The sequence below is a fragment of the Hibiscus syriacus genome, unplaced genomic scaffold (assembly GCF_006381635.1).
Source record: "Hibiscus syriacus cultivar Baekdansim isolate YM2019G1 unplaced genomic scaffold, ASM638163v2 tig00110004_pilon, whole genome shotgun sequence".
NCBI classification, from domain to species: Eukaryota; Viridiplantae; Streptophyta; class Magnoliopsida; order Malvales; family Malvaceae; genus Hibiscus; species Hibiscus syriacus.
In genome coordinates, this window is record NW_024062557.1 from 1204814 (window position 1) to 1276902 (window position 72089).

General features: G+C 34.5%; 2 protein-coding genes, 1 non-coding gene and 3 pseudogenes across 3 annotated transcripts; 2 read left to right on the top strand and 4 right to left on the bottom strand.

The window, feature by feature from the left end:
• The first annotated feature begins 12675 nt into the window (after positions 1-12675).
• Positions 12676-12782, top strand: LOC120212199. The gene has a single exon (XR_005524669.1). It is a non-coding gene; the product is annotated as a small nucleolar RNA R71 (small nucleolar RNA).
• An 803-nt stretch (positions 12783-13585) lies between these two features.
• LOC120212196 lies at positions 13586-24342 on the top strand (annotated as a pseudogene).
• On the bottom strand, positions 16048-18960 carry LOC120212193 (annotated as a pseudogene).
• On the bottom strand, positions 20004-21148 carry LOC120212194. The gene has a single exon (XM_039210597.1). It carries the CDS (start codon positions 20518-20520, stop codon positions 20014-20016), a length of 507 nt encoding a protein of 168 aa, XP_039066528.1. The 5' UTR covers positions 20521-21148; the 3' UTR covers positions 20004-20013.
• On the bottom strand, positions 22168-24277 carry LOC120212192. The gene is made up of 2 exons (XM_039210596.1): positions 24152-24277; positions 22168-23465 (listed from the first exon to the last, which is right to left on the bottom strand). Exon 2 carries the CDS (start codon positions 23393-23395, stop codon positions 22610-22612), a length of 786 nt encoding a protein of 261 aa, XP_039066527.1. The 5' UTR covers positions 23396-23465; positions 24152-24277; the 3' UTR covers positions 22168-22609.
• Positions 24343-28323, bottom strand: LOC120212180 (annotated as a pseudogene).
• Positions 28324-72089: the final 43766 nt, after the last annotated feature.

Genomic DNA, 72089 nt, shown 5'->3' on the forward strand with positions numbered 1-72089 from the left:
AATACTGTCTTCATCCCATATGCTAATGAAAATGGAGTTGCCCCAGTCGAAGTCTGTATCGAAGCTCGGTAAGAAAATAAAGCAAAAGGTAGTTTCTCGTGTTAGTCTTTGTTTGTCTCAGTTGTTTTCTCCAATATTTTCTTGATATTCTTGTTTGTTGCTTCTACCGCTCCATTCATCTTCGGTCTGTAAGCATTGGAGTTGTGATGATTTATGTTAAATTGTTCACAAGCAGTGTCCATTATCTTATTGTTCAAGTTCGTTTCATTATCGGTAATGATTCTTTCGGGTAAACCATACTGACATATGATCTCTTTTGTCAATAACTTACAAATAGTGGACTGAGTAACACTAGTATATGACGCAGCCTCCACCCACTTTGTAAAATAGTCAATGGCTACAAGAATGATCCGATGACCATTTGAAGCTTTCGGATGGATTTGTCCAATGACATCTCTGCCCCACATAGAAAAAGGCCACGACTCCGTCATCACGTGAAGAGGTTGAGGTGGAATATTTATTTTATCCCCATATATTTGGCACTTATGACATCTTCTTGCGTAATGGATACAGTCACTTTCTAATGTAGACCAAAAGTACCCGCATCTCATAATTTGTCTTGACATCACCTGGCCATTCGCATGAGTTCTACAAACTCCGTCATGTACTTCTTCTAAGATCATCTTTGCCTCTTCGGCGTCTACACATCTTAACAAGACTTGATCATGACTTTTCTTGTATAAGATTTCTCCGTCTAGAACATATCTGACTGACACCCTTCTGATTATTATCGGTCTCGGTGGCCTTTTCCTGATAGCTTTGATCCTTAATGTATTGCAGGATTGTAGTACCGAGGTTTAATATCTTTTACCTCTTCGATTTGGTAGCAATGAGTCGAGTATTCATACGACTGCATGCCAATTGGCATCATGTCAAACTCCTTGCTAGCTTTGAAGGTTGCTGTAAGGTATCTAAGGCGTCAGCCATTTGATTTTCTTCTCTAGGTACGTAATGGAAAGTGACTTCATCAAACTCTTCTAGTAAATCCAAAATGAGTCTTCTGTATTCTATAAACTTTACATTATTTGTCTCTCACTCTCCTCGGAGCTGATAGATTACTAAAGACGAATCTCTATATATTCGTAAAGTCTTTATATTATGTCCAATAGTAGCTCAAATCCCCAAAACACAAGCTTCATACTCTGCCATGTTGTTGGTGCAATCAAAGTTTAATCTGCTAGTGAACGGGTAGTGATTTACTTCAAGGGAGACCAATATTACCCCAATGTCGTGTCCTATTTGCATTTGATGCACCATCAAAATGTATTTTCTAGGAATCACATGTGGAAGTACATGTTTCTTTAGAGATATCGCCATCAAGTCTTTATCTGGGAAGTCAAAGTCTAGTAGCTCGTAATTTTCAACAGCTCTGTTTGCCAAGAAGTCAGATATGTCATATCCCTTTATAGCTTTCTGGCTCATGTTCGATATCAAATTCAGATAATAACATCTTCCATCAGGCTAACCTTCCGGAGAGATCAGGCACACCCATCATGTACTTTCACGGATCTAACTTGGAAATCAACCAAGTGGTGTGATACGACATGTATTGTCTGAGTCTTCGTGTAGCCCATACTAAACCGCAACAAACTTTTGCAATAGGTGAGTATCTAACTTCAAAATCAGTGAACTTCTTGTTCAGGTAGTAAATGGCTCTATCTTTCCTCCCGGACTCATCATGTTGGCTCAGGACACATCCCATTGAATTTTTAAATATGGACAAATACAGGAATAAAGGTTTGCCCGGGATAGGAGACATTAAGATAGGAGTGCAGGATAAATACTCTTTTATTTTCTCAAATACAGTCCAGCAGTCCTCATCCATGTTCCAGAGTTATTTTTTTTAAGAAGGCAGAAAATTGGGTCGCACTTGTCGGTCAACTGAGATATGAACCGCGCTATATAATTCAATCTTCCCAAAAAACTTAAACTTCTTTTTATGTTTTTGGGGAAGGTAAATCCTGGATGGCTTTGACTTTATCTGGATCAATCTCGATACTTTTCTTGCTAACCACGAAGCCTAGCAACTTTCATGATGTTACTACGAAGGTGCACTTATTGGGATTCAATATCTGGAAAAGTTTTCTCAAATTCTGGACATACCCATCTTCAGTTTGTGTTTTGACAATCATGTCATCAACATAAACTTCAATCTCCTTATGCATCATGTCATGAAATAAAGTTACCATGGCTCTTTGGTATGTTGCCCCAGCATTATTTAATTCGAAGGGCATCACCTTGTAACAAAAGGTTCCCCATATTGCGATAAATGTGGTTTTTTCATGTCATCAGGATGCATTTTAATCTGGTTATATCCTGAGAATACGTCCATGAATGAGAATAAAGCATTTCCTATTGTATTAACAACAAAAGTGATTATGTGCGGCAAAGGGAAGTTATCTTTAGGACTTGTTTGTTAAGGTCTCGGTAGTCGACACATATGCACACTTTTCCATCCTACTTTGAAACTGACACAATGTTAGCCATCCACTCCGGATACTTGGTGACCTGAAGAAAGCCAACATCGAACTGCTTCTTGACTTCTTTTATCTTAAGGAGCATTTCGGGTCTCATTCTCCTTAGCTTTTGTTGTACATGTTTGCATTCTGGCTTGATATGTAGTTTGTGGACTACCATATCCATATCTAGCCCAGGCATGTCTTGATACGACCATGCAAACACATCTTTTTATTCTCAAAGTAAGTCTATCAAGTTTTGTATTGCTTCAACTGAAAGCGTTGTGCCAATTTTAATCTTCTTCCTTTCCTCTGCTGTTCCCAAATTCAAAACTTCAATTTTCTCTTCATGCGGCATTATTTGTTTATCCTCTCTTTTTACAATCCTTAATAATTCGGAAGGTAAGTTGCACTCTTCTTCATTGTCACATTCATCAATTTCCCCAAGACAACTGAACTGTTCAAAATCCACCCCGGGTCAGAATCATCGATGTCTGCATCATTAATATCTTGGGACTTGAAAGGGGAAGGAGGAAAGAAATGTGTATATGCGAAAGGTAAATATTCCACATAGAATGAAACAAAATTAAATTAAAAAGGAAATGAAAATAAGTACAGAATGAAAGAAAATTAAATTCAAAAGGAAATGAAATGATGTAAGAAGAAATGTTTGTCGCAAAAGAAACTGCCTCTTTTATTGAATAATAATAAAACCCATTTTTTCACTCTTACAAAAGATCACCTATTACCCCAGGTATAAGCGAATAGGGAGAGTTTGAGTATTATACTGAAATATATTTGAAAACCACAGGTAGTTCTTTAGCCATCCAGTTGTCAAGCACGAACCCGGGCGGCAAATGGTGGATTCCTGATCTATCCGCATTTTCAACGTTCTTTGTGATTATGGAATTGATACTCCAATCATTCAAAGCAAATTCCAAATCTGGTAAGGTGGTCTCCAACATAAAGACACCAGATTCAAATGTGTCATAAAGAGGTGGGAAAAACATTGGTTCCCATTGAAATTCATTCCCAGTCAATCTTGCCAACCTTCTTTCTCGACCCTTTTGAATTTTCTTCCTCTTCTATTTGTGATTGGGATAAAAACCAAGCCCGAATTGATGTAACTTTGTTAGAGGAAAATGGGGGCCAATCCTTCCTTGCAGAAGACTTTCAAATCCTCTTCTTACCTTGGCACCTCTTCCCAAAGTCTGCTTGATTTCTATTTTGGTGGATTCAAGAGCTTGGGTTTGGAAATCTTTCCTCCTTTAGCCACAAATATGGCATTTACGAACTCTAGAGAGCGGAACGAACACTTTACAACTTCCTCATTCACTTCTATGCATGGGGCATCAGTGGTCACACTCACCATTATATCTTCTTCAACATTGATGATTATAAGAGCCTTGTCGATGATAAACTTGACTTTCTAGTGTAGCATAGATGGTACTGCTCCAGCTTGATGAATCCAAGGCCTTCCTAAAAGGGAGTTGTAGGAAGGCATAATGTACATCACCAAGAATTTGATGTTGTAAGTAGCAGGTCCAATGGTCAATAGTACCTCAATCTTGCCGATTACCTCCCTCTTGGTCCCTTCAAATGCTCGGACCACACTCTAGTATGCTCTCATGTAGGAGGTATCCATCAGTAGCCTTTTTAAAGTAACCAATGGCATCACATTAAGGGCAGACCCATTGTCAATTAATATGCTAGGTAAGGCATGAACCTTGCAATGAGTGGTGATGTGTAATGCCTTAGCTCGACCTCTTCCATCAGACGGAATCTCATCATCAGAAAATAAGATGAGATTATTAGCTTGGATGTTGTTAACCAGTCCATCCATCTTGCTAACTGGTATGTCTTGTGGCACAAATGTATGATTTAAAACCTTCGGAAGTGTCTCCCTATGTGTCTATGAACTTAGCATCAGTGCTAATATTAAAATATGTACTGGTAGGTTATGTAATTGTTCCACGATATTGTACTCGTTGTGTTTCAGGAACTCTATAGCTTCTTCTTCCTTTATTGGCTCGTTTATTGTTAACAAGTCCCTTTTGAATGGTTCAAGTGGTCTTTGGGGTGACTTAGCCTCTTGGGAGTAGTATTATCATCTTCTTTCAAAGTGCTTACTTGGCATCCGTACTTCTAAGGCACTTGCTTATTGTCCTTGTAGGGAAAAGGTATGGGTACTGTGATCACCACTTTTGCTGGTGCATTTTCTATTAGTTGCACCTTAGGGGTGATTAATAATAGACAGGTCATATTGTATCCTTTATCGATTGACTCCCCAGTCGCACAAACATCAGCTTCTGGAGTGTCTTGGACTTCTTCGTAGAATTCCAGCTCCTTCCTATCCATCATGAGCTGAATCAAAGCTTTAAACTACGAGTAATCTTACACATCATGCCCTTCTGCATTTTGGTAACAGCAGTTGTTACCACCTTCACGTTCTGATGTTCAGATTAGGGTACAAGAAACCCTGGTTTTACCATATGTCTATATACCCATGCTAAGGGAGACATTATTTTAACAACACTTGTTTTGACTCTCTTGTTCATTTCCTCAACAATTGTATTAACTCCGCCTTCTTGGTGGTTAGGCAAAGGGTTCTATGCAACATTCGGTGCCCCTTAGTTGCTGAAGTGGATACAATTATTTTTTCACATTCTCTGTACGATCCTTTTGAATGCGAGGTAGCTCTCAATAGTGTTCCTTGGAACATCACCATGATATTCGTAATGTGTGTTCTCATCATACCACCTGGGTATGGGGGTTTCATAGGTTCCACTGGATATGATGACACTATATGAGGGTCAAAAAGTTCCTGGTAAAGTTCTTTGTAAGTCATGGGAATAGGATCGAAATGTTCCCTTTCTCTTTCTTTCTTAGGTTCCCTTGAAACTTGTCAGAAGTACCTGACGGTACAGTTGCAGTTGATTTTGGGTTGAAGATTGTAACACATTTGGTGTTGATGTTATTGACCTCTTAATCCCTCTTCTTCATAGGATGTTTCTTACTGGTCTCCCATCCCTCGATCTTGCCTTGTTTTATGGTCATTTCTATCATCTCCCCGGCTATAAATAAGTCAAAAAAAATTCTAGATGTGATTACAACCAGGTGCCCGAAGTAAGGAGCCTTCAGTGTTTGCACGAAGAGCTTTTTGATTTTCTTCTCATCCAAAGGGGGATGAACTTGCACAGCTAAATCCCTCCATCTGTGTGCATATTCTCTGAAACTTTTATTATGATTCTTCTCTATACTTTGCAGTATAACTCGATCATTTCTCATATCATTTACATGTTTGTATTGTTCCTAGAATAACTTGGCCAAATCCTTCCAGGTCTTGATATGAGATCGATTCAGCTGGTTGTACCACTGGATGGATGAACCAGACAGACTCTCCTGGAAGCAATGAATCAGGAGTTAGTTGCTTCATACGTATCCTGTCATCTTTCGACAGAACATGGTAATGTGGGCGGACAAACAGTTATTCCTATCAAACTTCTCAAACTCAGGTGATTTGAATTTTGAAGGAAGAACCAAATCTGGGCCTAAACTTAGTTCTGCGGCATCGACTCCATAGTACCCATGATCTCCCTTAACCATCTTCATTTGGTCCTCCAACTGCTTGATTTTCTCTTCCATTTTCTTTGTCTTGTCATCTTCATCAAAATTCAGTATATGGTAATCATCCGAATAATTCTCAGGGTTGGATACAAAAGTCTTTACTTTTACAGCAGACGAGGCCTTTGTTTTTGCAGCGGATGAGTCCCCTTGAAGTCCTTATAAGATTCCAGGTGAAATAACCACTTCCGGGGTAGGTGGAATAGTTACCCCTTCAGATGTCTCTGCCCCATGTGCACTTGCTTGATATAGGCCAGCTAATTTTGAAACAATTTGATCAACCAAAGACTCTTGGCTTTTGGTGATCGACTCTAGAGTATTTTGATTATGCTAACTTATTTTCTCCTCCAGCTCTTTTTGTAATCTTAGCATGTTCTCTTCGAGTTGAGCTATCTTCACTTCCATTTTCTTCTTTTTTGAATGGGTTTTATAAGGATGAGATGTGTCCAATGCATGTGGTGGTATATCTAGTGTTTGTTCCTTTTTTTGATGAGACATTTTCTGTTGGTTAATGTGAATGTAAAGAAATGAAGAAAAAAAAAAAAAACAAATGCAAAGTATGTAGAAATGCATGATGCATGAAATGTTTAAGGTATTGATATAAAAAACGTGTCTGTTATTATAAACAATCTTTATTGGGACAAAAGTGTTATTTCTTAAGCGACAAACACATCTTAAAGGTACATTCTAATAAAGTCCCTTAGACCCCAAATAGTTTCTAACAGGTTGACAAGTCTTCTTCCTTCATCTGTCAGCGCTGAATACCTTGTCAGACAACTCTGGCTTCTCTCGCCAAACTGTGCAAGTGATGTGCCACTTTCTGCACTTGTTCTAAAAAGTATCGAATGGACATATCTCTGGCTTTCACTCTTTGTTGAGCATGTTCCCAACAAAAACACCATTGAAATCCTCCATCAAAGGGAACTATCTGAAGCTCACTTGCTTGTTTCTTGAACCCGTCCAGAATGGCCTCTAATTCAGCTATAGTTTTGTCATCATTTTCTTACTATCTTTGAAGAGACTTCTTCAAATCATCTACCTTGGTCTTTAGACATTGTTCTGGTGTTGGTTGTCTAACAAACGTCTTTGGGAAGTCTTTATCTATTCTTTCAATGTCTCTTTTTCATCTTGTCCTTCGAATTTCCTTTTTAGGTTGCTGGATTCACTTTTCCAGTATTCAGAATATCTTTTCAAGATGGAATTATTCTGAACTTGTTCTTGATACCCCTTTATCAACTCTTCTAATTCAAAGCAGACTTTCTTTTGTTCTTTTTCTAATTTGAATGCCCAATCTTTCTGAGTATCAGCATCTAACTTCCACTGGAATCTTCAGCCTCGATCTCCCTTAAACTTCGTTTCAGTTCCTCATTTTCAGCTTCGAATTCTTTCTTTGCTATCTCTAGTTCAGAGGGAACTAGTTTAAGATGCTCTTCCATGGTCCGAGTATCTTCATGCTCCGGTACAGGAACAATGTCATTTTTTCTTACTTTTCGTCATTCCAAATAATATGGAGTAAGCATGTCTTTAGCAGCTACACCATCCATACGAAACATATTCTTCCATGATTCAACTATATATTTGACCCTTTTCTTGTAGTTATCCTCATGGTATGTGAATTTCGATCTAAATATCCCATGTGTAGTTGGGAAAAACTGGTGTGCCCTACACTGTTGAAGGGCCAAAAGTGGAGAATATCTGACTCCTCCCCATAATCCAAGTAACGTTATAGTTTCTGAGTATCCACATCAATAAAGGATATCACTATGGGTCAACCAAGGGGCTCTCCAGACAATGTCCTTATCCTGAAGATGTGTGAAAACTTTCAACCATTTCTATTTTGGGATGCCTTCTTGCCATTTCAGTGTGAGGAATTCCCCCAAAGGAGAGTAAGTGGTGCTAAATCAGCGGTAAGAAATCCCGTCAGTCTTCCAGAAGTGACTATGGATCCAGACCTGAAGAAGCTGTGCGCATCCTATAAATCTTCCTACGCCAGGTTTTCTACAATGATTGGGTGAACGAAAAGTTTCAGCTAATATTTTCGGAGTTGTTCGAACAGTTCCACACAGCCGAGATCAATCACCTTCTATTCATCATGATGATTCTTCATTAATTGCTTGATGTGGGTCCAAGCAATTTCTTCTCCTTTACCTTGTGCTGAGTCTGGTCAATTACCCACTTTTCATCTACCCCTATAATCTTTGCTAACCCATTCTTGAAAGGCTGACTCTTGATGAACTTGGTGTAGACCCGATCCATTCTAGTTCCTTCACAATGCAACAAAGTAGTATATTCTTCAATTGTGGGCACCATATCTTCTTGGTTAAACGTGAAACAAATATACCCTGGATTCCAGAATTGCATTAAGGCTCGAATTAAGGGCTCGTCTATCTTGACATGGAGTAGAAGTATGATATCACCATATCGCTGACAGAATTTCTATTTCTGGTCACCTTTCCAACTTTCCTAAATGCCTCGTAGTTCTTGAACATCGTTATGCTTAAGGCTGACAGAAGCATAACCAACCAGTTCTGACACATAGTTGCCTTGCAAACTGTCTCCCTTTTCCTTCTGAGTCTTCTCTGACCATAGTCGGATCTCTACGTTTTTCACCTCTTGTATTACAACCCCTTTGTCCATTAATGCAGATTATTTGTGTTTAACAAACACTCTTTGCAGATCAAAACCCCTTTTATGATGTAAATGATAAGATAAAAGAAAACAAAAAATGAAAGAAAAACAAGTCAGTAAAATAATAACCAAAATAATACTGAAAGTAAAAAATAATCTTGCCCCGCATGATATCTAACCAGCATGTTTTAATTCTTACCCATACATGATTTCTATCTCGCATGTTAATTATTAAGCAAATCCTAACCGCATATTCTCTAGTTCGCATGCTTTGAACTATAAAAAAAGCAAGAAAGAATTCAAACATCCTAGGTTTTGAAACTAATTCCCTGTAGTCTCCCGGTTTAGGTTCTAAAAAAGGTACCCGAGTTCTCCTTGCTGGTGCCCCCTTGGGCTTGCCAGACCCTCAGTCCTAAGCCTATTACAAGCTTTATGTGTACCAAGTTAAACTAGAGAGGACACATTCCCTTATGTATGTACAGAGAATAAATTCACACGAAGACATAAGGTATATGAATCACGAAGGTTACTTGCTAGGCCTATACGGAGAATAAATTCCCACGAAGGCGTCGCTTTCACCCCACTTATGAAAGGTTTTGGAGCTCGGGTATAGAGCCTGAGAGGAGTTTTTGAAAATCTGAAATCATTAGAAAACATCAGTACGACTATTTATTTGAAAATAATAACCAATGGTAAATAATAAGGATTGAAAAGTTTAAATTAAAATCTAAACTCACAATTTTCTCTTAAGAAGACAACCATAAATTAATTTTGGCCTGACTCACTTACATGTCCCCAGCAGAGTCGCCAAGCTGTCATAACTGTCCTTCGGGTGGGGCCCGGAATTAGGCTTCGACTTATATAAACGCATGTTAGAGCCGCCACCAATCATTTTTAAAAAATTAGGTTGATCGGACACCTTAATTTATCATCTTACATGATCTTTGTTTTACCAGAAATATGTCAGATTCGGGAGTCGGTTACATTTAAGGAAGGATTTGCACCCTTGTACTGCCTTTTCGGTACCATTTTAACTCTCCAGTTATCTTAATTGCGAAAAATTAAAAGTTAAATTGAAATTTAAAGATTCAATCCGAATTACTTACATTTGATCGACTAAAATTTCCCCTAAAAAGTCAAAAATGTTAGATTAAGAAAAACACATAAACATTAAATAAATCATAGAGAAAAAGAAAAAAAGATTAAATTGAGAAAATAACACACACAAAATGTTAAGAGACAATTAAAAAAATAAAAGGAAGTAAACGTTAAATTTTAAAAGTAATAATAAAATAAAATAAAAGAATGTTGAAAGAGAAGTAAAAAAATATAAAACAATGTTTACAAATAACAATATAAAATGAAAAAAAATATGTTAAAATTAAAAGGGTAAAAAGAATAATAACTAAAAATTTAAAGGATTAAATTGAAATAAATTGAAACTTATGGATCAAATTGATGTTAAAAATGAGTTGCAAGAGAAAAATAAAAGATTAGGGGGCTAAATCTCGAAATAAAATAAATATAATGAAGTATTAAATTGAATTAATTGAAAATTCAAAGGCGAATTTGAAATAGGTGACTAAAATGAATTACACATCAAAGTTAGAGGGACTGCGGAAATAATTTAAGAATTTGCTAATTACACAAAGGCTCTCCATATAAATAGCCATAAAAACCCAAAAAAATCATTCCAACCTCATTTATAAAAAAATAACAACCCCCTCTCTTCCAAACACTCTCCCCCTTTTCCTATAGCTGGCCAAACCTCGGCCACCCACCGGTGACCACCCACTGTTCGGGCCACCGCCGGCCACCACTCCAACAACCACCACTGGTGGTCGAAAACCCCAAACTTACCCACAAGCTTCCTTTCGACCCCTTGAAGCGAAATCTGAACCCAAAACATCCTAAAACACCTCCTCCGACGTAGATCTAAGCACAAAGTTTTGATTTTTTACCTTTTATGACGAGATTCTTCGCTTTCTTGACGACTGTGTTTTCGACGATGCTTCTACACGCTCCGATGACTTCAACGAAACAAAGCTTTAAGCTTTGTTTTTGATTTTTTGCTTGGATTTTTGTATATGCTCGGTTTTTATTGGTTATCTCGATATTTCTTTTGCTTGATGTTGTACTCGATGGGTTTTTTTTTTTGGTATCTTGCTGCCTGTTTCTGTGTTGCTCTCTTGTGTTTCCATCATGGCTTGGTCGGAGGCTTTTATATCCTAGAACCCGACCGTTGTAGCTTCGAGATGGGCTGGGTCTCCGCCCGATTCTTTCGCTGGACGTTCGGCCGAGTACTATTCGTGCATAGTGTTACACCGACCTTGCGAAAATCGCGGTCGGTTTACGAACCGTGCTGGCGCGTGGCCTCCACGCGCGCTCCCAGCGGCACCCTTCCTTATTACGAAACCATAGTTTGTTTTGGGCTGGGTCAGGCCCCCTAACGGGCTGGTTTGCTGGGTCAGGCTTGCTGGCTCTTGGGCTTGTTTCGAACCCTGGACTTGGACTGGACCAAAATATCAAAACCATTTTTTAAAAATTATATTATACATTTCCAAACATATTTTTTAGAAAACTATATATTATATATGTTTTCAAAAATATTTTTTAAACTATATATTATATTTTCAAAACGTTTTAAAGCTATATATTATATATTTTCAAAACTATATTATATATATATTTTCAAAAATGTTTCCAAAACTATATATATATATTATATATATATATATATTATATATATATATAATATATATATATATATATATATATATATATTTCAAAAATGTTTTAAAACTATATATATACATATTTTCGAAAAAAAAAATCAAAACTATATATTATATATTTTCAAAAAAAATGTTTCAAAACTATATATTATATATATTTTCGAAAAATGTTTTCAAAACTACATTATATATTTTGAAAAATGTTTTCAAAACTACATATTATATATTTTCGAAAATGTTTTCAAAACTACATATTATATATATTTTCGAAAAATGTTTTCAAAACTATATATTATATATATTTTCAAAAATATTCTCAAAACTATAATATATATATATATATATATATATTAAACGGTATTTTCAAAAACCTATTTTGTTTAAAAAACCATATATTGTATGCTTTGAAAGACGTTCTCTAAAACTATGTATTATACTATTATATACACTAAATGAATCCGGGACGAAAATGCGTATCTACAAGTCTCTAAATTCCTAAATGAAACAAATTGACTCTAAATGATAGTAGATTGATTTTGTATGATCATATCATTTTTATCCACATATTCCTTCAGCAGTGACTCCAGTAGAGATACTTTTTGCTCGGGCACTGCTTTTTACAGTCGCAATACCCTCTGTTGATTGTAACCAGTAGGAATATTAGCATTTCGTTGCCTTTGATCTGGATTTAAACTTGATGCTCCTTGATTATTCTAAGAAAAATTAGGGTGATTCCTCAAACCAGAATTGTAAGAATTCAAATAAGGATTATTTTTTCCTCTATTGTAACTTCCTATATAGCACATTGATGTGTGGTTTTAAGGAAAATCATCAAAGAGATAATTCTCACAACAATAGACGCATGAGACCTAGTCCAATTTTACTTCGTGCATTCAATTGGCCTTTACATCTCTTTAATCATATTTGTTAGGAATGACATTTAAGTTGACAAAGAAGTGATCGCATCCAACTCCATTGCTCCAGCAACTCGCCTCCCCTTAGCAATTCTTGATGTTGAGTACCGATAGTCATTATTCACAATCCTCTCCCAAATATCATGATCCTTATTGTAGGATATATCTTAGAAAGCCCCATTTATTGAAACTTCAACCACCATTTTCATTTGTGCATTTAGACCATTGTAGAATATCTTGATTTGTGACAAATACTAGAAATCATGCATCAGGCACTTCCTCAATAAATCCTTAAATCTCTCTCATGCTTCATCCAAGGTTTCATCCACCGATTTTCTAAATGAGGTAATGTCATTTCTTAATCGTGCATTCATAGTAGGCAGTTGGTACCTCAAAAAGAATTTGTGTTTGAGCGTCCCATGAGGTTATTGATCTTGATGGCAAAGAATTCAACCATGTCCTAGTAGAATCCCTCAAACAATATGGAAATAATTTCAATCGCAATGCTTCCTCGGATACCTCTTGTTGTTAAAATGAGTCACTCTAACTTATTTTATTAATATATGAGGGGTTTGTGATTTAGGGTTTGTGGCATAATTTTTGGGGTTTGGTATAATTTAAATTTATTTAATTTTATTTTAATTATATAGTAAAAAAATAATAATATAAGTGTCATGTCACAACAAATACTAATAAAATAAATTAGAATGATTAAAGCATGAACAATTTGAAAGTTGAGTAATTAAATTGAAAATTTTAAATTTTAGTGGCTAAAATCAGAGAGAGAAGATAGTTGAGTAGTGAATAATATAATTTACCTATAAAAATGTCACATATAACCGTCCCGGTATCAAAACGAAATCTAAATTAAATGATAGATATGGCTTTGAAAAAAATAAAGTTTAAAATAAAAATAATAATATAAATACTACACGTAATTTATCTTAAGAAAATTACATACATTTTTTTAATGGAGTTTTTAACTTGGGTTATTCACGATGACAATGTAAAAGTGTCACTTTCCATATCATTAGAATTTTCGGTTAGATTCAGGCAATAATCTCAGTTGAAAAGTTCCAATTTTGGCGGTTTCATTCTTCTCCTCCTTCATCAAATTGCTAAGATCCTTCTCTCTCTCCATGTCTTGCTTGTTCATAACAAAAATTTCGAATTTTTTTCCTTCTTGGAGTTTGAAATCTCCACAAGCTTCAAGTGATTAACTTTTGCTGTGAATTTTGCACAGAAAAACATGGGTTATTGATAATTTCTTCTGCAATGCAAGTTTGAGTGGAGATAATTTGGTGGGAGAACACATCTATGGCTGGAGAAGATCTAGTGGAGCTGAAATTCAGGCTTGCATATGGAACTGATATTGGTCCAACCAAGTATAGTCCAGATACAACTGTTGCTTCTCTCAAAGAGAAATACTTGCTCACTGGCCTAAAGGTTACCCTAACTTTTTCCACTTTTACCTCTTCAATTACATGTTGAACTTATTCATTTTTTTCATGTGTATGCCTGCAAATTAGTTGAGTTTATGAAGAGTTGTTTTGGTTCATCTTAGGAGACAGAAAAATGGGTTTCAAAGGCACAAGAATTTAGATCAATAACATACTGATTTCTTGAATGAAGATGTCATTGGTTTTGTTGAATTCTAACTGTTAACTAAAGAGATAAGACTTGTGTAAGAACATATCTGAAACACTGTTCTTATTTGTCTATGTTAATTGAGGATGACAAGGTTAGAAGCATTGCCTCACTCTGCCTTTCAAGCACGCCTATGATTATACAGATTCCATTGTGTAATCTGAATTTTCGATATAGGATTAGATGATTGGAGGAAAATTAGTTACTTCTACGAGTCAAATATACCGATTCCGACGAATGACTCTTGTATTTGAAGGATTTTATTTTCCTCATGTTTCTAGTATGACTGAACTCATATGTCAAACACAATTACTTCAGTGTAATGTAGCTTATAACATTGTGATTTGGTATAATCAGCTTCTGTTTTCATGTGAAAATACTCTTTTCTCTGCTTGCAGACAAAGAAAATTGCCCCAAGACAATACAGGATGTGAAGCTAATCAATGCTGGAAAGATACTTGAAAACAACAGGACACTTGCTGAGTCCAGACTTCCTGTTGTTGAAGTTCCAGGAGGTGTAATTACAACGCATGTCGTTCTTCGCCTTCCTTCGTCGGACAAAAATAACGGTAATCCCCGACCGATAAATTTGCTTTCTGAACCATGTTTCATGTGCCAAACCTTCTCTATGATTCAGTATGCCATATCCAAAATTTATCCACAGAGAAACAACAGGATGATTCTCCGAAGAAAAGTAGCTGTTCATGCACGGTACTTAGACGAGCTGCCGAATCGGATGTGATACGGTTTCTTCGATGCTTTCCTGTCGGATTTGTTCAGATTGCAATCCTTCATCGTTCTGGTGGCTGCAGAAGCAAAAGGTCTAGAGTTTGCTTTACAGAAAATCTTACATGTCCATTGTGGCTTAGCAAAAGAGGGCCAAAAAAAAAGTGTTGAATTTTATGCTTAGTTGATGATGGATCAAAAAAATAAAGATTGAAAAGTGGAACTTATGGTGAGAAATTATTTGTTTATTTTTTTTCAGTTAAGACTGCTCTTGAAATTCAAATTTCTTGTCACCTGCAGAATTGGATGAATACATGTTTGATTGTTTACAATTATCTTTTGGGCAAATCACACGTTTAGTACATTAACTATTATTTTATCCCATTTTGATACCTAAACTTTTATTTGTTTTAAAATCATACCTAACGTTTACTTTTTGTTTCGTTTTGCTACCTTGTCGTTAAAAACTTTAAAAACTTAATAGAATTGTTACAATATGGCACTTTTTGTGGGTAAATTACATAATTAATACTACGTATTTAGTACCTAAACTATCAGTTTTGATCCATTTTAATACCTAAACTTTTAATTTTTTTCAAAATCATACCTAAAGTTTAATTTTATTTCATTTTAGTACCAAAACTTAAGTGTTGAGAAAAATTGAAAGTTTAGGTTGCAAAACACATTTAGTACCCAAATCATACTTAAATTTTGAAAAAAATGAAAGTTTTGGTACTAAAACAGACCAAAACTAATAATTTAGGTACTAAACGCGTTAAATTCTTGACGATAGGGTACTAAAATAAAATAAAACCTAAATGTTAGCTATGATTTTGGAAAAAAAATAAAAATTTAATTACTAAAAGAGATCAAAACCGATAATTTAAGTACTAAATGTATAATTTACCCTAGATATTATACAAACCTTAAATAGAGTATCATATCAATGAATATCCCCATTGTGAAAACAAAGTAGATTGAAACCAGAAAGATGATAGAAAAATCTAGCGTAGAACACAAGGTAAAGCAGGGACAGAGAAACGAGCAGATATATATATATTAATTTCGGGTAAGTATAAGATAACTCTTAACCATTTGACATAAACGCTTACACCCCTAACATTCATATTGTTCGAATCTGAGACTCAAAAAATAACAATAATTTTTTTATTATCAAAGTCACTTATTCGTGCAGATATGCAAATAATGAAAAAGCAGGGACTGAGGGAAACGTGCACAAATGTAGAATAACTGCTGCTACTAACGAAATGAAAATAGTTCTGTCAATCAAAGAATTTGATTCACTATACAGTAGAAGAATAAATCACCATGACCGGGGGAAAAAGGCCGAGGTTTAAGTCTATCTATACCTTATGATACTGCTAAATCTGTGACAGCCGAGAAATTTAAAATTTATTTACATAAAATACAGCTGCTTTGCTTTTGAACATTGTGTATCAAGCTTGGAAAACTTTAACAGTGCCGAGTTTGTTCTTACTAAGAGGACATCCAGTGCCGAGTTTGGTTTTACGGCTCAGGAATGGTCTCCAGGAGAGGCTGATGAGGAGCGAATTAAGTTTTGAGCTTTCCTCGATTGCCGGATATTCTTGAGAGTCATCATGAGTTTCTGCCTCTCACCTTCAACTTCTGCAAATTGAAGGCTTAGCTGAGAGTATCGTTCGTGCATCTCTTTTAGTTCAGTCTCCACAGCTCCACATCTTCCCTTAATCTCCATGTCTTTAATCAGTTCATTGATGTCCCTGAAACTTTTGAACTGCTTCCTCATCATTGTGCTGTTTCAGGAAAGAGCTGGACCACAAAAAAAAATATTATGCAATTCATTCACTCATGCAACACACTCTAGAGGGATTAATATGCAGTATGCTTAGAACTTTAAACATAGAATCCATAGCAATTTTCTTTTAAGTGATCTTCAAGGCCAAAGCAAATTCCTTTCCTTAAAAGGTTTGTCTTAGAAAAGCAGACTAATTTTCTTTTCTAGAACATTGCATACCTCTGAAAAAGGATGCTTGATTTCTTCTTTGTTTGTAATGCCTCGGCAAGCTCAAGTTCCAACGCTAGTACCCGTTCTAATGCATTTCCGGTTTCTGAATATTCATTAAACAAAGGATATATGCTTCCCAGTTCTTCATTCACCTGTGAAAAGGGAAAAGTGAGAGCCTGATTGAATAACTTAATCAAATTTATGAAGAGAGCCATATCAATCCACCTTATCTAACTGCATTAGTTCCTGCTGTAAACCGGGAAACTTGGTGTTGAAATGTTGAGTATGTTTTGAAAGAACCAGATTCTCATTTTTCATCCTTTCCAGCTAAGCACCAAAAGGAAAAAGTAAATCAATCACCATTATTAGATGTTATCCTAAAGAAATTGTATGCCACAAATGTAATGATTCCCTCAAGCTCAACAATACAAGAAATTGCAATTGTATTTGGGTGAGATCATCACTAACTAGAGCTGGGTATACGGGCTACCTGCCCATTAAGCCCGCGGGTTTTGACGGTACGGGCTTAAACGACCCCGTACCATTTAACCCGCGGTCTAACGGGCTTACCCGCGACCCGTTAAATAACAATAATTTTAAATGCTAAGGCCCGCGACCTGCGACCTGCAATCTAAACGGTCTTGAATTCTAAGGCTCGCGGCCCGTACAATTTTAAATAACAACCATAACACCATAAGTCAATTACACTATTGATGTCAAACGGAAGTTAGCAGCAAAAAATGATCCACAATAACACCATAACACCAAAAGTCAATTACACTATTAATCTGAAACTGAAGTGGCTAAAAAACACCAAAAGTCCATTACACTATTAAGTCAATAAGTCTCAAGATAAACAAGTAATAAATAACACCATAACACCATTAAGTCTCAAAGTCTAAAATAAAACAACACATAACACTAATAAAGTCTCAATAAGTCTAAATAAAATCAACATAAAATAAATTGAAAAAAAATAATTAAATTAAGCGGGCTACCCGCGGAGCCCGCAGGTATACCCATTAAACCCACGGGTTTAACAGTCCGGGCTAATAAGCATGCAATTTAAACGAGCTATATTTTTTGAAGCCCGAAGCCCGCACGGGCCGCGGGTTATACGGGTAGCCCGCGGGCCTTAGCCCATATACCCGGCTCTATCACTAACTGGCACCTTACAGCTTTGACAATAAACATACCTCGTTATTTAGGTGGTCTATGCTTGACCTTAAACTTTGGGCTTTAAAACGATCATTGATTAAGGCTAGGCTTTGCATCACTCTTCGGCAAGTTCCATTGATTGACTAGTGTCAGACTTTGAACTTCATTTGTATCATTAGATACCAGATTCTGACATACATTAAGCAAATCATCACCATAAAGAAATTTCATGTGTAAATAGAATGGGGAAAGTCGACAATATTTTCGTCAAAGAAATCTTTATCCAAGATTCTTTCTAAGGAAAACGGGATAAAATTAAAATAGAACTAAACATTTGAACCAGTAAAAATAAATTGAAAACTTTGAAGTCCAAAAACAAAAGGAAAAGAAAACATATGCAGGATAGGTCATCAAAAGAGCTGAAAGGCAAACCTTAAGATTAACAAATTTGATGATGCTAAGCCTAGAGCCTAGCCTAGGACAGGTCTAGATAACATCAAAGTAAAAATAATGCAATGTATTTCCATTGTCATCCTTAGGACCAAATAGATTTTCAGTTCTTTCTTAGAAAGGCACACTTAGCATTGATAATAAGTTCATAATCGAATGCTAAATTCTCAAATTATATCATAAAACTAAGATAGAGAAAAAACAAATATATGCAAACAACAGAATCCTATGCTACATGAAGTTTCCAGACTTATAATTCATTCAAAAACAAAGAATTACTACTTGAATCAATCATGGTGAGAGAAGATGTTCCAAGCAATCTGATAAAAACTACCTGCTCAGGTTGCAAATCTGTGGGTGCAATTGTGCGGTCACCTACACCAACAGGAACTAAGCCTTCTGCTTGTTTGGACTTTTCTGAAGTATCTTGGCCCAAGTGTGTGTGATCAATATCTCGAGTTGGAGCATTAATGACAACAAGCTCATCAGGAATGCAAGCATCTTTCGGTTTTCCATTTCTTTCTTTCAGAAGATTCAAGTCAATTTGGAGGTCTCGAGCAATTCTTTCACCATGCTAAGTTCAACTGAGAGTCTAGATTTTGCCTCATTACATTCTTGCAAAGACGCCTCAAGTTTCTGTTTTCCCCGTTGCATTCTTGCAAAGATGCTTCAAGTTTCTGTTTCTTCATTACATTCTTGCAAACATGCTTCAACTTTCTGTTTTCTTCCTTGCAGTATTCAAGGCTAATCATTGAGCAATCCAATTCCGCTTTCAACATGTCATAAGCCCTCTTTTTTTCACGCTTGTCCGAAATCAATGCTTGTAACTCGGCCTCCAGTTCCAAGATCTTCACTCCCAGTTTTCATTTCTCTTTAAGTGAGACGCTTCTGATTTCTTTCTATTCTCAATGTCATCCACGGCATCTTGTAATTTCCATAGCATTTCCTCGCTATGTTTTTTGGAGACAGCCAACTGATGATTTAGTTCTTGCAGCCTTGTTTCATACTGTTCTCTGATAAATGCAATTCTTAAGGACTCTTGCATAACAGTTGGTGGTGGTGCTTCCGATTCTCTCTTCTCCAGAGCCTGGATGGATTCTGCATAGCCTTATCTTTGAGCTCCTTCAAATGAATGGACAAGTTTTGAAGTCTTCAGTCTTCAAAATCTGTTCAGAAAGTCTTTGAGAAGTCATTACACTGATTCTGCAGCAGCAGCACTTCATCATTGTGCCCTTCCAGTAAGATCATTTGAGTGGTCTGTTCATCCAATTTAGCTTTGAGTACTAAGACATTGAATTCCAGTTCTTCCTTCAATACCATCAGATTATCAATCTCTTCTCGGGAGCAGCCAAGTAAGTGCTTCAGCCTTTCAACTTCAAGAGCATGCTGATGGTTATCCTCAGAGTAAACAAACTCAATCTTTCGATCCTACTTTTGTAGTCCTGAAGCTCAGCTATTACAGAGCTATTTTTATTGATAAGTATCTGGTTTTCATCCATCTGAGTGCTCTGTTCATCCAATTTAGCTTTGAGTACTAAGACGCAGAATTCCAGTTCTTCCTTCAATACAATCAGACTGTCAATCTCTTTCTGAGCAGCCAAGTAAGTGCTTCAGCCTTTCAACTTCAAGTGCATGCTGATATCCTCAGAGTAAGCAAACTCAATCTTTTCGCTCTTACTTTTGTAGTCCTGAAGCTCAGCTATTACAGAGCTATTTTTATTGAGAAGTGTCTGGTTTTCAACCATGGAAGCTTCTAACTCTGATTTTAGGGATTCAAGAGTCAGTGATAATCTTTTATTTTCTTCAATGCAGTGTGCTTCACGAGCAAGATAACCATTAAGTATACTCTCAAAATTATGATGCTTCTTTTGAAGCTCTGCAAGTTGTCTTTCAGACCTGGAAAGTTGACGAACAAGGTCAGTGGTCCAGTTTTCGTACTGAGCTCTTAAGAAAATAAGACTAACATCTGCAGCTATTGAAAGTTCATTCATTTCAGACAACTGAGATTCCAGAAAAGTAATAGCGGAAGACTCTTTGAGAGCATCAATGAGGCACTCCTCGGACTGCTGTAAAAGACTGCAAACCCTAGATTTCTCTGATTCTATGTCCAATAACATATGCTTAAGATGGCCCAATTCAGATTTCTGTTGGTCAAATTGCAACAACAACTTCCGGTTTTCTTCATTTGGGAAGTAAGATCTGTAATCACACTCTGTAATTTATATTTGGCTTCTTTCTGCTTGCAGCTCATCATGTGCAGAATGCAAACTTTCTTTTAAACCATTAATTTCCAAAGCAAGCTTGTATGCCTCCTCAGATTTATCCTGTAAAGATTGAACCATCGCTTTGTTTTCTTCCACAAGTTCAACCACAGTCAACTTATTGCTTCCAAGTTCTTCATTGACAGACTCTAAGACCAAGAGTACTTCAGCAATCTCCCTATTCTTAGAAGTAAGCTGCTGTAGCTCCGTTTCAAAATGCTCAAGATCAATAAAAGATCTCTCTGCAGCTGTGCATTGGTTTCTTCAACTTCAGAGCTCACCTTGAGCTTTTCGGCAACAGCTTCAATTTCTAACTGAAGCTTTTGTACAACTGCATTGGATAGATCCATTTTATCAATCATAGCTCGTACATCACATTCGAGCTTCTCTTTCATTAGCACCATGTCCGATTCTACCACACTTAAAGACACTTGAGCCTTATCTCTTTCACCCATCAGATCTTTCTTTCTTTCAAGAGATGAAGAAATTTCCATATGCATTATTCTGGACCTCATCTAACTGGGCAATGACAGATGTCAAGTCCTCAGACTCAATATCCTGACAAACCAAGTCAGTTGAGAGGGGTGGTTCAAAAAATTTGCCAAAGGATGAGATTAAGTTAAGAAACCTGTTTCGGAGAAAGTCCATAGTATTTTGCAGCTTTTCCTTCACAAGAACCAATTCATCAAACTCAGCTTTGATCATTCTCAACTCTTCCTGCAAACAAGAGTTATTGTTTCTAAGGTTGTCATTTTCCAGAGTTCCTTCCTTCAATAAATTAGCCAACTCTGTTTTCTCCGTGACACAGGCATCAAATTTGCTCTTGTAACTTTTGTACTCCATCAAGCAGCACTCCAGTTCAGTTATCTTCTCACAGAGAAGATGATTTCCTTGGGAGATATTTTCCACATTTTCTTCCAAAGCTTGTTTCTGCCGAGCCAAGTCATTATACTTGGCAATGCAAGTAGCCTTGTACTCGTTAAGGGAATGAACATCATCCATAGCTGTTTGCAGCCTTTGCATCAACAACTCCTTGGACTCGAGTGAAAGTTCCAATTGCCATGCAAGCTCATCGATTTTCTCTTTCATTGTTTTAATATCATCATTGGCTTCAAGCAGAGTTTCAAGTAGAGTGCTTGAAAACACGTCGAAGTATACATTTTGGTAATGTATTTCACAAACTTCTTCTTCAACCTTCTGGTAAAGGGTTTCCTGCAAATGGAGGGATCTTTTCAATCTTCTAAAAGAATATCTCCACCCAACTGTGTTCTTCACCAACATACTGATTTTGAGAATTCAAGGGCTTGGTGGGTTGAAATTCTTCAGAGAATTCTCGAGAGTTTTGTGAAGAATCTACAAAAGCTTCCCTTAGGAGATTCTCATTTGTTTCAAAACACAGACATAACCTGGGAAGAAAGCAGCTCAAGGTCCGTTTGCAACTGGCCCGCCGCAATTGAGTAATTAAGGCGTGCCCTTTCAGTGCTGCTGCAATGATAGCCCTTCTTTCCAGTTCCTTGCTCAGAGATTCCAAATCTTGTTTTTCTTCAGCCAATCTCAAGACATGCTCATTCATATCTTGGCGCATAGTCTCTGTCTCAGCTTAGCAGATTGCACCCTAAACAAGCATGTAGAATGCTCATTTCTGAGAGACTGCAATTCTCCCAGCATCTGCCTTTGGTTTTCCTCAAGCTCCTGAACGAGAGCTTCATAGTAGCACTCCATCTGGTCCATTTTCTTTGCAAGGCTTTCCCGCTCAGCTTTTGATTCATCCAACTCTCTCAGATGTTCAAAGATTTTCCTTCCATTGCATTAGTGGAAACCATAGAATCAGTTTCATGCGGCATACCAGGCACTAATGCATGGAACCATGCCCGGTTTGGTTGATAAAGCTCTGCATCAAAAACTGGTTGCCGGTATGAAAGAATTAGTTAGGCTCATTTCTCCGCTAGTCTTCATTTTGCAAACTTTCAGATGCTAGTGACCCAAGAATAAACATTTCTTTTTGAGTTCCCTGTTTGAGATCTTTCAGAATGCCAAGCAATGCTTCCAAGTCTGTTTGAATGAACATATGTTTTCTTTCATAGTAATTCAAACATGCCTTGTTTTGAAGTTCCCTTATCTTATCCTCCATAACTAAAAGCCCCTTTGACAATACAACCTCTAAGTCTTGGAGTAAGTGGTCCTCACCTTTCTTAATAGCTTCTTTGCTGGTTAGAGAAGAGCACAGTTTAGAACTTGTCATTTGCTCAGGGTCTTCTTTCAACTTTGAACACTCTAATTTTAAATCAGAAATCTCTATTGCCAACCGTTCTCCAGAAGAAATCTCAGTGACAAGTTGCTGAGAGAACTTCTCGGTTTCAGCACCTATTTGACTAGCGTGATTTTGCAACAAGCTTACTTCCATCTTAAGTTCCTGAATAGATGATTCTGCCACTTCCAAGCACCCTCGGAGTCTGCTATTTTCTTCATAAGCAACAGTTAGGTCATTATCCCCGGAATAGTCTGAACTCCAGCCATGAACCCAATTGTTAGACCCTGAACCAAAAAACCGACGATCTGAGGGATCTCCTTTATCTTGCTGAGGGCTGTGACCAAGCCCAGTCAAATCACCAGAGACTGTACTTAGGCTGTCAATTTCATGAGTACTGGACGTATCATGCTTCTCTGCATAACATTTCTGAAGTACTAGAAGAGCCATCAAACCCAACAGCTGAGTCTCCATAGTCTTCATTCAAACCAACATCTTCTTCAAGCAAAGGGTGTTCCTTAGATTTTTCTCTAAATCTAACCCTTGGATTAACCTATATACAGAATAAAAGGTGAAAGATTAGGTTACCTCCCAATTATAGAAGACAACAGAAATCACATACTGCTCATTCGTAGAAAGCTTGCAACTACTAGAGGGCCTACAATGTAGATTTTCAGAAGACCTAAACAACCAAAATGTAAAACAAATAATAAACTGAAAAGATATGAAAAGTACTTGTTGCGTATTGGTTTTGTAGCAAGAGACTGCTAAAGGGCTTTAAAATAGAATTTCACGCATTTCCATGCTCATTTAACCAACTTGACTTCTCAGTAACATTTTTTCATATTGGCTCACAACCAAAGCCTCTTTGACGGTGTCTACAGCATAGCCATAAAAACCCATGCAATGAAAAATGGCATTCTAGGTATCAAAGTCTATTGAATACAATCTCGATGATTTTAAAATTCTAAATTCAACCAGGGAATAGATGCCAACATTTTCTCTTCCATAAGTGATCTCCTAAACCCTAAAATCACTTTATTTTTCAAGAGGAATACAAATAATTGAAGTCTCATAAAGAAGATAACTATGGTCAATCATGCATCTCCAACAAAGAATGTGTATTTGTGGGTACATGTGCAAAGAGATCAATATGAACTATAAACAAAAGCAAAGGACCTTAAAAAAAATACAAAATATGGTTACAACTAGAAATCCGAAAGAAACAAAGGACTGAACCTTAACCATATGACTGTTGAGGATATCCTCAGAAACTGACACTTTTCCAGATGAAGTCTGATCAGGACTATTTTGATCTGACCCCACCTGCAATCCCTCTCTCTAAGTTCTCGTTGCTGTTCAAACCTGAGACCAAGCATAGTTACAGATAAGGATATTGAAATTAGCTGAAGCAATAAGTTTAAATGTTTTCAGAAAAAATACCTGAAACCGGTTTTAGAGGTTAGAAGTTGTACAGTGATCTGTCATCGAATATAAATTAAAGATTATTTAGGCATAAAACATAGAATCTCTAGTAACAGAAAAAAACTTCAACACTACACAAAAATATTTTAGCATAGCTACAATATACTCAAGATATCCAACAAGAAATTGATAAGAATAAACCAAGAATACTTTGAGAAATCGAAATGTCCTCACATGTAATATAGCTCCAGAATCACAGCCAATGAGTGGCACTGGAACAACAGAAGGCTTTGATGCATCAGCATAATCAGCAAGGTTAATGGTAGCCTCACCCAGAAGGCTGGACCGTGAGGAACCCTGATTCCAAATTGATCAAGATGAAAGACAGTTAAACGCAGTTAAAATGAGATGAAAAAACATCAATTCTGCTACAACTAGAGGACTGTAATAAACTGTCTACAGATCTGGCAAATTCCATAATTCACATTTAGGTCAAACTAAGAGTACTTGCTTGTGTGGTTAAGTTTTGCAATTGGACTGTAATGATTAGAATCTTACCATTGCCACAACAAGCTTATAGAGTTTTCATCGAACTGCTTAGTTTTGATGTCTTGAAGAAGCCTCATAGTCTCATAGATTGGATCAGCCCATTTGCAAGTTCCATTTCTCACATTTGCTTTGGTTGTCTTTGCAGTTGCTTTCCCAGAATCAGCAGGAATGAAGGATATATACAGTTTATCCCATCCAGTTTGTGGAATCTGAATTTTTCAGAAAAATAAACATAGCAAGATGAATGATGCAGCAGAATATGTTTTCCAGTTATGAAAGATGGACAAACAATCACATATTAGATTACCGGATATATAGTGGGGAAGTTCAGATGCACAAATCATGTGAAATGGTGGAAAACAGTCATTAAGATGATTCAACCAGTTTAAGACTGAAGTCTAGTTGACCAACTATCCAATACTATGGCAAAGAGACAATGACTTGATGTCAATCCTTGTTGAACCCCTATTGTGATTAGAAACTCATCTTTTAATCCACACAAGTTCTTACATTTATGACTGCGGTGTTGTACATGTACGCATATTTGAGAGGAAATCCCTACTAGTTCACAGCCTACCTAATAATGTCCCCAGGTAGTTTACCACAAATTTCTTTAAGTCAACAAAATCATACTTAATTCTCACTTTGACCCCTCCAAACCTCTCCATAAGTTCTGCAGGGAATGAATAACTTCCACAGTAGATTGCCATACATGAATCAAACCAATTTTGCACAATGTTAGCACGTTGTTATAAACCTTGCTCAATAACCTTCTGAAAGTTCCGCTGATTAAGAAGCAGGTTCCATTAATCATGAAGGGGGTTTTTAATGAGGCCTTCATTCCTATAAAAAAATAACCTTCTGAAAGTTTCATGATATATCATAAGTTATTGCTCTAAAATTTGAGCAAAAGAATGTCATCGTTGTTTTATATAAAGGCACCAAATACTCTTCCTCCTCATAAGGCATCTTATTACTTCATCAAATCTTGTTAAACAAGTTTGTCAACCACCCAACCTGAGTGGCTGAACCTCGCAAGGCATTCTAAACCTCAACAGGAATGGTATCCGGACACACCACCATTCTAGTCTTAATTTAGCGAAAGGCCCTTTTGATCTTAACAGGACTTGTCAAACACATGGTGTGGCAAACTAGGTCCTCTAATGGTATAGTCAAATCAGCCTCATCTTGAGAGTGATTATCGTTTAACAGCTTATCAAAATATTCCTCCATCTCTCTGTAATCTCCACATCCTTCACTAGGACCACGTGAATGTTATCCTAAATACACCCATTAGTTCCTGAATCTCTAATTTCTTCTCCACCTGTGCTTGTACTGGTGGCCCCAAGTACCAAATATAGGAGGGGGCAGCCAGTGTAAAATCTTGTCACATCTTTTGACATGAATCATTAGGAGTCTATTTGGGGAGAGAGGATTGACAACACTATTTCATACATAAGATGATATCCACAAGTGGGTATGGTGTAGGCTCAAATATGCAATCTGCGGTGAAGGAACAGGTTCCAGAAAAGACTAAACTCATGGCTAGTGCATAAAATTTAATCCCTCAAGCAGCTGACCTTTTAAAACTCTTGGACATTGAACAAACTACACCCATTTTGTAAACTTTCCAATCTATTTTTTTATTGTTGACCTCTAAAACCCCCTAACTACAAACACCAGCCAAATACTAAAATAAAAAAATGCATTAAAAATATATTTCTTACCAGATACAAGCAATCATGAAACTGTAATTGCATGGTAGAAGTAACATAAAGATAAAATCATAATCTAAGTGAACATCATAGAACATTCACATAATATAGCTGAAGTTCTACATTCAACGCATTGCCATTGAGTTCTTGATTCACCTTAATAAGGTACATTGTACAATTTGGTACACATTATAATTTTCATATTACCAATTCATCAACTTGTAACATGAGCTTATGTCTAACAATATTAGCTTCAAATAGAAAATTTTAAATAAAAATGCCAGAAAATTCCACAAGTACAAATTGCAACTTACATGTGTAGCATGGAATTGTAACCTGAACACGACTTTTATTTTTGTCTTCTCAATCTTCCACTTAGGGATCCTCGACATTACCAGCAAATCAATTAATCACCAGCTCTATGACATAACAACCCCCCTCTCCCACAGATTAAACTGTCCCTGCTTATAACAAAACAACCAAAATTTATCATATCATTTTCACATAGATAGGATAGCTGAGACCAAATAAAACTAGTTCAAATGCAGGTATAAACATGTTTCGAATCCAAAGCCTACAGCAAGCACTGAGACCATGAATAAGTGTACTTCACCAACACAGTAAGATAAGCAGGAGAAAAACAATGTAAAAGCAACAAGAGGAATTTTATTTAAAAGAAGAAAAAACAATGTAAAAGCAATCAAAAGAAGGTTTTATTAAAAGAACCCAATTACACAGAAGGTCATTCAGATCAAGGTTTGAGTTCAATAAACAGGATAACAAATTATACAAAACTTCAAGCTAAAAAATCTAGAGGATAAACCCTTAAACTCTATTTATCTCAATGATCTGATCTAGTGAGTTTGACTTCACCATTTCTTCCGAACATCACAAGATCCAAAAAGTATAAAGAAGATATTTGAACTAAAAGCCAAATTAGAGGAAATCGCTCATTCCAGACCATACCTTGTTCAAAGAAAGGCAAAAATTGCCCAAAAGCAGAATCCCAGAGACAAACTTCAAAATGCTGACTTAAAATAATCGGATCCAAACCCTTTTTATTGAAAAATAAAAGACAGTGAATTAAAAAAAAAGCTTAAAAAAGGATAAAAAGAAGAAGAAAAAGGCACTTCCACACTTCAAAAGAAACAAAGATGCAATTTCCACCTTCAGAAAGACTCATACAACAGGAAAAGAATAGAGTAATAAGAGAATCCAAAACCAAATGCCACACCAAAATAAGAAAACGAATAGCACCTATAACAAAAGCTTCAAAATACCACTATTTTTCCTTTTTAGAAACATGGAAGAAAAACAAAAGAACACAGATTCGTCGATAGAAACAAAAGCAAAAACCGACCCACCCAACTGAGAATACGACAATAAATGCACATGGTGACAACAATCCACCTAAAAATGACATTTTGAGTCCACTTAAACACTAAAAATTGCAATGAAATAATGCCAAGGAGCAATGAGGTTACGTACCCAGCAGCAGATCGTTAGGTGCTTAAGCTGGAAGAAAGGGAAGATGAATCTTTCATAGAAGGTTCCATTTTTCATACAACGACAGTGAAAGAGGGAAATTTTAGAGAAAGAAAAAACGAGTTTGAGAGAGACAGAGGGAAAAAGCCTTTTTTTTCCCTTTTGAATTGATGAGTTGTTTTAGTGATGTGTGGGTGTTTTGTAAGTTTGAAAAGTGTTTGCTGGGTGGGATTTGTGTGTGTGTGTGTTTTAGTTGGCGTAAATAAGGATCAAATGTTTGAAGGTTTTGCTTTGATTTTTGAATGAAAAAGAAAAAATGAAATTCGTAAGTAATCTCGGTAGTAAAAAATAATTACTATTATTATTTATTTTTGTAAAAGTGAATTTAAGTAATGGATTTATAAAGATATATTTATTAATGATTAAAAAAATTCTAAATATATATTTTTAATTACTTCGTATTATTTAAAAAATTATACAAAAAAAATAAAAATGCATTGACAGTTTAAAAAACATAATTAGAATATTTTCTATAATCATTAATATGAAATTAGCCACTTATGATCTTATAAGAACTATATAAGGAAAATGTTAAAAATTAATTCAAAAAAACTAACAAAATAAATATGTGAATAGAATCAACTGCATTGACAAATGAACACAACATGAGATTAAACTACTGAAGATCACCGACAATCGCGAATCAGAATCGAGCGTGTGATAAAACTATCTTTGAATAAAAATTAATTCAAAAAAACTAACAAAATAAATATGTGAATAGAATCAACTGCATTGACAAATGAACCACAACATGAGATTAAACTACTGAAAGATCACCGACAATCGCGAATCAGAATCGAGCGTTGTGATAAAACTATCTTTGAACGTAAATTACATATTCAAATGCATCTGGGATCCAAAGCATGACATACCAATAGGATAACAATGAATATTGACGAACGACGAACATCAAGACTATTACTGCCGCCAACCAACCAAGACAAAGAAAATGCAAGCAGTGCAAAAAGTACAAAAAAATAAATAAAACCTATTAAAATTAAAAACACATACAATATATATTAAGATTAAAAAGATAATTAAAGGTAAATTACATTTTTAATTGAGGTACTAAACATATAATTTACCAGATATTTAATTAGGTGAAATGGAGGTTTGTTTATAGGTAAAATATGAGCTTTCCGATTTCAAGAAGAAAGGGTTTTGCTTTGATTTTTGAAGAGAAGAATATATTAAGACTAAGAAGATAATTGATTAGGTGAAATGGAGGTTTGTTTATAGGTAAAATATGAGCGTTCAAATTTCAAGAAGAAAGGGTTTTTCTTTGTCTAGAAAATAGACATTTCACCAAAGCTTGGAATTGTCGATTGTTTGCTAATTATTATAAGGATAAATATACAAATGGTCTCCTGATTACAATGTATTATTTTGTAGAATTTATTTTATTATTAAAAGTTACAAAATGATTCATCAATTATAAGATGTTGCTTTGTTAAGTCCCCTCTATTAAAAGTTATAAAATAGTCACTCAACTATTCATATATTCCTAACTCATACTTTTTCGTTAAAAAATTGATTGTTATCTGAGCTGAACGTTAACATGCTGGATGATATTAAAATCATGTTTAATGATGTCTATGGGTAGCATCCTTACTTTCAAACATTGACTCGACGATATAATATTTCAAGTACTAGCTCGACTACATAATGTAAATGAAGACTCGATCCATAAAATAAAACTCAAACGGTTTTGGAATTAGATTTAATCATATCTCAATCAGTAGGTTAACTTCTAGCTCAAACATCCACCAATATTTTAACGAAAATGATGAGTTTGAAACATATGAATAGTCAGATGATCATCTTGTAACTTTAATAGTCGGAAGATTCAACAAAATAATATCCTATAGTCAGAGGATTATTTTTAAATTTTAATAATAGAGGGACTCAAAAAATAACATCTAATAGTGGATGGATCATTTGTGTACTTTACCCTTACTATAATTTAATAATTGATTTATTAGAATTATAAAGCAATTACGAACATACTTGAGTGGTGTACAGCTTTTTTTTCTTTTCCTTTTTACTGAAAAGGAGAAAAAAAAAGGGTTAATTCGTGCTTAGCTTAGGTTTGTTTGGAGTTAAGATAATGGACTGACCAATACCTGATTGCCACTTGTGACAGCTGGACCATTAATAATTCAATTGAAGTATCAACATGTCATTGGATTGCTATTTAAATATTTGTCCCATTTTTATTTTTTGCTTTTTATATTTATTTTTTAATTCCTTCAAAATTTCTGAGATTATATCTTGAATTGGCATTTAACAACAAAAATTAAATAAATTTTGGAACTGCCTGGTAAAGTTTATATAATCCTATAATTTTACTTCTATTGCTTCGGAGTTTTATCTTGGGGATAAAAGAAGCTTACCTTTTAGAGTAGTTTAGTTCACGGAAAAATTTATTATTAATGGAAAATAATTTTTGAAATTGTATTTTCACATTTGATTCACGAAAAAGATTATTATTAGATAATAATTTATTATTATGATAGGAATTTTGATTAAAATAGAGGGAATGTCATTATTTTTAAATTTTTAGGTATTAATTCTCGTCACCTTAGACAAAAATATCCTTAAAATATTAAATTCTTTCATATCGATCCTTCTCAATTCTATTGTTTGTGTTTTACTAAAAATTAAAATATAATAATAATAATAAAAGTTTGATTTAATAAATATTAATAAATTTGATCAGTTAAAATTATTTTATATTTTAAATTTTTATATTTAATATATTAATTATTTTTACTTTTATAAGGTAAAAAATTTATATTATGAAATATGTAATTATTTAAAAAATATCTAACTTTGAGTTATTAAAAATAGATATTATACATTAAAAACAATATATTATTCCCCGAAGCCATAATATTATTTTTATATTATATTATATTTATATAAACAACTATGATACTTATAAAATGAGAGTGAGCGGTTTTTGGCCAGATTTTAGAGAGATGAGAGAGCATCTCTCCCTAGAATTTTTTTTGGCGACGGTGTAAAATGAGAGGGGGAAAAAATGAAATTTTTGGGTTATAAAGGGTTTAGGCGGGTCGGTTGGTTCGAGTCAAACCGGGTGAGGTGATCTGCGTGTTTTGGTTATTTTGGTAAACGATTTCCACCATCCTTCCTAGTTTTCTAGGAGTTCATTTTAGTCCCTTTGGGCTTTAATTCCTTTGTATGCTTTGTAATTTGGCTAATGAATTTTATTTAAAATGCAATTTGACCCTTATTTTTTATGTTTATTGTTTCATTTATATTTTTGCCTTTATTTTTTATTTTTTTTATTTTAGTCCTAGTTGATTAATTAATTATTTGCTTTAATTCTATAATTTTGTAATTAATATTTCGTGAAAGATGCTTTTACGTTTCGATTCCATGACATTTCTTAAATTAATTGTAAACATGATAAAATGTCATAATTTGACTAAAGACAATATTGATTATTTTTAAATTACCAAAATAAGGTTGTCCTAATCCAACTTGTAGTCTTATTTTGATAATTTAAAATAAGAAAATATCCTCAAGTGAAACAAAAGAAATTATGACACATTAAAATTAATTAGGAAGATGGAGAAAATATTCTCTTATTTAAATTTATCAAGAAAAATCACTTAATTCTATTTTGGGGTTTGATCTCAGTATTTATAATAATTGAATATTCTTTATCTCATTTAAGATGGTAATTTTAATTAATTTTATTTTCTTGTTGCATTATTTCAACATTGAATAAAAATAAATTCTAAATTTTAAGAAAAATATTGATATTCCTTACTTCTTGTGGAATGAGAAATTACTGCTTCAGTTCATATTAAGGGTATTTCTCCTCTATCGAAGTGACAAAATATTTTTTTCTTAGAAGTCTTAAATTCTTGGAGAGAAATATCATATTTCTTCGCTTTGATTGGAAAGAGAGCGTAATCTATTTCATATTATGAGGCTATCTCTCTTATCGAAAGCAACGAAAAACCTACTTTTTATCCCTAGAACTTTAGATGTTTAAATAATATTTATTTATTCATTGATAAATGGATCATTAATTAAATTAAATTGGAATTATTAGTTTTTTTATTGCAAAGACATAATTAAGCGATTATGTATCGATTTCAGGATATTATAAGGTGCTAATCTTTTCTCCCATGTAATGACCTCGAACTAATTTTTTAGTGTGCAGACCTAAAAGTTATTTTAATAATTTTTAAATTAAATTTTATAAAATAAAAAATATTTTTAGGTGATTTAATTATACCCTAAATAAAATATTAGTGGCTACTCTTCTTATCACCTTTTTTGATAAAAAAAAAAGAAATCCTAAATTTAATCAAACAAACCCTAAAATTATTCTTTTGATTTTTCGGAATGTTATGACAATAGTTTAACTGTTTAGGGCTTTAGATTTTTTTATATACATAATTAGGACTTAGATTTTATGATTAAAATAAATAGTTATGTAAAATAATTTACATAGCAGCCGTAAAATATAGTTTAGTTCAAACATATGTCAACGTCAAGAAAAATTTTTTATTATTATTATTTAAAAGAATTTAACGAAAAACTGATTAAATTAAAAGTTTAACATTTGTTTAATATATATACTATACTAAATTGCTAACGTAATACAAATCGCTTTTTCTTTAATTTAACATATAAAGTATTCAATCGTCAATCATTTTATTCACTTCTGTCTTGTGATTTAACGTGACAACAGTAGATCAATTAAAAATTAACACCTGACAATTTTCGAAAAGAATCTCTATTTACTTAAGATATATAAATAATTTTATTACCCAAGATACAGAGTTTTGCTACATAAACTATCCCATCAGAGGGATAAAGAATAATTACTTACAACAGAGAGGATGGTCACGACCCAACGATTACAAATGTAATTATTGTATTATAATCTATTTATATTCCTTCCTCTTAATTGAATACATACAATCTCCTAATGGAAATCAAATTTCTTTCTCACTTCTTTTGCTTCTCGTACAGTCTTCTGTTTCTTTCTTCCCATATGGAATAGATTAAAGCACACCAAACAAGTTTCAAGATATTTGTGAGGAGAGACTTACCTTTCCAAGAACCACTGGCCACTGTAACATGCTCACCATCATAAGTAGGAGTTTTTTAAGCAGGAGAGATTCAGAATAGCCTTCCATAAGGAAACTGCCATTGAGCACTCACTAAACAGTGGTCCCTAGTCTCTGTAGCTTCATTGCAATTATACACGAACCGTTGGTACGATCTCATTCTCAGTAGCCTCTCCCTAGTTGGGAGTCTATCCAGAATTGACATCCATTGTAATCATGCTTTGTTGGGGATGTGTAGAGGAACCATATCAATTGTGCCATGAGACTTTGTCTCCTTTACCCGTGTTCTTTCCACTTCGTAGCTCCTGTAGATAAAACAGGGATAGCAACTGCCCTTAATTTTAGTAAGCGCATGATACACCAGCTAGAATTTGCTTTATCTTCCACTAACAGAAAGTCTACGTCTTTAATGTCGTTGCTTTGGATCCAAGCTACCCACAATGATCCCTCTCCTGCAAGGATGTTCCTGATAGTTGTATCATACATGCATTGTTCCATGTTTTAATATCTTTTATCCGAGTCCTCCTTCAGATTTTGGAAGGCAATATTTTCTTCCAGCTAACTCTAGCTCCAGTGGCGGCCTTAGTAGTACCTTTCCAGAAAATCTAGAGCAAATTTGTTCAATCCTGTTGATATAGTCTGAGGTAGAATTAACTGTCTGCACCAGTTTGTAATACTAAAGAGGACAACTCTGATAAGTTCTAACCTGTCGGCATAGCTAAAGTATTTTCCTGTCCAGTGATGAAGTTTTGATTTGCTTTTCAATAAGAACACATAGTCCTTTTAGTGAGTTTTCCTGTGACCAAAAGAACCCCTTAGTATCTCACTAGCAACTGCCATGTTGAATCTCGTGGATTATAAAATATGCTCGAGATTTCTGAAAGTTATTCCAGTAGAATAAAGTTCACATTTGGCTGCATTTAGCTTTAGACCAGACATTTCGTAGAAATGGCCAAGACACTAATGACTCCACAAACAAATCAATATTTCCTTTACAGAAGATAAGCATGTTATCTGCAAAGAAATGTGAGTGAGGCCGATCTTCTTACATTTAGGATAGTATATGAACAAGCCTTTCTCAACAGCCATGTTAGGATTCTAGAGAGCACATTCATTGCAATAACAAATAAGATAGGAGAAAGGGTCACCTTGTCTTATTCCCCTTGCACCCTTGAAGAAGCCAATCAAGCTTCCATTGAAAGAGATAGAGTATCTTGCTTCTGTAAAGTAGGTTTCAATACAACCAATGAAAGTAATAGGAAGTTGTAAAGCCTTAAGCATAGCCGAAAGAACCCAAGTGTAGAGTGTCAAAAGCCTTTTGTAAGTCAATTTTCAAGGCACATTTAGGATAGACTTTCCACCCCATATCCTCTCACCCAATTCTTGAGCAAGGAGGGTGTTGTCAACAATATTTTTCATTTTACAAAGTGATTGATTGAGAGAAATTATCCCTGGAAGTAGGGTAGTCAACCTTTTGACTAGGATCTTTGTAATTGTCTTGTATATAAGACGTGTAGTTGTATGAAATGGCAAACATCTGGTTATCCGTGTGGCCATGTTATAAAAGTTGCTCTTCATTTAAACCAAGATGATTCAAGCGCATACGCTATGGATTGCTACACTACAGAAGTTTATCGACAGACTTATGCCGAGATTGTCTACCCTATTCCACATCCTTCTGAGTGGGACATACCAGATGACTTACAAACAGTTTTACCACCAGCCATGGACAGAAGGCTACCTGGCGACCAAAAAGTCACGATCGTATACCGTAAGGGTGAAGAGAAGAAGAGATCGACATGTAGTCGGTGCAAGGAAAGTGGTCATACAAGGTTGACATGTGGATCACCAGTGCCATCAAAATCATCTTTTCCTCTACCAAAATATGGATCCTCATCAAAATCCAAAGCTCATATGGTGTCAAGCAAAAGGCAATCATCTTTAAAATCCCAATCACAATTGGCTTCACCTTTTGGGACTGTTAACTTAGGTGATTTTTAAATGCAAACGTTGTATTATGTGGATTTTATGTGTGAACTTTTAACATTTTCAGTTGAATTAATGACTCAGGCCAACCATTTTGACTTAACCAACTCTTGTTATTCAGTTGTTATCACTATTAGGCATGCATTTGACTATCGCAACACGGAAATTACAATCGCAACGAGAGAATCGCAATGCGAAATGAAAATCCCAACATGAAAATCGCAATGCGGAAATGAAAATCGCAACGAGAGAATCGCAATGCGAAATGAAAATCGCAATGCGAAATGAAAATCGCAACGAGAGAATCGCAATGCGAAATTATAAACGCATTGCGATTCTCTCGTTGCGATTTCATTTCCGCATTGCGATTTTCATTCGCATTGCGATTCTCGTTGCGATTTTCATTTCGCATTGCGATTTTCATTTCGCATTGCGATAGTCATTTTGCCTTCAACATAATGCAGATTGAAATCAACAAAATCAACCATTACATTTCAATCAATTAAACAAGCACAAATAAGAATTATGTTCGCATCAATTACACAAATCAACTTTTACAAATCATCTTTTACAAATCAATTAAACAATCAAAAAATAAGCAATAATTCTTATTTCCGATCATCTACTATTGAATCAACTTTTACAAATCAATTAAACAATCAAAAAACAATCAATTAAACTATTGAATCAACTTTTGCAGCATACATCATTTTCACGCAGTTCACTTCTGAGATTAACCTGCAGAAACCAAACATTTGCTCAAACAACACTTTCTACACATCTAAAACCTACAAACAGCAAATTATTGAATTCTAGTACTTAACCAAACATTTTCAAACCAAAAGTATATAAACTTACCAATTGTTTATGGACATTTTTATAACGCGGATGCAGGTAGGCAGCGTCTCGTATATATCGATTTAGCCATATAATGCCGAAACCACAAGCCTACTGCAGCTCTATCTCTATCGGTGGGAGGTAGATACTTGATGCTTCCGTCGTCAAACGCTCCAACGCCAAGCATACGAGAGGACCACAATCTCCTCTGGCTCCGCTCGTTTGTTGTGGCACGGTCTCGTCTCTAATAACTGTAATATTGAGCTTCTTTGGCTTCTTGTTTCCAGAACGAGTCCAATAATTGATCGCATCCAAGAATTTAGCCAAATGAGAGCTCCATCCCTTAATAACATCTCTTAAATCAGCCAATGATATGTAATTTATCATGCTGTCATACACTATTGTCTTAAGGGATGGGAGCTGAAGCTCGATGAGAATCCAATGTTTACGTTCCAAAACAGGGATAAACACCTGCAATCATAAGTAATAATTCATTCATTTGCGCACTTATTTCATAAAACCTTTAAACTCAATCTAAATAATACTAACTTTATCGACCTCCCACCATGCAGGATAAAGTTTAGCTTGTCCATTGCCCAAATCAAATGATTCATCTCGTGCATCTTCAAGTGAACGGCGTGAAAAGACGTCGGCATAATTGTATATCGTATATTTTTATTTTTCTTAAGTTTTCTTATTATTAGAAGACGTGTCACCCACGCATCGATATGTTTTACAAAAAAAGACATATATTAGTGACTTACATAAATTTAAAAAAAAAAATTAATCAAATTGAAATATAAGAAAAATATAGACTTACCCCCCCATCGAAATAGCCATTGTCTTCGACCCCTAATAATACGCCCACCAAGACCGATCAAGCAACAAATAGATATCATCGGTGAGCTTGCATATGTCAGTGAAACACCCCTGGCTCCGCTCATGTAGATAAAAATCAACAGCGGTCTTAGCCCAAAGGGTGTTATCAGAATTGTGTCCGGTAGTGTTCCTCTCCTCTTCAGATACCGGTATGGTACTGGCCGGTAACTCATACGAGAGCCAACTTGAATCCATCATGTCCGGCACGTCAGAGGGTTTCTCAAGAAGCCTACATATGACGCCATGTGAATCGGGCTCTTGAATGGTGGGAGGGACCTCTTCAATGATGACAGTGGCCTCTTGACGGTGGGAGGGGACTCTCGAGGAATGATAGGGGGGGCCTCTTCAACGATAGGGTGGACTCTTGAGGACAGGCGAGTCGGGCTTCTCTTGCGGTGTCTTCGCACTATGGGGTGTACGGAGACTTAATAGCACGTGCACGCTGTCTGATGCGTGAACTCCGTCGTGCAAGCATAACCCGACGTAAAGCATCCACTCTATCGGGCCGCTAAATAATTAAATACAAAAATCAGTAAATAAACATACATGATATTTAAACAGTGAAAACAAAGACAAATATGTTTCAAACTTGCATTGTATTCACCCAAGTCATTATTCTATCATAGTCACAAAATGCATCAGATAACAAAGAAAAATATGTTTCAAAACTAATACCTGAAGTTAGTATTGTCTTTGTTTGTCTATTGGTTGAAGTAATGCAATCCATTCAAGTTTCAATTTGCAGAAGAAGAAATAGTTTACTTTCGCAACACGAAACTTAAAATCGCAACGCGAAACCAAAATCGCAACGCGAAATGAAAATCGCAACGACAGAATCGCAATGCGAAATGAAAATCGCAACGAAAGAATCGCAACGCGAAATGAAAATCGCAATGCTCTTCCTCCGTGGGTGTCAGTCTTTGTAATGGAATGTTGGCCTCCTAAAATATAAAAACTCAAACAAAGTTAAACGTCTACTATTAATAACTTGTTTATATATTATATGAAAGTATTTGTGTTACTTACATTATTTATTGTCGCATATGGTATTAAGTCTTCCCAATCCAACAGAGTTTTCCTCTTCCAAGAAATAGCCCTGGGATATCATTTGACGTTTTTATTGCATATGTACGCATGCTGGGGAAAGCCTCGAATACAAATCTACAACAATATAATAACAAAATTAGTAATTGTTAAATAATTAATTATAATTTTAGAAACATTATATAGAAATTCTTACCTTAAAGGCCCAAACAAAGCCTGACAAAGTGTATTTGGACCCATCGCCCCGCAAACTTTTGCGGTCATCAAAGGCAGACGACAACTTAGTCCAGGTAGCTTTCCATATATACGAACCCCACGGAAACAGATTCCATGCATTCAGGTCCTCTACCAATATTATTAGCTCCGATGAATAGGTTGTCTGGCCTCTCTGCCTAAAAAGCCGGCATAACAAGTAGTAGAAGGCATACTCGGACAACACGACGTCATCCATCCGAGTGAAACCAGCTTTCTTATTAACAATTTCTTCAGGTCGTCGACAGTAGGTTCGGCTCCATTGACTCATCCGGAAAAACCGGGATAACCATGATGGGCGGGCGATATGACGAGTGTACCGGCCTACATCATCGTGTCCGAATCGTAGACAGTGATTAAGCAGAACTCCTTCTGCCCAAAACAAGTATACGCTGGTGGAAAATGAACCATACTCTTCCTCACCACGTTGTATACGTCGGGTAGATTTGATGTCATGGTCTGAAGCCACAAATGGTCAAATTAGCATCTCCACCCGGATGCTGTACTCTCAGCCATGGCCCGAAGCAGGTTTCCTCAAACAATTGTCTGAGCAGGTGAAAGCTTCGAAGCAATTGTAGTGGCCAGGCTGACTTTATTTCTCAATATACCAAAAACTACACTGTGAAGATATACCAAAACAATAAACATAAAAGTAGTAGTTTATTCTTGAAACTAAAATTTGCAACTGTTTTGTCTTTTGGTTGAAATGAAAATCGCAACGAGAGAATCGCAACGCGAAATGACAATCGCAACGAGAGAATCGCAACGCGAAATGAAAATCGCAACGAGAGAATCGCAACGCGAAATGAAAATCGCAATGCGATTTTGGTTTCGCGTTGCGATTCTCTCGTTGCGATTTTCATTTCGCGTTGCGATTCTCTCGTTGCGATTGTCATTTCTCGCGTTGCGACAGTCATTCTCTCGTTGCGATTTTCATTTATCTCGTTGCGACTTCTGCAAATTGAAACTTGAATGGATTGCATTACTTCAACCAAAAGACAGAACAAAGACAAAGACAAATACTAACTTGAAAATCGCAACGAGAGAATAGCAACGCGAAATGAAAATCGCAACGACAGAATCATAACGCGAAATGAAATCTAAGTGAAATGGTTAATCTATTATTGAAATGACCAGTAAACTTATCAGTTTCAATATGAAAAACCTACAATAATGCAACATTTCAAATAAAAATAATTAAAAAAAACTAACCCTCGGATGTTGATTTTCCATTTCTGAATATTGTGAGGGATTTCTGACCGTGAATGGTTGTGAGGGATTTCGCCGAGATGGACGGAATCTTCGGAGATGGGGACGGATTTCTTCGCCGAGAGAGTGAGAGAGGAGATGGGACTGAGTTGTGATTTTAGGTTTTAGGTTATGAGTTGCGATTACGGGATTTTGTCTTAATATTCGTTTTTGTAATTTGAAAATAAAATACGCGTAGCGATTATAATGGCGCTTTAAATATCGCGTTGCGATTTACGGATACGCGTTGCGATTTTATGTATTATCGTTGCGATTTACGGATACGCGTTGCGATATACGGATACGCATTGCGATTTACCCATACGCGTTGCGATTTACGGATACACGTTGCGATTTACGGATACGCGTTGCGATTTATGTGTTCGCGTTGCGATTCATATTCGCGTTGCGATTTTGGAAAATCGCAATGCGAATTTGTACTATCGCATTGCGATTTTCAAGAATCGCGTTGCGATTTTGGAAACTGATTTACGATTCTGGGGATCGCGTTGCGATTTTTATTTCGCGTTGCGATTTTGTTGGTCATTTTGGCAAATCCAAAAAAAGTTGGTTAAAATCGTATATTATAAGGCATTTTTGGTCACTGAGGCGATTTTCTCTAAAATTAATTAGGAAGATGGAGAAAATATTCTCTTATTTAAATTTATCAAGAAAAAATCACTTAATTATTTGGGGTTTGATCTCAGTATTTATAAATAATTGAATATTTTATCTATCATTTAAGATGGTAATTTTAATTAATTTTATTTCTTGTTGCATTATTTCAACATTGAATAAAAATAAATTCTAAATTTTAAGAAAAATATTGATATTCCTTACTTCTTGTGGAATGAAATTACTGCTTCAGTTCATATTAAGGGTATTTCTCCTCTATCGGAAGTGACAAATATTTTTTTCTTAGAAGTCTTAAATTCTTGGGAGGAATATCAGTATTTCTTCGCTTTGATTGGAAAGAGAGCGTAATCTATTTCATATTATGAGGCTATCTCTCTCTTATCGAAAGCAACGAAAAACCTACTTTTTATCCCTAGAACTTTAGATGTTTAAATAATATTTTATTTATTCAATTGATAAATGGATCATTAATTAAATTAAATTGGAATTATTAGTTTTTCATTGCAAAGACAATAATTAAGCGAATATGTACCGATTTCAGGATATTATAAGGTGCTAATCTTCCCATGTAATTGACTCTCGAACTAATTTTTTAGTGCGCAGACCTAAAAGTGTTTTAATAATTTTTAAATTAAATTTTATTAAAATAAAAAAATATTTTTAGGTGATTTAATTATACCCTAAATAAACTTAGTGGCTACTCTTCTTATCACCTTTTTTGATAAAAAAAAAGAAATCCTAAATTTTAATCAAACAAACCCTAAAATTATTCTTTTGATTTTCGGAATGTTATGACAATAGTTTAACTGTTTAGGGCTTAGATTTTTTTTATATACATAATTAGGACTTTAGATTTTATGATTAAAATAATAGTTATGTAAAATAATTTTACATAGCAGCCGTAAAATATATGTTTAGTTCAAACATATGTCAACGTCAAGAAAAATTTATTAATTATTATTATTTAAAAGAATTTAACGAAAAACTGATTAAATTAAAAGTTTAACATTTGTTTAATATATACTATACTAAATTTGCTAAGTAATACAAATCGCTTTTTCTTTTAATTTAACATATAAAAGTATTCAATCGTCAATCATTTTATTCACTTCTGTCTTGTGATTTAACGTGACAACAGTAGATCAATTAAAAAATTAACACCTGACATTTTTCGAAAAGAATCTCTATTTTAAGATAATAACAAGATTTTTTTTGAATAATTTTAATTTTATTACCCAAGATACAGAGTTTTTGCTACATAAACTATCCCATCAGAGGGATAAAAAATAATTACTTACAACAGAGAGGATGGTCAACGCCCAACGATTACAAATGTAATTATTGATATTATCTAATCTATTTATATCCTTCCTCTTAATTGAATACATACAATCTCCTAAATGGAAATCAAAATTTCTTTCTCACTTCTTTTGCTTCCTCGGTACAGTCTTCTGTTTCTTTCTTCCCATATGGAATAGATTAAAGCACACCAAACAAGTTTCAAGATATTTGTGAGGAGGGACTTACCTTTCCAAGAACCACTGGCCACTGTAACATGCTCACCCATCATAAAGTAGGATTTTTTAAGCAGGAGAGATTCAGAATAGCCTTCCATAAGGAAATGCCATTGAGCACTCACTAAACAGGTGGTCCCTAGTCTCTGTAGCTTCATTGCAAATTATACACGAAACCGTTGGTAACGATTCTCATTCTCAGTAGCCTCTCCCTAGTTGGGAGTCTATCCAGAATTGACATCCATGTAATCATGCTTTGTTTGGGGATGTGTAGAGGAAACCATATCAAATTGTGCCATGAGACTTTGTCTCCTTTACCCGTAGTTCTTTCAGAAGTCTTTTGTCTTCGTAGCTCCTGTAGATAAAACAGGGATAGCAACTGCCCTTAATTTTAGTAAGCGCATGATACACCAGCTAGAATTTGCTTTATCTTCCACTAACAGAAAGTCTACGTCTTTAATGTCGTTGCTTTGGATCCAAGCTACCCACAATGATCCCTCTCCTGCAAGGATTTCTGATAAGTTGTATCATACATGCATTGTTCCATGTTTTAATATCTTTTAATCCGAGTCCTCCTTCAGATTTTGGAAGGCATATTTTCTTCCAGCTAACTCTAGCTCCATTGGCGGCCTTATTAGTACCTTTCCAGAAAAATCTAGAGCAAATTTGTTCAATCCTGTTGTCGTAACCGTTTCCCGGCGGGACAATCATTTAATTGTTTTAAAAATAGTTTCGACTTTAATTTTGGAAAATCCGGTGATTTGGAATTAAATTGGATAAAATTGGATAGAGTCGCCATCAACCTTTGGGTTAGGTAGGTCGAATACCTAAAAATGTCTTTTAAAAATAATTTTAAGAAAAATCATTTTTAAGACAAAAGTTGGTTCTGCGTTACCAAAGATTCTATTAAAATAGGTTCGGGAGTCGGTTACGCGTGGGGAAGGATTAGCACCCCCACAGCGCCCAAAATTGGTACTGTGTCGCTTACACATTTTCGTAATGGTGGAAATCCTGAATCAAATAAACTTAAAATATGATCTTTTTATCAAATATTGATTAATTTGCTTCAATAAAATTAATTAGAGAAAATCCCTTTTCAATTGACATTAATAAACTTAAATACCAACTAGTAAAATAGAAACTTATGGATTAAAAATAAAAATTTAAAGTACCAAAATATCGCAAACAAAAAATTAATGTACTAAATGATAAAACAGATAGTTAAAAGATTAAAATAGTAAAAATAATAACTTTAATGAATAAAAATAACAAAAATCAACATTTAAGGGACTAAATGAAATTAAATTCTTAGAATTGAAAATAATAATACAAGTATTAAAAATGAAAATTAGGATTAAATGTAATAAATAAAAAACGTGAGGGTTGAATCATGCACATGAGGTTAACATGCATAGAAATTAAAATAAAACCTAGTCCTATATGCATCAAATTACACATTTACACGCTGCCAAGCAACCAGATTTTACGAACACACAAAAATATAATAAAATCCAATTATTAGTAACCTTTACATGTTAACACATCATTGACGAAACTAGATAAGAGATAAGGATCAAAATAAACTAACAACTAACATTCAAACTAAATCCTAAATAAGACTTTAAATAGCTACCAAGATTTTAAAGTAGTAATAAAGGTAAAGTCAAACCTCCCTGGTGAACCCAACGTGATATTATTATTATAACATATTATATGATAAAAGTAAAAAAAATAAAGGTGACACTATTCAAAATAAATAACATAAATCAAAGAAAGAATTATTGAACATGACAATTGTGTAAAAAAATCCTCAAAAAGATACATTCTCTTGTAGTTGGGATATCTTCATAGATTTACCTCACATTGAAATTTCTTTTTATTTTTGTATATTAATTACCATAATGATTTACAAACAAAGTGGAAATAAAATTTCACAATTACATAGTTATACAACATATAAAATTATAATTATCGATGAACAAAACATAGCAATAATAAAAAGTTAAAAGACTAAAACAGTAAAAATAGAAATTCAAGAGACTAAGATGATATTAACAAAACTAATATGGCTAAACATTATTTACAAAATAAACCAAAGTCTAAATAAAATGTTGAATAATATAAGTATATAAATTAAATAACATTTTTTTAAAGTAGCAACTTACCTAACGCATGAAATGGTGAAAAGCTAGTATTAATAACAAATAATTATTTTATTAAAGTAGCATAAACACAATACTAATATCATATAATATGCAACAAGACCTTTACCTAATACATCAATGATATGATGAAAAGCTGGAAAGTTATGAAATCAATTAATTAAATCCAATATCACACATTTATAAAACAACGATAATTTATAGCAAATAGATTTAAACATATGTTTGGACCTTACATATGATACAAGTGAATACCTAACATTAAAATATGTACATAGGGGCCGAAATAAAATATTAGTAATAATAAGTCAATGACTAAAATAAAGAAAAAAATAAAGTAAATGCCGAAATCTAAAATAAATAAACATGGGATGTAACATATTAATGACTAAATTAAAAATAATGGAACTAAAGTATTGAAAATAAAATAAATTAAAAAGGAGAGGATTCGGGTATCCAAATGTAAAAATACAGTAACATTACGGGGTTAACACAATTTTACACACGAATTTGGTGACCGTTTTGTAAAAACGTTTCTAAATGTTAAAGGGTTAAGCATGATTTTACAAGAAGGTTGATGGCCAGAATATAAAACACGGCAAAGGTTAAATGGCCTTAGTGAAATTTACCCAACTATTAGCTTATATATCATATATCATATAACATATTTTGGCTAACAATTCTAACCCTAGCCGTTTTACAATTCTCTTCCTTCACTCTTTCTCTCTTTTCCTTCAACCTTCCTTCATAACCCCCTCGGCTGCACCTCCTCTTCACACCAGAACAACCGGACGGCCACCGCACCTTGGTGGCCGGATCTTATTCCAACGAAACCTCAAGTCTCCTCTATTTTCCTAGTCCCTAAACTGAGATCTAGAATAAAAAAATATACCAAAAGCCTCCTAAAATAACTCTCGAACCATCCAATTGTCACTGTGAACTGACGATCCCTTCTCCGATCGGCCACCACTCACCGAAGGTAAAACAAGTTTTTTTTATCCTATATTTCGAATGAAATCAAAATAAATAAATAAATAAAATTGCATGCAATGTAAAGATACCTTTGAGAAAAATGATGCTTATGAATCTGATTTTTTTTTTGCTGTGTATTGATGATTTTCGGATGATTACATGATTTTTTTCAATGATTACAAGATATTACTTTTTCTGATCTTCACCTGAATCTTTCTCTCTGGTTTTTTTTTCCCTTGATAATTTTTTTTTGTTCTCACCGAATGTTCCCCCCCCTCCTCTAATCCTCTGCCTATTTTATGGTTGATATCTCCACCTAATCTTAATGGATGCATCTGCATTTTCTTCGTTTTTGGTAGGATATTGACAGGTTAGGTATGATTTAGGTGATATGCTTTTGACTTTGCTGATATTGTTTGTTTGTTTTTTGCTGTTCAGTGGCCGACATGCTGATGATGATGTTTCAACTTGCTAAGATGTGACTAGCCTTAGTGACTCGTCGGTGGAGAGGCTTGGTACTGTTATTGATCTGGGTCTGTTGGGTTGCTTATAATTGGGCCACATTTGACCTGCATAAAAATATAAACACACTTAATAATAATAATAATAATAATAATAATAATAATAATAATAATAATTTAATAATATTTTTTAACTCTGACAAAAAAAAATTGGTGTCTACACCTGTTGATAATAGTCTGAGGTAGAATTAACTGTCTGCACCAGTAGTTTGTAATACTAAAGAGGACAACTCTGATAAGTTCTAACCTGTCGGCATAGCTAAAGTATTTTTCCTGTCCAGTGATGAAGTTTTGATTTGATCTTTTCAATAAGAACCACATAGTCCTTTTTAGTGAGTTTCCTTGTGACCAAAAGAACCCCTTAGTATCTCACTAGCAAGCTGCCATGTTTGAATCTCGTGGATTATAAAATATGCTCGAGATTTCTGAAAGTTATTCCAGTAGAATAAAGTTCACATTTGGATGCATTTAGCTTTAGACCAGACATTTCGTAGAAATGGTCCAAGACACTAATGACTCCACAAACAAAATCAATATTTCCTTTACAGAAGATAAGCATGTTATCTGCAAAAGAAATGTGAGTGAGGCCGATCTTCTTACATTTAGGATAGTATATGAACAAGCCTTTCTCAACAGCCATGTTAAGGATTCTAGAGAGCACATTCATTGCAATAACAAATAAGATAGGAGAAGAGGTCACCTTGTCTTATTCCCCTTGCACCCTTGAAGAAGCCAATCAAGCTTCCATTGAAAGAGATAGAGTATCTTGCTTCTGTAAAGTAGTTTCAATACAACCAATGAAAGTAATAGGAAGTTGTAAAGCCTTAAGCATAGCCGAAATGAAACCCAAGTGTAGAGTCTCAAAGCCTTTGTAAGTCAATTTTCAAGGCACATTTAGGAGATATGACTTTCCACCCATATCCTCTCACCAATTCTGAGCAAGGAGGTGTTGTCAACAATATTTCTTCATTTTACAAAGTTGATTGATTGAGAGAAATTATCCCTGGAAGTAGGGTAGTCAACCTTTGACTAGGATCTTTGTAATTGTCTTGTATATGACCGAGCAATATGATATTGGCCGAAAATCTCTGACCTTGCTGGGATTAGGAACCTTTGGAACCAAGACAATGGTAGTAGCGTTGAAAGCCTGAAGGATGAAAGTCTGTTGAAAGAATTTTTAATAGCATTTACTACGTCTTTTCCAACCACTGACCACGATTTTTTGAAAAAGTAAGATGTGAATCCATCAGGACCAAGTGCTTTGTCGTTTCCTTGGTTGAAAATTACTTCTTGGATCTCTTCATCAGTTACTTTCTTTACAAGGTTAGAAGAAAATCTAAAGGCAAATTATATTGCAACAAATCTTTCAAAAGATTAGGCTCACAGTTTTTAAGGCTAGAATCGACCTTACCTAAAGACTTGAGTAAAATTCAGTCACTTCAGAAGCCATTTCATCAAAGGATTCAAGTCTTCTTCCTTGGTCATTAACAAGTATTCGGATGGTGTCTCTTTTGTTTTTTTCCTGAAATAATAGAATGGAAATTTTTTTGCATTTGCACCCTCTTTTAGCCATTTGACTTTTGCCTTTTTTTTAAGTACATGCCCTCTGCTTCTTCCAAAGACAAAAGCTCATTCTATAACATCAACTCTTTTTCAATATTGTCTTCTCCTCTTAGAGTAGAGAGTTGAAGTTGTTCAAGATCGCTTCTTTTCCAACGCACACGATCAGAGATATCACTGTAACATTCTTTGTTTATGATTTTGAGGCATGCTTTGAGACGTTTAAGGTTTTGGAAAATAACCTTTATTGGGTTTCCTTGAATAGGTGGTTACCATGACTATCGAACTTCATTTAAGAAATTAGGATGAAAAGTCTAGAAGTTGAAAATTTTGAAAGGTTTTGGTTGACTACCTTAAGCCTCTCTATTGATCCAAACCAGAGCCATACAATGATCAGATGCTCCAGGTGCAAGGAAATCCACAAACGAGTTATGGAAAGTACGTACCCATGTTGGATTGATAAACACCCTATCAAGCTTCTTTGCAAGGAAAGAATGGTGTTGTTTGTTACTCCAGGTGTATGAAGGACCAACGAAAGAGTGGTCTTGAAGATGTAGATCATGAGTGACATCTTGAAAGTCCTTCATGTTTGTGGTTAATATTGGACCCATAAGCTCGTAGTCTGAACTTTCCTTCGAATGCAGGATTACGTTGTAGTCTCCTCTTAATATCAACGGTAATGAATCAAAATGAGTTTGTAATGCGTAGATGTTGCCATAGTCTTCTAGTTATGCCTTCATTGCTTGCGTAAATAATTGTAATGATTAGTGGGGCACCCTTAAAAGAGCCGCTGATAGTAATTGACTGTGTTGTAGCTTGACAAAACGAGATGTCTAAGCCTTTTTTCCAAAGAATCCAGATCTTCCCATTTGAAGCAAATTCATAATTTAAACAGGTATTCCATTCTAAAAATTTGGAATTGAAAATTTCCGCTGATTTCTCCAAATTTTACATGGGTCTTTAGTAAACAAAGTATGTCGACTTTATTTTGAATAGCCCTTTGCAGGACTTTTCTTTGTTTTAGAGGATTATTTAATCCTCTAATATTCCAGAAGCTAATTATCATAGAGAATGAGGGCCTATTGTACCCCATTACCACAACATGTTGGACTTTTTACTTTGTCTAGTTGAATTTTCTTTTTTGATTTGAGGTCATTAACTAAATCTAATACACCAAGAGATGCTGACCGAATTTTTCAACCTTGATCTTCTATTATTGGAGGATTTTCGTCCACTAGTTTAAAGACATCAAATTTATTTTTGAATCCCGTAAAAATTACTTTTGATTTGTCCTTAACTGGCCTGCCTCTGTCACGTTTGGGAATTGATGGATTGTTGCCAATTATTTCTTCAATTGAAGCATTCGGTTCGGTGGTTGCCAGCTTTGTTTCCACTGTCGAATCTTTGAAATTAGTTGGGTCAGCGTGATTGGCTCCCTCTAATGATGAAGAGAAGTCCACGTAATTGGCTCATTGCAATGATGAAGAGAAGTCCACGTAATTGGCTCCTTGCAATGATGAAGAGAAGTCCACGTAATTGCGTGGTTGCAACACCTGTTTGCTCTGTTTTAAAAATCGGATCGGATCGATCGGTTCAATCGGTTTAATAGGAAATCGTTGTCTAGTCCGGTTCAATCTAAACCGATTGAACCGCTACTAGTGAACCGGCCAGAATCGCTGAACAGTTCGAACCAAACCGGCTGAAAACTGGAAAAAACCAGAATTTTTTTTTTAAATTAAACCAAACGTCGTTTGTTAAACAAGCCAAGTCGAACTCGAGTATTGCTGAGCTCGACTCGAACTTGAAAAATTTAAAAGTAAGCTCAACTCCACTCAAAATCACAATTTAAAAATTATCAAGTTCAACTCGAACTCGAAATATAATATTGAAACTTGAACTCAAAAAGGCTTGAACTAAAAAAAATTTAGAAGCTCAATTGAAACCTAAAATTCGAGCTTGATTGAAGTGAAAGAATAGTTCACTCAATGCTCACCAAAAGGCTCCATGATTTTGAATGCCAAATTACCTATATTATTTATAGAAGTTAGTTGTGATGCTCTTCTATGTTTCTTAGCCATGTGGGATTGTTTAAAAAAAAATTAAACCAAACAATATCATTTTGTTATGAGCCCCAAATTTATTTTTTAATTATACTTATATAATTATATTTATTATTTAATATGTTTTACCTTAATATTATGTTGTAGTTAATTTGAATCATTTTGTTTCACTTGATTTTATGGTTTTTAATTTATATATGTTATGACTTGCTTTGAATATGACTTGTGATATAAAATTATTTTTTATTAAATATTTTTGGTATTTTTATTTATTTAAATGACGTCGTCCGGTTCTTCTGACCGGTCGGACCGGTTCGACCGGTTGAACCAGTGAACCGGTAGCATGGCCGGTTCGCTAACCGGTCCGGTTCTGAAAACCATGCCTGTTTGGTTTTCGTTTCCAGATGGTTTGCTTCTTTCCCAGTTTCATTTTGGAAAATTTGATGTTCGTCTTGGACATTGCCAGAATGTGAACCCGGTTGCCGCATTAATTCAATTCCTCCAACTATTTCGGCTTGTAAGGTAGTAGTATTTTCTCCCTTTTTTTCCTCCAAATTTGCGAAGGTTAGTAATAGATTGTTCAAAGCATCCTTTCTCGTTATGTCCAAACATGGGTGCTTCAACAGTAATTATGTTGCTTTCCCATTGCTAAAGATGACATTCACGAACTTAGGAATTTTCTCGTTCACCCCAATTTCAACGCAAATTTTTACAAATTCAAGTCTTGATTTGGAGGCAGTAATTGAATCCATGGATAATGGAACTCCTATAGCACTTGCAATGTAACTTAAACCAACTTTGAGAAAAGTTATAGAAGTATATTATATAAATGAACCCAGATTGGGATTCTCGATAGATCAAAATCGAGCCTTTTAAGATTTGGTTCCCATTTTTTGAGGATCAAAGGTTTATTCAGATGTGTCAGTGACCGTTTTCTAGAACCCAATCTCTAGCTGATTCAGAATTAAAAGAAAAATATAGAGATTGTTTCCGGCTAGACTAACCTTAACATGAGCTCCTTGCAATGTCTTTTTCCAAAGATTGTCGACAATCCTTTGCAAAGAAATAAAATTTGGGGCAGCTCCAAGAAATTGTCCAACCAAGGAAAGCTTCCATTCAGTAATACCAACATCAAATACCTCAGGAAGAGGTTGAACTCTTGCAATTTTGGGGGAAAATACTCTAGCTTTTGCCCTGCTGAACACCCAAACAGCTTCCTTCAGTCCATTGAGGGAGGGACAAATGTTATCAAAAAAGATTGACAAGATTAATCCTTGTTGTTTCATTAATTTTCAATTTCCGCGTTAGTCTTTAAATTAATGAAAATTTTGAGGACTAACCTTGCTATTTTTAAGATAACAATTTTTAATAGTATGCCTAGTGTCTATCATTGATCTACAATTGATTTGATGTGAATATTTCTATAAATTTTTAAAAATAAATATTTAAGTTTTATATATATTTAAAGATTAACGAAACAAATTAAATATTAATGAAGTATTGATGACAATTTTGTTATTATACCTTAAACAATAAATATTGATTGATCTATTGTTGTTACGTTAGATTTCATGATATAAGTGGACAAAACAATTAATAAAATACTTCATGTACAAAATTGGGGAAAAATTGTATGACATTATAGAATCTGGTATATATATATATATATATATATATTAAACATATAATTAACTCTTAAATATATTTTTTTATAAAATTAACTATTAAATTAAATATAAAATTAAAGGAATAAAATAAAAATATATATATACATCTCAACTTACTATCATAACCATTTTTTTATAAAACAATTAAAATATTATTTTCAAAACAGTTATGACTTTAATTTGAAAATATTGGTGATTTTTAATTAATTTGAATGAAATTGTATAGAAGTTGCCATCGGACTTTAGGTTAGGTAAGTCGAATACCTAAAAACGTCTTTTAAAACAATTTTAAAGAAAAATCATTTTTAAGACAAAAATGGTCTGAGTTTACCAGAAATTCGAATTGATGGGTCCGGGAGACGGTTATGCGTGGGGAAGGATTAACACCTCCACAGCGCCCAAAATTGGTACCGTGTCGCTTACACATTGTCGTAAATGGTGGAAATTACAAATCGAATATAAAGTTAAAATATGACCCGTTTATTGAAATGTAATTAATTTACTCTGAGTTAATTATTTACAGAAAATCCTTTTACACGATAAGAAATATCAAAATTTGTAATCCTCCGTCGGGAAAGCTATTTCAACTATTTCTAATTTGTTAATGAATATTTCATCCTTATTAATTTTAAAAATACAAATCAAATATAAATTGACTATCGACCTTTGCATAAATTAAATTAATATATAAAAACACATTGAATCATAAGAGATTTAATTAGTAAAATAAATTAAATTTATTTCAAGTCCCATGTCGTTAAAATGCGGTATCAGATCGCACCACTTTGTCAAAGTGATACTTTCCACGCTCATTTAATGTTATACCTAAAAATATACAACATGTTAAATATATACATTCATAAGGGATTAAACAGAACAATAAAAAATTTAAAGGACCAAAATATGATTAAAAAAACTTGAGGACCAAAATAGCAAAAACAAAAACTTAAAGGACTAAAATAGAAAAATAGAAATTTAAAGGACTAAAATAGCACAAATAGAAACTTAAACTACTAAAATAACAAAAATAAAACTTAAAGGACTAAAATAGCACAAAGAGAAACTTAAAGGACTAAAATAGCATAAATAGAAACTTAAAGGACTAAAATAGCACAAACAAAAATTTAAAGGACTAAAATAGCACAAACAGAAACTTAAAGAACTAAAATATCACAAACAAAAATTTAAAGGACCGAATCATAAATATACATAAATCATAGCCAAAAACGAAAATATTAAACAATACAGGTACTATAACTAAAAATAACCCATAAATCATATAAAAAACTAAAATGAAATAAACAGAAACATGAAGTACCACACAGTAATTAAACCAAATACCAAACAGTGACTAAAATAAAATATTTACAAATGTAATGGCCAAATTAGAATATCAAAAAATATCCTAACATATGAAATTAGTGACTAAAATGAAACATTTATAAATTTAGTGACCAAAGTCAAACATTGACAATAATAACAAAATAAGTAAGAACATGCTCGAAATCAAATAAAATGAAACTTCATTAAATGGCTACAATATGATATTACAAAGAGTGGGTGACCTAAAGTGTAATTATCCCCTAACTTGAAAACACGAAAAAAAGGGTTGCCAAAACTGCATCGTTTTGACTAGGAAATAAAAGACCAAAACACGGGCTTTATCCCTCACATTCTCTCATTTATCTCATTCTAGCAAAACAGAGAGGGGGAGAGTTAAGAACTCTCTCAAATTCCCTCATCGGAGAAGACATCACCAGCTATCGTCGGCTGCGCTCACGGCTGCCGGCAGTGGTCGGAGAGAGAAGAATACCTCAAACGGTTCCTCTCAGCCCCCTCTACTCGAAACCCAACACATTTTTGTCTAAAAACCACCCTAGCCTCGTAGATATAAGTTGTTACCTTCGAAAGAAACAAAGAGCACGACGACTTTCAGTCTTCCACGAAATCGAACCAAGGTAAGAACCCTCTCTCTATTTTTCTGGTTTTTTCTTTGTTTTGGGTTTGAATAAGTTGATTGGTATCCCTTTACTTTTTTCTCTCATTTTTTCTGTTTGGTTCGAATACTCTCCCTCTGATCTCTGAATCCCGAATGTTCCCTTCTCTTCTCTCTGTTATTTTTTTTATCTATTGATGCATCTGATCTCTATTAAATCCCCCCGGGATTTTGGGTGATTTGTTTTCCATTTTTTTATTTGGGTTCTGATATCTTGCACTGTAGGTGGTCATGTTCGATGGATGGGCGTCACTATGTGGCTAGAGTTGTCGACGGCAGCGGGAACAATCGGCGGCGATAGCAGAGAGTGACGGCAGCAGCTAGCTAGGGTTTCAGAAACCCTAGGGTGAATCGGGTTGGCAAACTGGGCTGGTTCGGGTCCCTTCTGGTTGGGTTGAGTGTTGTTGGGTTCCAATCGGGTGAGCTGGGGTCCTGAGCTTGGGTGCTATCTGTTGGTTTGTGTTGTATCTAGTTTGGGTCCTTTGTACTAGGCTCGGGATTGGGCTTGCTTGTGGATCCTGCAAAAATGTAATATATGTATATTAATAATAATAATAAAAATAATAATACTAATACTAATAATAATAATAATAATAGTATTTTTTTGTAGACCTGGATAAAAACGGGTGTCTACAGTTACCCCTCTTTGCACATTCTTGTGTTAACAAGAATAGAGAAAAGACGAAAAGATAACAAGTTTTTGACCTGTTATTTTTTGTTTTTTTTAAATATGATGTGTTTGTTGTTGGGGATGACACTGCTCATACGTGATGAAGAGTTCTGGTCATCTAAGGGTGAGACGTCTCCTACGTGATGAGGAGATCTGGTCGGGGTATGATACGGTTCCTACACGATGAGGATGATAGACCATGTTTAGGGAGGGTGATAACACGGTTCCTACGTGATAAGGATGACTGGTTATCAAGGGGTGACATGACTCCTACACGATGAGGAGGTCTGGTCGGGGGATGACTAGTTCCTACGTGATGAGGACGACATGCCATCTTTAGGGGTGATAACATGGTTCCTACGTTATGAGGGCGACTGGTTATCTAGGGGTGGCACGACTCCTACGTGATGAGGAGGTCTGGTCGGGGGATGACATAGTTCCTACGTGATGAGGACGGCATGCCATCTTTAGGAATAATGGTTTCAAGGGAAACTGACTCAAAGATGATGCTTCAAGAGAAGCTGTCTCAAGAGAGACAAAATTCATTTCAAGGGAAACGATCCCAAAGATGGGTGTTTTAAGAGAAACTGTCTCAAGGGAGACAAAACTTGTTTAAAGGGAAACAACTCAAATATTTTCAAGAGAAACAATTTCAAAGTTTGTCTTAAGGAAGACTGTCTTAAGTGAGACAAAGTTTGTTTTGAGAAAAACAATCTCAATTGAGATCAACTTTGTTTCAAGTGAAACAAACTCAAAATTTGTTTCTCAAAGGAAAATGTCTCAAGCAAGACAAAATTTGTTTTAGTGAAAACTGTCTCGAGCGAGAACAAAATTGTTTTAAGAAAACTTGTCTCAAGCGAGACAACCCATTGTTTCGAGGGAAAAATCTCAAAGGTGATCGATAGTCTGCCTATTCCTGCATGTGGAGGAAATGACTTCAGAAGATCTGATCGTTTGCTCTTGGATGTTGAATCTCCAAAGATGCCCATCTTTCATCGTTTCTTGCTTTAGCATTGATTTTAAGCACGAGCTTTGTGTCTAAGAGCCATATGTTAACTACCAAGATCCACTCCAGAGAGATTGTCTTATTTGAAAAACATTTTTCTTCTTCTTTATTTTCAAGAGTCTTGAAATATCAATTAAAAGGATGTTGAAATATGTTTAATCAAAAGTTTGAAAATATTACCCCTTTCTAGGTTTTACAATTGAGGTAAATCATAAAATAAGAGTTCATTTGATATCAAAGAATTAATTACACTTTTAATCCTTCAATAAATTATAGCTATCTGACAAGTATCAAGATCAATGATATCTTTGAAGCATGGTTAAGTAAGGAAAGGATAAAAAGTCTTAGGTTATTATTTTTGGTCAAAGGTATGGTGTTCTCATTTCTTTGATGTTCACTGATCTGATGGAGTATCTTCTGTACTCATTTATTGGAAGCGTTCTCCGACTCCCATCTCTCATGATCTCATTCAGGTTGTGCGATGCCTTATAAAGGGATTTGTGCGATCGCCTCTTATGCAATAGTTGTATAGTCTTCATATTTGAGCCACCTTTTTAGGTCTTCAACTCGAATACTCCTTTGGTTTCAAAACATTATTCAAAATTTACGTCTTAAACCCCCCTTTGTTATTTTTTTCTCTATCACACATTAACGATTTTAGGAAACCTTTTGTAAATAAAAGATTAATCCTTATGGGCGGGATGAAATCTGAAGATAGTCTCTTCTGTTTAGACATCTATGTATGATTAGAAGGGACTTTTAAGGAACATAATATAAACTATGGTTCATGGTTATGAAAGAAAGGGATAAAAGGCCCAAATAAGTGTTTGAGGGTGATTGAACCAAGGATCAATTCACTCTAATGCCTTCAATCATGTATTGCTCGATTTGAATATGCTCGTATGTGCTCATTTTTCTGGATGTTCCATGATCTTCGAGTGAAGTGATTCTGGAATGGTTCTGCTTGATCATGGTTTAAAGCTTGATGCACCATTTGACACGAGGGACATTTTCATGTATTTCTTGTCCATTTTTCTTTGTTTTTTTTTTCTTTCATTTTCCTTTTCTTTTTTTTTCTTTGCTTTTTCTTTGCTATTTTTTTTCTTTGCCCTTTATCCTAGCCTTGATTTGATCTTCGCACTTTGTATTTGGTTCACCTTTCGGTATCTCATCTGAATCGATGTCTTCACTATTACGAGTATATTTCCCTCACATTGCCCCCCAGTGTGGAGGGTGATCCTTGGTTAAGGTTGAACCAGAAGAAAATATAATTTAGGCTCAATTGGAGATATATTTTCTCTTTTTGAGAAGGGATAATGAAAGAATGTCGTTCATCATTTCATACACATAAGTCCTTGCAGAAGAGGTATCCCAGGGGATAGATATTCAGGATTAATTTTTATTCACATAAAATAATGTGATAAATGAATGATATAATTATTTTGAATTAATTCTCATTTTTTTACTTATTGCTTCCAACATGTCTCAATAGTACAAGCTCAACTTCAGAAGATTGATGCGAGATGCACCATGTTGTGTCTTCTTGTAAAAAGGTTCATGTTCCAGTGAACATCTTGTACTCAATGTCTTTAGGTTTTATTGGTAGAAGAAAATGTTGGTTTTGCTTCTAAGAAGACGATGGTGTGATTTTATTGACTAAAAGAAAGGTATGTGTATGCTTTTTGTGCATCGAAAAGATAAATGCAATGTTTCAAGGTCAAAAAGAATGTTTTAAGGTCTTAAAGAGAGGGAATGTCCAAAATTTGTTCTTTGGTAGTGACCATGAATTATTTCAGGTAAAGAATCGAGATATTTTTTTTTGGTTTTAAATAGGATAAGAAAGATCTAATCTTGCTATATGTCAAAAATCCATAATTCTTGAAGAAGTAAAAGAATCCATAACTCATTTGATATTCGAAGAACTAAAGATTAAAACTTGTTCAATTATTCAACCTTAGAAGGTAGCATAAGTTCAATCATTAAAACATTAAGCAAATATGAAAGATAGAACAAAAACGAGTTAAAAAAACAGTGCTCTTAATGTAAATGGTATATGCAATGCCCCCATCCTTCTTCAATTGCCCATGCCCCTGAATCTATCAGGTTCTGGATTTTGATCTTCAGTGCCTTACAGATTTTAGTGCAATGTCTGGAGCTTTGTTGAGTTAATCGATTGACGGAATCGGCCAAGAGAGGGGTGAATTGGCAATAAAAATTTTGGTGGAAGCTTTTGCAGAAAATTGAAAGAAATTGCACAGCGATTTAGAGTGGTTCGACTTTCTCAACCAAAGTCTATGTCTACTACTTTAGCTATCCACACTAAGTATTTTCCACAAATTCACTAATTTGTCTTTCTTTTGAGGACAAAGAGTAACCTTACAAACCCTCAAGAATTATACCCCAAATTCTTGAGAACACTGTCTCCCAAAGAGGACAATACAAATTTGCAAACTTACAAGGAAATCCTCACAAGGTAGATTGTTTGCACAATTCTAGAACAAAGAAAAGAACACTCAAGAATGAATACAATTGAGCACAATAAGTGTTCTTGAAAGCAAAATGAATATTGAATGAAAAATAGGCTTGAAATGCTCAAACTTGAGGTTTGATGCTTTCTCTTTGAATCTCTCTTGATTCTAGTTGCTTAATGTTTCTTGTTCTTGATCAATGGCTTCTAAGCTTGGTTAAATACACCTTGAATCACTTCTGAACGTTGGGGATCATTAATGAAGTTTTTGGAGCCGTTTAAGTGTGAAAACAATTAATATTTCTGCTTGGAGCGTAGGGGGAATCGGTACCCCATAGGGGGAATCGGTTCCCTAAGTGTAAAATTCAAATATTTCGACCATTGAACAGTGGGGGGAATCGGTACCCCCTAGGGGGGAATCGGTTCCCTCCGAGCATACTGGAATTCTCGGAGCCAAACCATTCAGGGGGAATCGGTACCCCCTTGGGGGGAATCGGTTCCCTCTGAGCAATCTGGAATTTTTGGCTTTGAAATGGTTCGAAATATTTTGTAAAATCGTTTTGAATTTGTTTTAAGATTAAAACTTAATTTTACATTTGTGTAAGGATTAAAAATGACATTTTGAAATATTTGGAGTAATATTTTGATATTCGAATAATTATATCGAATATACTTAGAAAATCTTTTTGGCAAATCTTAAAATTCATTTAACTTAATTTGTTATATCGAAATATCAAAATGTTTTCAACAATCTCCCCATTTTTGATATAACAAAACATTTTAGTAATTTTAAGATTTTGAAAAAAAAATGACGTTTTTGAAAAAATTACTCCCCTTACTTTAACACTTCTCCCATTTAAAACATTTAACACTTCTCCCCCTTTTTGTTAAATCAAAAAGGCTCGTAAAAGATTTTAAACAAGGTTTCTGAAATCATTTAGCCAATTGATTATATATAGTTTAAGCTGTTAAGATCACAATCAAGAGAAACGTTAGCCGTTAGTTTCATAATCAATATTCATAAAAAATGTGACATGGCAAAATTGGTCATATATCTAACATGATGTAAATGATGCAATAAATTTAACTAAACCAAATATATAAATTTAAACATCCAAACAAATCCAAATTCTAACAATCCACAAAATTAAACATTCCAAAATATTCAAAATGTTGAAACAATAATCTTTTAGTTCAAAGTTCTAAAGCTAAACACAGAATCAAACATCCGGATCGGGAGGAGGAAAACGAGCTTGCTTAGCGGCCATCTCATGTGAGAGTGCATCAATACGTTCATTCATCGAAGCGTTGTTTGTGCGCTTCTCTCGGAGGATTTCTAATTGTTGAGCTCCCATTGTGGATAAATGGGACTCTATAGAAGTAAAGCGCGAATCCATGGTAGTATATCAAAAATCGAATGTCTCCATAAAAGATTGAAAATATGGAGGCATTTGACGCGTTTGTTGTGCTTGCTCCTTGGGCTGTTCAGGCTCATCTTCGGCTTCATCGATGTCTTGCATTAATTTTTGAAGCTCGAGATCATCGTCACCTTCTGGTGGAGCTCGTGAAGAACTAGCTCCCGGAGTATTTTCAGAAGATCGAACCCATTCACCGGTTTCCTTATCCTTTATCCATCTCGCTCTCGTTAAGGAAAGAAGATTAATTTGTTTCTTAAGAGGAAAGGAGGCATCTAGACCAACTCTAAGCCCGACTTTAGAAAATAGATTACTCAAAATGCAACCGTAAACTAGAGATGAACAAAGTTTCTTGTTAGGAACAAGATTTACGGTTTCAACAATTTCAGCAAAAATAATTTGAGGTAGGTTTATTTTAATACTGTTTTCGAAACAATGTAACCACCAAAGATCCAAGGCTTTAAGAGTAGAATAACGACCTCCGGATGGTCGAAACCACCAAGAAATCATTAGGTGAAGAAAACATTCATGAAGGTCTAAGACACTCGTACTATCCCTTCTTTTATAATGAGAACCTAAAATTTATTTTTCATTTGAAATACCATCGTTATCTAATCCTAATGCCTTGGCTATGTAAGCCGAGTTAATATGTAAGAATTGTCCTAGGAGGTAGGAACGAACTTCTATGGTCTCAGTTTGAGCTCGGTTTTTGACACAAACGACATTAGAATAAAATATTCGAACAAGTTGATGGTAAACTATAGGTTCAAGGTCACAAAGTTTATCGAATTTCCACTCTTGTAAAAGAGGAAGATATTTAAAATTAATATCTAACATAGTTTGACGAGAAGGGATATGTTCTTCTCTAATTTTGTAAGAGTCGAAATATTGATAATACCAAAAATGATGATTTCTGGGACCAGGATGATTGAAGCATGAATTTTGGATAGTTAAATTGGGATCAACTGGATTAGGATTAGGAATTGGAATTTCAGGAATAAGAGGAGGATTTGGAGGTGGATTTGGTTGACGGTGTGAGCGACTAGATGATGACCTAGCACGTTTAGTATTGGACATGGTTTAGGAAATCAAAATAGAATGGATAACCTGTAATTTAGAAAACACATGTATGCAATTCAATCAATCCCAAAACTCAATTGAGTCCTCAATATTTCAAGGTTTTCTAAATCAATCCTAATGGGCAAAGTTTATGAAAACTATTAAAATATAAGATTTTGAAAAACAATATATGTATAGTTTTCATAACAACAACAAAATTCAATTAAAACACAATAATTTGAAAACAATTTTTTTTTTTATTTCGAAAATTTCAAATTTTTTGGAAAATTCTTGTGTTTTTGATGAAATTAGTTGTAATATCTAGTTTCTAATCACTAAACAATCAATGCCCAATCACTATTTCTATCTAAAACTAGTCCTATGTTCAAAATCAATGAAATAGAGAGTTTAGAAAAATTTACCTTGAAAGATGAGATTGAGTGGATTTTGTTGTTGTTTGCACAATTTTAATTATGCTAGCAAGTTTAGAAGATGATATTTGAAGTGAATTCCGATTAAAATCGTTGATTCGAGGCAGAATGGAGATTTGAGAGAGTAGAGGGGAAGAACGGCAGCAATGAGAGAAAGAAGAGGGTTTTAGGATTTTTGGGTGTTCTGCCCGTGTTAAATTCCAGAACCCCAGGAGGGTATCGATTCCCCTAGGGGGGAATCGGTTCCCCTTCAAGGGGGAATTGGTTCCCTCATGAGGGTATTGATTCCCTCTGCACTAAAATGCTAAAATCCAATTTTAAACACTCAAAATGCTAAATTAATTTTCTCTAGTGGTATTGGCAACTCATATATTGAAAATTAATTACGTTCAAACAATCAAATTAATCTTTAAACTATATTTGAACATAAAGTTAATCTTCATCAAGAATCATAAAATCCCCCTAACTAATAGCAATGAATGCAATCAAAAAATTACTATTCTAAGCATTTTTCATTTAGTCTTAAAAGTGCTAAAATTATTTTAAACACTAAGTGAAGATAGGTTGGTCAAACCTAATTCTCTCTTAAGTGTCCAAAATCTTTCCTTGTTTAAAGGTTTTGTAAAGTTATCCGCTAATTGGTGCAAATTATCAACAAATTCTAGAACTACATCTTCCTTAGTGACATGGTCTCTAATGAAGTGATGTCTTATTTCAATGTGCTTAGTTCTAGATTGTTGGATGGGATTTTTAGTGAGACAAATAGCACTAGTATTGTCACACTTGATAGGAATGGTACCTATTTCAATTCCATAATCAAAAAGTTGTTGTTTCATCCATAAAACTTGTGCACAACAACTACCACCTGAAATGTATTCGGCTTCAGTGGTAGATAATGCAACACAATTTTGTTTCTTTGAAAACCAAGAAATCAACATATTTCCAAGGAATTGGCAAGTACTGGAGGTGCTTTTCCTATCTAATTTGTATCCTCCATAATCCGCATCAGAAAAGGCATGCAAGCTAAAGCTAGAGTCTCTAGGATACCAAAGTCCTAAACTAGCAGTGTCCTTAAGGTATCTAAAGATTCTCTTAACAACTAGTAAATGTGATTCCTTAGGGCATGATTGAAATCTAGCACATAAGCAAACACTAAACATAATGTCAGGTCTACTTGCAGTTAGATAAAGTATAGATCCAATCATTGACCTATATAATTTAACATCTACACATTTATCTCCTTCATCCAAGTCAAGCTTTGTAGAAAAGCTCATTGGAGTGTCATGAGATTTCCCATTTTCCAGTCCAAACTTATTAAGCATATCTTTGACGTACTTAGCTTGATTGATGAAGATGCCATATTGTCTTTACTTGATTTGGAGTCCCAAGAAAAATGAGAGCTCCCCCATCATGCTCATCTTAAACTCACTTTGCATTAGCTTAGAAAATTCTTGGCAAAGAACATCATTAATAGAACCAAATATTATATCATCAACATAAATTTGAACTACTAATAAATTTTTACCTTTATGCTTTAAAAACAATGTAGTGTCAACCTTCCCTTTTGAAAAACCTTTTTCAATTAAAAAGTTTGACAATCTTTCATACCAAGCTCTTGGAGCTTGTTTTAAACCATAAAGTGCTTTTTTCAATTTAAGAACATGATCCGGAAATTTTGAATCTTCAAAACCTGGAGGTTGTTCCACATACACTTCTTTTATAAAACCATTTAGAAATGCACTTTTAACATCCATTTGATATAATTTAAATTCATGAAAACATGCAAATGCTAATAACATTCTAATTGCTTCCATCCTAGCTACGGGAGCGTATGTTTCATCATAGTCTATGCCCTCTTCTTGAGTATACCCTTGAGCAACAAGTCTAGCCTTGTTTCTCACTATATTACCACTCTCATCAAGCTTATTCCTAAATACCCATCTAGTACCTACAGTAGATTTTTTACTAGGCCTTTCAACTAATGTCCATACTTTACTTCTCTCAAATTGATTTAATTCTTCTTGCATAGCCATAATCTTAGGCTCTATGCATGAAATAAATGTAACATAATTACAAATATTTCTAAGAGAAGATCAAGTTGTTACCCCTTTGGATGGATCACCTATAATCTCACCATCCTTGACATAGTTTTACTCTCTTGGATAAGATACTTCCCTTTCTTCAATGGTTGGATTCTCAAGAGGATCATGAGTTACATCATCTTTTGTTTCTTTCTTTGATGATGGTTCTTCAACATCATGTCTAACTTCATTTGTATTTATAATACCTACATCATCATTCACACAAGAATCCTTCCTCGGAAGGGGATTATCATCGAAAACAACATGTATAGACTATTCTACAACTAAAGTTCTTTTATTAAATACTCGATAAGCTTTAGAATTTAAGGAATAACCGAGAAAAATTGCTTCATCACTTTTAGCATCAAATTTGCCAAGGTTTTCTTTACTGTTGTTTAAAACAAAACATTTACATCCAAAAGGATGAAAATAACTAATGTTAGGCTTTTTATTTTTGAAAATTTCATATGGAGTTTTCTTTAAAATAAGCCTAATCATTACTCGATTTACAACATAACAAGTGGTATTTGTGGCTTCCGCCCAAAAATATTTTGGCAAATTATTTTCACAAAGCATGGTTCTAGCCATTTCTTCTAAAGTTCGATTTTTCCTCTCAACAAATCCATTTTGTTGAGGGGTTCTAGGTGCTGAAAAATTGTGACTAATACCATTAGAATTACAAAACTCAGTAAATCCAAGATTTTCAAATTCAGTGCTATGATTACTCCTAACACTAGTTATAGAGTAACCTTTATCGTTTTGGATTACTTTTGAAAATGTGATGAATTTTTCTAATGCTTTATCTTTAGTACTTAAGAATAGGACACAAGTATATCTAGAATAGTCATCTACCAAGACAAATGCATATTATTTTCCACCCAAGCTAGTAGTCCTAGTTGGCCCAAAAAGATCTATATGGATCAATTGTAATACTCTACTAGTTGATACGTCATTAATGGATTTAAAAGAAACTCGCTTTTGTTTTCCTTTAGCACAAGCATCACAGATTTTATCATTATCAAATTTAAGCTTAGGTAACCCTCGAACTAAATCACCTTGAATTAGCCGTTGCAAAACACTCATACTAGCATGTCCTAGTATCCTATGCCATAACCAACTATCATGTTCATCCTTAGCAATTAGGCACAAATTAGGCATATCAATAGAATCTAAATGCACCATGTATATGTTTCCTATTCTATGACCAACAAGCATAATCTGATTAGATGCAATTTCAATGACTTTACAACCATTAATATCAAACATGACATTGAATCCCTTATCACAAAATTGACTAATACTCAATAGATTATGCTATAATCCATTCACATATAAAACATTCTTAATTTGTATGGAAGAGGTATTACCAATAGTACCAATACCTTCAATGTGACCTTTTGAATCATCACCAAAAGTCATTTCTCCTCTATTTTTGGCATTAAGATCAATGAACCGGTTTTTGTCTCCAGTCATGTGTCTTAAGCATCCACTATCAAGGTACTATGAATTTGGATTTGTTTCCCGTGCCTTGTAGCAATGCTCTTTTTCCTACAAACATAGATTAATTTCTAATTTTTGGTACCCAAATTCTTTTGGGTCTATATTCATTAGTTTCAAAATCCTAGTCCACTTAGGTATCCATTTGTGTAGGATATCCTTATCTTTAGTGGTAATGAGCTCTTTAGGAACCCATATACTTCTAATGAATTTTCCATTAAAGGTTCTTTGGGGACCTCTATGATTGTAGTTTTTAAAACTTTTTCTAACAAAGTTGGATTTTGAATTTTCTCTATTTTCAAAACGTTTTGTTCCAACTTTATCAAAAGAAGTTTTAAGATCATCAATTTTATTTTGATGATCATCATTGACCTTTGAAAGTAAATTTTGCAAATCCAAATTTTTCTTTTCAAACTCTTCTAGTTTGATTTGCAAATCTTTGATTTTACTTTCAAGATCGTTGTTGGTTTTGGAAATGAGTTTATTTTCATTTTTCAATTTTGAAACATCATTTTTATATTTTAAAAATAATTTCTCATAATCCGAAGTCAACCCATTATATTCCTCTAATAACTCATCATAGGATAAATCATCAAAATCAGATGAGTTAGATATTACCTTAGAATCTTCCCCGAATGCCATCAAGCACAAGTTTGCTATTTCTTGTTCCTCTTCATCGGAACCTTCTTCATCGCTCCATATAGCCACATGAGCCTTGTGCTTATTCTTTTATTGACCCTTTCTCTTCAATTATGGGCAATCATATTTGATATGCCCCGGCTTTTTGCATTCATAGCAAATAACCGGGTCCTTCTCTTTTGGTTCATTTTTAGGCCTTCATTTCGTTTGAATTTTCTTCCTCGGTAAGGTCTCATCATTTTTCTGAACCGTTTGGCAAACAATGCCATTTCCTCGTCATCGTTATCTTCATCCGAATCACTCTAATTTTTTGTGGATTTGAGACCAACTCCAATGTTTTTCTTCTTCTTTTTCTCATTTGGTGTCTCTTCAATCTTATCAAGGTCCACCTCATCTTCAAGCATCATTTCATGAGTGAGGAGTGAACCAATTAGCTCTTCAAGAGTTAAGGACGTTAGATCCTTAGACTCGATGATTGTCGTCTTCTTTGATTGCCACGATTTTGGGAGGGAGTATACTAACTTCCTCACAAGCTTTTCATTTGAAATGATCTCTCCATATGATTTGAGACAATTGACAATCATTGAGAATCCATCCGTCATAGCTTTGATATCTTCATTTGGTTTCATCCTGAAATTTTCATAGCTATGCGTTAGAATACTAATTTTAGATTTCTTTACCTCATCGATACCTTCATGAATGACTTTAAGTTTGTCCCATATTTCTTTGGCGGTTGTACAAGATGAAACTCTTCCGTATTCATCTGGTCCAAGAGCACAAAATATGATATGGATGGCTTTGGAGTTGAGCTGGAACATTTTTGTCTCTCATTCACTCTATAATCTTGGATGAGTGAGAGGCTTGAAGTATCATTCTTCTATAACATTCCATGCTCCCATGTCACTTGCTTGAATGAAGTACATCATCCTATTTTTCCAATAGGCATGATTAGCCCCATTGAAGAAAGGAGGCTTGTTGACGGGCATCGAATCGAGGCCGGAGTCGAAGTTTGAATTAGAGGCCATTGATGACTTTGATTATCGACGTAACTCTTCCCGAATCGAATCAAGAGGCGATTAAACCTTCAAATGAGTTAGGCTCTGATGCCAATTGTTGAGTTAATCGATTGACGGAATCGGCCAAGAGGGGGGGTGAATTGGCAATAAAAATTTTGGTGGAAGTTTTTGCAGAAAATTGAAAGCAATTGCATAGCGATTTAGAGTGGTTCGACTTTCTCAACCAAAGTCTACGTCTACTACCTTAGCTATCCACACTAAGGATTTTCCACAAATTCACTAATTTTTCTTTCTTTTGAGGACAAAGAGTAACCTTACAAACACTCAAGAATTATACCCCAAATTCTTGAGAACGCTCTCTCCCAAAGAGAACAATACAAATTTGCAAACTTACAAGGAAATCCTCACAAGGTAGATTGTTTGGACAATTCTAGAACAAAGAAAAGAACACTCAAGAATGAATACAATTGAGCACAATAAGTGTTCTTGAAAGAAAAATGAATATTGAATGAAAAATAGGCTTGAAATGCTCAAACTTGAGGTTTGATGCTTTCTCTTTGATTCTCTCTTGATTCTAGTTGGCTTATGTTTCTTGTTCTTGATCAATGGCTTCTAAGCTTACTTAAATACACCTTGGATCACTTCTGAATGTTGGGGATCATTAATGAAGTTTTTAGAACCGTTTAAGTGTGAAAACAATTAATATTTCTGCTTGGAGCATGGGGGAATCGGTACCCCATAGGGGGAATCGGTTCCCTAAGTGTAAAATTCAAATATTTTGACCGTTGAACAGTGGGGAGAATCGGTTCCCTCCGAGCATACTGGAATTCTCGGAGCCAAACCATTAAGGGGGAATCGGTTCCCTCTGAGCAATCTGGAATTTTTGGCTTTGAAATGGTTCGAAATATTTTGTAAAATCGTTTTGAAATTGTTTTAAGATTAAAACTTAATTTTATATTTGAGTAAGGATTAAAAATGGCATTTGAAAGATTTGGAGTAATATTTTGATATTCGAATAATTATATCGAATATACTTAGAAAATCTTTTTGGAAAATCTTAAAATTCATTTAACTTAATTTGTTATATCGAAATATCAAAATGTTTTCAACAAGCTTCCTATACAACTTCAACATCATAACCCTCAAGATATGGGGACTCTTTTCTTAGATCATCCTAGAAGGCTCAACCCTGCAACCAACCGAATAAGCTCCTGTCGTACTGATTTTAGCTTCTTGCTTCTATTCTCAATGTGGTCACGTGATCATGATCACTTCAATCGACTTCTCCAAAAATTGATCCAATGTTTTTATGAATGATGCATGTGAAAATACTTAAAAATAAAATGCAGATGAAAAATGGAAAGATACAATGCAGATGCAAAAATGTTGATCCCAAGGATGATTATCATAGAAAATTTCCACCAAAGATAAAAGCCTTCACAATACAAGACAGTCCACTTTACAGACATGCCTTCGCTTAGATGGTTGAGTCTGAAGTGGATCACTTCTTCGTCACGGATCTTCGTCCTTGAAAATGATGCCTCTCAATGCTCTGTAACCTAACTTGCTTTATGCCCCGGCGGTACTGAAGTCAATGCGCCGCTTATTAATGACTAGCGATGGAATGATCATAAACAAGGCTCTGCTGTTGGATTATCCATTGGATCAATATATCGCCATTTCAGTTTGGAATGCTATACGATCTTCGAGCAAATCTCATTTTTGTGCTCTGAACTTCTCTTAGCCTTCGGTGCATGTCTGTGTATGCGACTACTTGATTGAAAACTTTCACCTCTTCTTATGAAACTTTTCTCTTGAATATCCCTTGCAGATTAACACTTTTGCATTATGACGATGCAATGTAATGCAAAAATGATGAAAAATGACACAAACAAAAGAAAAGAAATAAGTTAGTGTATACAAACAAAAGAAAAGAAATTAGTTAGTATAGGTAAGACAATCGGTACAGATAAAAATGTTATTCAAAGATGAATAAAACACCTATCCCGTCAAGATATATACCCGAACATGGTTTAATTAAATAACATTCCTACCCGGGTATGCTATCTACCCAAAATGATTTTTCAAGAAATTAATCTTAACTGCATGGTATCTAGTTCACATGCTTTTATTCGAAAAGAAAATATAAAGAAAAAAAGGTTTAGAAACACTCCTTATTTGTGTACACTTATCTTGGGTACATACTGACGGACAGAGGTTCGATATGACTATACCTAGGGTGATCGTTCTACGGTTCACTATATGCATGGTTTCGGCTCTAACAGGAAAAGGGTACCCGAATTGTCCTTGAAGTCAGTGCCCCTTAGGCTGCCAAACCCGCGATCCTCACCTATTACAGGTTTTGAACGGAACGAGTTCAATTCGAGGGGATTCACTTCCTTATACACATACGAGGAATAAATCCCTACGAAGGTATAAGGTATGTATCCCATGGGTTATTTGCTAAAACTCATACGAAGAATAAATTCTTAAAAGAATAAAGCATTCACCCCGACTAATTTGGATCAAAGCTCGTGTCTAGAGCTTATGTTATGAAAATCCACGTGATGTGTGTGAGGAGGAACATACCTACCTTTGACTCAAAAATGGAAAAAAGAAAAACTCGACAAAACTTGGACAAAGCTGAAAAGCAAAAATTAAAATGTTAGTATGACAATAAAAATGAAGCAATTAAAAACTTCAATAAACAGATCATAAGTTAACTAAAGACTCGAACTCATAATTTCCACCACAACAAAAATTTGTATGCGACCCACAACATAACTCTCTAAAAAAAGATCCCTAGTGGAGTCGCCAAGCTGTCATAACCATTTTTGATAAAACAATTAATATATCATTTTAAAAATAGTTATGACTTTAATTTGGAAAAATTGGTGATTTTGAATTAATTTGAATGAAATTGGATAGGAGTCGCCATCGACCCTTAGGTTAGGTAAGTCAAATACCTAGAAACGTCTTTTAAAACAATTTTAAAGAAAAATCATTTTTAAGACAAAAATGGTCAGCGTTTACCAGAAATCCGAATTGATGGGTCCGAGAGTCGGTTACGCGTGGGGAAGGATTAGCACCCCTACAGCGCCAAAAATTGGTACCGTGTCACTTACACATTGTCGTAAATGGTGGAAATTACAAATCGAATATAAAGTTAAAATATGATCCGTTTATTGAAATGTAATTAATTTACTCCGAGTTAATTATTTACAGAAAATCCTTTTACACGATAAGAAATATCAAAATTTGCATTCCTCCGTTAGGAGAGCTATTTCAATTATTTCTCATTTGTTAAAGAATATTTCGTCCTTATTAATTTTAAAAATACGAATCAAATATAAATTGACTATCGACATTTTCATAAATTAAATTGCTTTATAAAAACACATTGAATCATAAGAGATTTAACTAGTAAAATAAATTAAATTTATTTCAAGTCCCATGTTGTTAAAATGTCGTATCGGATCGCACCACTTCTTCCAAGTGATACTTTCCACGCTCATTCTATGCATACGTGTTCTTGTAAAAAATTGAATATTATTAATATTTAAGGAAATATAATAGAAACAAATGTGATGAGAAATGTAAAATAAAATATTTAAGGAAATCTAATAGAAACAAATGTGATTAGAAATGTAAAATAAAATATTTACAACATAAAATAATAACATTTATTTAATGTTATACCTAAAAATATACAACATGCTAAATATATACATCCATAAGGGATTAAAATAGAACAATAAAAAATTTAAAGGACCAAAATATGACTAACATAAACTTGAGGACCAAAATAGTAGAAACAGAAACTTAAAAGATTAAAATAGAAAAAATAGAAATTTAAAGGACTAAAATAGTACAAATAGAAACTTAAAAGACTAAAATAAAAAAAAAACTTAAAGGACTAAAATAGCACAAACAGAAACTTAAAGGACTAAAATAGCACAAACATAAACTTAAAGGACTAAAATAGCATAAATATAAATTTAAAGGACTAAAATAGCATAAACAAAAACTTAAAGGACTAAAATAGCACAAACATAAATTTAAAGAATCGAATCATAAATATACATAAACCAGAGCGAAAAACAAAATATTAAACAATATAGTACTATAACTGAAAATAACCCATAAATCGTATAAAAGACTAAAATGAAATAAATAAAAACATAAAGTACCACACAGTAATTAAAACAAATACCAAACCTGACTAAAATAAAATATTTACAAATCTAATGGCCAAATTAGAACATAAAAAAATATCCTAACATATGAAATCAGTGACTAAAATGAAACATTTATAAATATAGTGACCAAAGTCAAACTTTGACAATAATAACCAAATAAGTAAGAACATGACTAAAATACAAATAAGTAAACATTAGTGTTCGAAATCAAATAAAATGAGACTTCATTAAATGGCTACAATATGATATTTACAAAGAGTAGGGGACCTAAAGTGTAATTATCCCCTAATTTAAAAACACGAAAAAGGGGGTTACCAAAACTCCGTCATTTCGGCTGGGAAATAAAAGACCAAAACATGGGCTTTAGCCCTCACATTCTCTCATTTCTCTCATTCCAGCAAAACAGAGAGGGAGAGAGAGTTAAGAACTCTATCAAATTCCCTCATCAGAGAAGACATCACCCGCTGTCCGCGAATTGTGACTAATATATATGATCGTGAAAATATGTGCAAGTATACACAATCGAACAAGTAATACAGAGATGAGTGAGTATCGTGTCCACAGGGATTGGAGGAAATTTATAAGTTCAATCAAAGCAATTATCTATTTTACTTAAGTATAGTTAGTGATGGTATGCACAAATGAGAATGTTGTGGCAAAAGGATATGGATGTTGGTGGGAATGGAATGATGGTATAATGTAATATGGTAGCAAATAGAGATGTCGTGGCAAAATGGATGGAAATGTCGTGTTAAATTAAATTGTGTTTAGTGCAATCAAATGAAAATGTAAAGCAAAACAAAATGTAAACACCGGACTTGAATAAAATGACTTGAAAATCCTTACACAACGAGCTACTATAGGAATGAATGATAGGAGTCACTTAGGAAACTTAAGTCTACTTCTCAAGATGGTCTTACTCTATGTCTTATTTGCCCGATAGAGTTTACTAATGGTACCCTATGCTATCTCTAGTCAAGGGACTCGACAGGTTCAGGATGCATGGCAAAACCTATTGGCGTTAGCAAGTGCATGGATCCTATTGGTTCAGATAACATAATATGTCACGGCAATACGACTTAGCGGTATCACTAGCATCTAACCTCTTGAACGAGCACTACTCCTTTTATTCGATTGAAATCCTAGCCTTATGTCTAAGGTTGGATTATGCCTAGTTACTATCTAGAACCCTTGCTTATGTGGATCATCCATAGTTTCTCTTAAACACTAAGGATATACTACTTAGTCATTCTCTCGAATACTAAGCAATCTCCTAAGAAATGGCTACTCTCATAGTTCCTACAACCTTAAGGCATTAAACATTATAAGCAAAAAAAATATCAGCATACAAAAACAACCATCTATTAAAATGAAACTTAAATATTCATAAGGAACTCCCACCAAGTAAGACTAATTGGTGGGATTTGAATATTCCAAGCAACAAGGCATGAAATTAATCCGTTCCATACAACCTAACTGAGATAAATGAAAGCAAACAACAAAGGGATGGAGGAAAAGCCTTCGAGGCATGCTGTCGGATCTCCCCTTAGCCACCACGAACTACCCTAGCTCACTAGCTCCTCTTGGACGCCTAGCTCGCCACTCCCTTGAGCTTGCTAATTGAGGAATTCCATGGCAAAAGCGATTGACGGAAAAAGGATAAACCTTTTTCTTCCAGCCGCCTCTTCACTCTTTTCTCAAAATTCAAGTCTCTTAATATGGTGGCTTCATATCTTATTTATAGTGGGGAATAAATCTAGGGTTTTGTATAAAAATTACAATAGTTCCCTAAAGTTCATTCCTTTCACGTGAGAGATGGTGCAGAGGTGGTAGTGGGCCCCTCATATGTGGCTGACATCATAAATCACGTGTAGACAATGACACATGGCTCTTAATAAAAATATCTTCTTTTATATTTTCTGCCCAAAAATGCCTTTCGAGTTGTCACGGCATTCGCATTCTGCTAAGTATTTCCAATCAGTGTTCCCAAATCATGCACATCATCAAACAAAGCACCTTCCCCATAACGTAACATCGATTTCAAAATAAAATGCTGCGACAAAATATATTTCTACCACATGCAACTATATGCTCCTAAATGTATCTATATGATCCTATATAGGCTCTTAGACAATCAATAATTTAAGTGAAAAGACCCTAAATATGACCTTTTTATAGAGTTATCATACCCCCAAACTTAAGCTATTGCTTGTCCTCAAGCAATGGATAGTATTAGCAAAATAAAAATAAAATGACAAGTTCAGTTTCAAGCTAGTCATATGGGATATAATTTCAACCCTCAGAACAGTTGGCTTCAACATGCTAGACTAGTTTGAGAAATCAAGTACTTTCCCCTAGGGCAAGATCCATTGTTTGAGTGTGTGCGTGTGATTGTATCAAGTCCATGCTTAACAAATCTAGAAAATTTCTAAGCAAGCTCTCTTATTTTGCCATGACATTTACAAGTTTACTCCCACATTGTTTTTACTGCTACGAGGGGAGTCAGCCCATCACACCTACCATCCCACACTCTAAGTGAAATGAAGCATACCTTCCATCCCCAAGCTAGTCAGGTAGATTAATCATGTGACTACTTTCATTCACTCATATGTCGTGGCTACCTTTATTTAAATGTAGTTTCCAGGCAATGTCGTGACATAGCAGAGTGTCCATCTACAGATATGCCCAAGCATTTATTCGTAATTTTTTTTATCATTTTCATTTTTTCATTCAGTTTTTAACATGTGGGGTTTTCATCATTCAAGGACACTATCAACGTTTTATGCCAAGACATGCAAGAGTTCTCTTATAAAAAATTTCTAAGTTCCTTAAGCATGGAAAACATATAATCGTGTATCGAAAGGTTTCAAAGAAGCAAGTCCTAGAGTTGGTTATATCATCCTCAATAGTCATGTACATTCAATTCTATCCATAAAGAGTTCATCATCATCGGGCATCATTAATTTATTAAAAAAACCTAACTCGAACACTTACTAATGTCATGGCATATTCATT

What these genes read in the sequence shown, in the direction of transcription:
- LOC120212194 (XM_039210597.1), bottom strand. Translation starts at nt 20,520, where the DNA reads ATGTTATTGGACATAGAATCAGAGAAATCTAGGGTTTGCAGTCTTTTA.
- LOC120212192 (XM_039210596.1), bottom strand. Translation starts at nt 23,395, where the DNA reads ATGAAGACTATGGAGACTCAGCTGTTGGGTTTGATGGCTCTTCTAGTA.